Source organism: Spermophilus citellus, assembly GCF_964194105.1.
Source record: "Spermophilus citellus genome assembly, chromosome: 5".
Lineage (NCBI taxonomy): Eukaryota > Metazoa > Chordata > Mammalia > Rodentia > Sciuridae > Spermophilus > Spermophilus citellus.
The window spans coordinates 1,620,347-1,687,809 of record NC_138186.1 but is presented as its reverse complement, the minus strand read 5'-3'; the positions used below and the strand labels follow the sequence as shown (position 1 = coordinate 1,687,809).

The 67,463-nt window shown below is 43.8% G+C and overlaps 5 protein-coding genes across 10 annotated transcripts; 3 read left to right on the top strand and 2 right to left on the bottom strand.

Annotated features, from left to right (window-relative positions):
• The first annotated feature begins 26,407 nt into the window (after positions 1 to 26,407).
• HFE (homeostatic iron regulator) lies at positions 26,408 to 34,255 on the top strand. Of its 6 annotated transcripts, none has more exons than XR_014022011.1 (6): positions 26,408 to 27,037; positions 29,559 to 29,822; positions 29,993 to 30,268; positions 30,966 to 31,198; positions 31,365 to 31,478; positions 33,021 to 34,255. XR_014022011.1 is itself a non-coding variant. In XM_081294521.1 (6 exons), exons 1-6 carry the CDS (start codon positions 26,878 to 26,880, stop codon positions 32,058 to 32,060), a joined length of 1,356 nt encoding a protein of 451 aa, XP_081150647.1. In that variant the 5' UTR covers positions 26,411 to 26,877; the 3' UTR covers positions 32,061 to 34,191. The 6 variants fall into 6 exon arrangements, 3 of the variants coding, with proteins under 3 accessions (XP_081150647.1, XP_081150648.1, XP_081150649.1); XR_014022013.1 differs by lacking the exon at positions 33,021 to 34,255 and adding an exon at positions 31,795 to 31,911; XR_014022012.1 differs by having other exon boundaries at positions 26,409 to 27,037; positions 32,291 to 34,203.
• Positions 34,256 to 39,333: 5,078 nt separating this feature from the next.
• Positions 39,334 to 39,877, top strand: LOC308649824 (histone H4; the record flags this gene model as incomplete). The annotated part of the gene is made up of 1 exon (XM_081295663.1): positions 39,334 to 39,877. The coding sequence occupies one exon, from the start codon at positions 39,334 to 39,336 to the stop codon at positions 39,643 to 39,645; it is 312 nt and encodes a 103-aa protein (XP_081151789.1). The 3' UTR covers positions 39,646 to 39,877.
• A 1,355-nt stretch (positions 39,878 to 41,232) lies between these two features.
• H1-6 (H1.6 linker histone, cluster member) lies at positions 41,233 to 42,200 on the bottom strand (the record flags this gene model as incomplete). Its single annotated transcript, XM_081295455.1, has 1 exon — positions 41,233 to 42,200. One exon carries the CDS (start codon positions 42,198 to 42,200, stop codon positions 41,565 to 41,567), a length of 636 nt encoding a protein of 211 aa, XP_081151581.1. The 3' UTR covers positions 41,233 to 41,564.
• Positions 42,201 to 44,131: 1,931 nt separating this feature from the next.
• On the bottom strand, positions 44,132 to 51,842 carry LOC308649640 (histone H2B type 1-C/E/F/G/I-like). Its single transcript, XM_081295364.1, has 3 exons — positions 51,797 to 51,842; positions 51,307 to 51,704; positions 44,132 to 44,377 (listed from the first exon to the last, which is right to left on the bottom strand). Exons 1-2 carry the CDS (start codon positions 51,825 to 51,827, stop codon positions 51,316 to 51,318), a joined length of 420 nt encoding a protein of 139 aa, XP_081151490.1. The 5' UTR covers positions 51,828 to 51,842; the 3' UTR covers positions 44,132 to 44,377; positions 51,307 to 51,315.
• Positions 51,843 to 51,896: 54 nt separating this feature from the next.
• Positions 51,897 to 54,811, top strand: LOC308649641 (histone H2A type 1-C). The gene has a single exon (XM_081295365.1). It carries the CDS (start codon positions 52,034 to 52,036, stop codon positions 52,424 to 52,426), a length of 393 nt encoding a protein of 130 aa, XP_081151491.1. The 5' UTR covers positions 51,897 to 52,033; the 3' UTR covers positions 52,427 to 54,811.
• The last annotated feature ends 12,652 nt before the right edge of the window (positions 54,812 to 67,463 follow it).

Here is a 67,463-nt window from a genome sequence, read left to right as displayed (position 1 = left end):
ATTGAATTCAGTGACATGTGAAAAACAAAACATGTTTTTTAAGCAAAAAATGACCAGTGGTATCATTGAATTACATTTGCTTAACATTGGCAGTGTCTGCTACTTCTGCTACTGCTCCTGTCCTCTGGGAATTAACAGCCTAATGAGATTAGGGATGGATGAAGGACCGCAGTAGAAAACCACTTTAGCCTGAAAGTCTTGAAAGTGTACAAACAATTGAAGTACCTTTATCATACTCATATACTAGCCACATCCCAAGTGTCCAGTGACCACGTATGGCTAGTAATTACCATGTTGGACAATAAGTACAGCTGGAGGTGAAGCTAACCTTGATTTTAGGATCTAGTTTTGATTAGGCTCACAATATGTAAAATTTGATGTTTACTTTTAGACAATAACTAAATTAATAATGTTTTGTCCAGTAGAGATGCAAATGCCAAAGGCTGTCAAGGAGCTGGGGAGAGAAAACCAACAGCAAGATACACTCAAAGGATAGTGCGAGTAGTTGGGACAGGTGGAAGGAACAGGGCTGATGCTGGCTTTTCTTTCACTTTCTTCTTTCCAGCATGCCAGAGCAGGATCCTGTCGGCCTTTGAAGGTAGTTAACTGACATTAATAGATTCTGTGAGAGCCACAACTTTGAGTGATTAAAACCTGCTTTTCCTAACGCATCATGGGAGGAGGCTAATAATAGCTGCCTGCCTTGGGATGGTGCTGCAATCTACCATGAGACCAAGAATATGGGTGGCTCAAGAAAAAATATTCAGGGAGGGTTATTAGGAGCCCAAATAAATTGTAAGTGTGCTGGTCTATTCCCTTGCTTTAGTTTTACAAAGCATGATTATAGATAATGGCAAAATTTTCCTGTTTTATTTTCAGTCTTTGCAGGCAAGTGGGCAACAATTAGGATTGAACTTGACCGGAAGTGTTTTCACCACCAGCCTATGAGCACCTGAAGGGCAGAGAAGAAAACTACTTCATTTTAACTACATGGCCCACCCTCCAAATGTACTGGGGAAAATGACAGATAACACAGTGGTAAAGCACTTAATAAATACATAGAAAGTATTACAAAAGGAGCAATACATTGCAAAGTGTAGTTACCTAACATTTTGAAATTGCCATTGGAACTGTGTGACATGGGAAACAAAATCATCACTAGCCACCTTATGCTTCAATTTTTTTCCAAGTCAAATCTACCCTCAAAAGATAAGGATTTGTCAATCATGAGAATATACATTTTTATACCCTCTCAATCTAGGCCTAAAATGAGGTCAATTATATGGCACAAGATGGAAACATAACACATATAATATATAACATTTATATAAGATATACACATATAATATATAAACAATAACCTAAATCAAAGTACATAATTTCATATAATGATTATCTTGCAGAAAACATGGACATATATATATTGCAAGATTTGTTAGGACAATATTATTTTAACCGTGTCCATTGGTCTGCCGTGCATTAGCATTTCACATACTGAGTGAACTCTTGTTTAAGCACAGCATACCAAGAGTGAATAGAAGTCAAGATCAACCAAGTATTTCTCTCCTTTCAAGGATGCATGCCTGAAGGGACTGGCACAGACAAGCATTAACCATCCTACAGTGTGATGGGGAAAACACAGCCATTGAGAACAGAAGAGTAAGAAAGCAAAAATGTCAATGTACCGGTTAAACATTTTCTTTCTAGTATTTTCCAATCCAGTTGGGAAAATAAGATACAGAAGCATAGTTTAGACCAGTGATTCTCAATGGAGCTCTAGGGTACATGTCCATGATCCTGGCAACTATAGAGGCTGAGGCAGAAGGATTGCAAGTTCAAAGATAACCTCAGAAACTTAGTGAGTGCCTGTCTCAAAATTTAGAAAAATGTTAAAAAGGGCTAAGGATGCAGTTCAGTGTTAAAACACCCCTTCATTTAATCCTCAGTACAAAATTTTTTAAAGATCATGATTCTCAAAGTTTTAAATGTCAAATCCCCTAAAAATTGGCAAGGCCTCTGAAAATATTTATTTACATATGTTATATGTATGATATCCACTACTTCATGTGTTGAAAGTATACATAAGTAAAATGGCAATAATACTGCTACCTGTTTCACAGGTTATAATGAAAATTAGTGAGCTAATAATTACATAGTTCCTAGAATAGTTAGTACCTAGCATATTTTAAGTACATACATAGAAAATAAAGCAAAATTATTTTAAAATATTGTACACAGACTCTTGTATACAACTAATGGCACATTTCTGTATGTAATACTAATAAAGATAAATTCTTTTAACACTTTCAGGTGCACCAGGCATTATATGCAAATATTTTCATTTCAGTTACCTACATCCTACATGACACCTACCATTTACAGTCACCGCCACGGTCACCAATAAAGAAATGGGGATTGAGAGACTTCTCTGAGACATCGCTGCAGACTGACTATGGTTGAGATACCCTACACACACATCCATACACACCCATACACACAAATGTGTTAAAATACTAAGTGAACCAAAGACTTAATGGATAAGACTTGTATTTCTATTTATGCAGTGAATAAAATTAAAATACACCACTTATTTTGCTAGACTATTAACTTCTTGCTAATCTATTTAGTACATTTTCGATGGAGGTATTTTCACCCCTGCAGATATAACCTGGGTGGACTTCACATCTTCCCTCTCACAATCCCAGGCATTTACAATATGAACGCTGTTTGTTCTGCTGGACACTAGATGGCGGTGCAGAGCAGGAGTGTGTGTTGGATTTCTCCTGACTTTAGATAATTATTCCTCTCCAGCTATAGCTATGCACTTAGTTTTCCATTCCTTTCAGTGCACAGACATTATCCCCAGTTGACAGTAATTCTGAGTCACTGGGAAGTCTTGAAGCCACGGTGATTCCACAAGCAAGAAAGAACCTGGGAGGAACAAATTCAGTGCCTTGGGCTCTTGTCTGAGTGGCCTAGAGAAGTCATGCTGATTCACTTTACAAAGGCTCCATCAGCACCTTCACTAAACCCAGCACTGTGCTGGGCTCAGAGGACAGAGACTAAAACAGCTTCCCTCATGTTAGGGGACAGAGGGGAGGCAACTAGCAAAAGACAGATAACAATGGCTATGAAAAAGGTCCAAGTGGACATGGAGAAAGAAATAGTTAATTTTACCCAAGGTAGATGTTAAAAATAGTCTTAAAGGAAAATCTTTAAAACATTAAATCAGTTTTTATTTTAAAGTTAAATGACTGTGATGGAGAGGAAGATAGAAGAAAATACTTCCCTGCAAGGAAGGCAACTCCAAAACTGGCTCTTGCCCACTGGGGAGAAAGTTATGAAATTCAGGATTGAGTTGTATCAAGAATGATGGTGACCATGAGGAATAACAATTTAAAAACAGATGTGCCCTGGCTTCCACCTTTCCCTGCCCAAAGTCATTGGCAAAGCTGGATGTTGTTGGGGCTAGTAGACCCTAGGTGGAGCGCCACATTGAACTTCAGGTGGGGAGCTGAGGATCAGGCCACCTGGCTAATCTTTAACTTGGCATTGTTATTACTCAGCAGATCCTAAAACTCACACACAGAGCATCTTGATGGTCAGAAATCATTTTTGCACTCAATTAGCCATGAGAGTTTCGAGAAGCTGGGAGACCAAAGAGCCCTTGGAGAATCCAGCACAGGGGCTACTCCCAAGGTCTCCAGAGTGAGCTCCTGCCTTAAGAGGAAGAAATTGTTGAATGACCTGCATCGATTCCTTCCCTTCCTCAAACAACTATTATGCAAGGGAAATACCTACTCTTGCAGAGTATACAGTTCTCAGAAAACAGGAAAGTCAGGGGGGAGAATGAGCAGTAATGTTTTGCTTGTCACTATAGGTAGAGTCAGAAGAAATGAGGAAATGGCCAGTTTTACCAAATTCTGGGAGCAGAAACAGTCCCACAAAGAAGCCAAGAAGCACTTCAATTGCACCTTAAATGGGAGTAACAAATAAAACCAAAGAACTGCAAAGACTGAATGTGTTTGTTTGCTATTTCTTTATTTTAACAATGAGATAACTAACCTCCCAGTGGGCAGTTTGTCTCCTAGAGGACAGTGTCCTCAGATGAGAGTTGCTTCCACATTAGGAGCGTGGTATCAGGATATGTAATAAACACTAGCTGAGCCTTCATTCAATGCCACACACTGCTCTGGACGATTCAGTTTAATTTTAAATGTCACTATTTGGAAACCGAGAAAGAAAAACTACATCTCCTGGTGCTCCACCAAGGCTTAGCGGGCAGGTTGGCAAGAGAAAATGAGAAGATAGAGAACTTTTTGTCTCAAAGCTCACAGGTGTAGGAGCTTTAAAAGGGGAGAGGGGCACAGAGGGACACTGGGCAGGAAGCATACTTTTGCAGATTTAGCTAGGCTTTATTATGTGAAACACACCAGACTCGGTTTCCCCCATGGCCCTCAGGACCAGGGGCAGCCCTATGTCTCCAGGAGCTATGGGCAATGCAGAGTGTGTCATTTCACAAGGGCTCTGTGACCAGTCCCTGCTGCGTGGTTCATCCCTCAGTCTGGGAACTGGGGCACCTGCCCTCTCCCTGGCGGTTTATTGCTGCCTTGGTGTGTAGATTCCACTTAGTAACTCGGGCACAGGAGACAGAAGTTCAATTCTGAAGGAGGCAAGGTCTGAAATATTTTATAGGTCTGCCTAAGGGAAGGTCTTCAGTGATCTTCACACAAGAACTCTCTTTTCATAACCTTCTGCTGTTCATTTTGGAGGGTTTGACAAGTGACCTCAAGTAATCCCCCCCACCTCCCCACACACCCCATCTCTGAACCATTTCCCCTGAAGATAGTACTGATTATTTGACAAACACTTTCACCGTGGGAGCTTCATCCTGTTCTTTAATCTGATTAGACCCACATCAGAGGATACAGACCGTTTAGCACTCAGTCTCAGAAGACCCCTTTTTAGACAATTTTAAGCAACAGAAGTTTTAGAAAAATCGGTTCTTAGTCAAGCTTACCTATAAGTTCACTGTCAAGATTCTTTTTTTTTTTTTTAAGACTATGTCAGGTGCTTTTTCCTTTCCTCCTCTTCCTCCTCCTCCTCCTCCTCCTCCTCCTCCTCCTCCTCCTCCTCCTTTTTCTTCTTTTTTAGTGCATTATAATTAATTATACATAGTATTGCAATTCATAGTTACATATTTGTAACATAGTTACATGCACACAGCATAACAACACACTTTGATCAATTTTATTCCCAAGCACTTCCCCTCTCCTTCCCCTCCTCCTTCCCCTCTCCCCCTCTCCTTCCTCCCCTGGTTCTCCCTCCCATTTTCTGCTGGTCTTCCTTCTATTGTGGTGATATCCACCACTGCCATTTTTTTTCTTTTCTTTTCTTTTTCCTTTTTCCTTTCTGGCTTGTACACAGTAGAGAAAACATCTGAACCTGGACTTTCTGAGTTTGACTTTTTTCGCTGAACATAACAGTCTCTGGTTCCGTCCATTTTCCTGAAAATGACATAACTTCATATACACTGTGATGGTTTGGATGTGAGATGTCCCCCAAAAGCTCACATGTGAGACAACACAGGAAGTTTCTGAGGAGAATTGAGGGGTTGTGAGAGTCTTAACCCAAACAGAGATTTAATCTCTTGATAGGGATTGACTGGTGACTGAAGTGGTGGGTGTGGCTGGAGGAGATGGGGATTGGGTCATGGCTTTGGGTGTATATTTGTGGGAGTGGAGTCTCCCTGCTTCCTCATCACCACCATGTGAGCTGCCTCCCTCCACCACACACAGCGCCCTGGTGTTCAGCCTCATCTGCAGCTCTAAGAAATGGAGCTGGCCTTCTGTGGACTAAGACCTCTGAAACTGGGAGTCCTCAAATAAACCTTTCATCGTCTACAATTGTGTTGGTTGAGTCCTTTAGTCACAGCAACAAAAAAGCTGACTTAAACATATACCACATTTTCTTTACCCATTCATCCACTGGGCTGGTTGCATAACATGGCTATTGAGTTGTGATGCTATAAACATGGTGTGTAGGGATCACTGTAGTAAGATGACTATTCTTCAGGTAAATACGGAGCAGTGGTACACCTGGGTTATGTGGTGGTTCCATTTTTACACTCCAAGCACCTCACAGAAAAGGAGGAAAAAACAAAAAACAAAAAAAATCACAGCAGGAAACAACACACAGCATTTAAATAAGACATCCATAATGATCATCACCACACAACAGGAGAGGAGGGTCAGCCACTGACAACAGCAACAAGGACAGCAGTGAACTAGATCCAGCACTAGAGGCAGGAATCAAGTATGCACTCAGCCACAGCAAAGTGAAGGGTGGGGGGATGGGTAGAATAGCATAAACTGAATAGTCAGATGACAAAATGATAGTTCATTAAAAGATAGGAGGTGGGAAGGCAAAAGAAAATTTAGAATATTCTAAATGTGAACAGAGAAAAAGTAGAAGAGAGGAAGCAACTGTAGCCATAAGGAAGGAGGAGAAAAAAACTAAAAGGAAAGAAAAAGAGGGGGAAAAAAGGAAAGGAGACAGAGAAAGACGAAAACAAAAACGCACAGAAACCCTGACCCTCAAAAGACAAAACAAAATGAAATAGCAAATGAGAAGAAAAATGAAAATGAAAAAAAGAAACAAGTGTGTGTGTGTGTGTTTCCATGAACCAATAAACACAGTAAGCACACACGTACACACACACACACACACACACACACACACACACACACAAGATAGATGGGGTGGTGGGAGGAGAATTAAAACAATTTTAATTTAAAAAATAATGATTTTCTCCACTGAGGCGGTGCAAACTGTGGACACAGAGCAATGGTGTCTGTGTGGGCCTTGCTGCCTCCTCCTTCCTGGGCTGTGGCCCCTCAAAGGAAGCCAGGGCTGGGGATGTCATGCCTTCCTCTTTGCTTTTCTCTCCAGCCACCAGTTGGAGAGCCTGGAACTGAGCTGGTTGAGATGGCACTGGGCTTCCCTTCCCACCAGGTTAAGGTAGCACAGAATGGGAAGGAGCGTCCACTTACACTACTAGTTAGACAACAGACTAGTTAGATGCACTCCCAGGGTGGGGCTGCTGCTTCTAAATGGGGAGTTCTGCCCCCAGGGTTTAGCTCTAATCTGGCTTTAGGAGTCAGTTGCATGGTGTCTGATCTGGACAGATGAGACCAACACACCCCTAGGGACAGGCAGATGCTGATCTCTGCTGGGCACCTGGATCTCAGGAGCCTCCTCAGAATTCTATATGTAAGGAAGGGTGGTCAGCCCTCCCCCACTCTCAAACATGCCACCAGCCACAACTACAGAGAAATGGCTCATGTTATCTAAAATGATCACCAACAATATATGAGCTGTCATTATTACAGAGAGAACTTAGTAGCTTTGCAAAATAATTTAATTACGGCTAAAATATGTTAAGATAATAATGATTTATAGCATTAAATCAAGACTAACAGATTTCTAAATCTTTAGAATATTGGTATTAAAAAATCACATTATTGTAAAAACAGAAACTCATTAAAACAGAAGGAGATTTTAGAACAAATAGAGATTTTAGAACAAAATTTGAATAAACTCTAACTCTTGAAGGACTTTTTGCAGGGGGGGGGGGGACACTGGAGATTGAACTCAGGGTCACTCGACCACTGAGCCACATCCCCAGCCCTATTTTGTATTTCATTTAGAGACAGGGTCTCACTGTTTCTTAGTGTCTCGCTTTTGCTGAGACTGGCATTGAACTCACAATCTTCCTGTCTCAGCCTTCTGAGCCACTGGGATTACAGGTGTGCGCCACTGTGCCCAGGAGGACATAATTTTTTAAGTAATCAAAACCCAATAAAATTAGCAGAATTCACAGGCAATTATCATTATAATTAATTAATTAATAATTACAATATAGATATAATTATAATTTATTAATTAATAAAACAAAATCTTTTTAAATGCTAGTTCTTCATAAATTTTGCTAAGAACAGAGCAATACTTTAAGAAATCTTTATGTTTTTAAATATCAAGTACTAGATTCTGGTTTCACATATGTGTATTATTCTTGATTTAGAAAGCTCTGTAATAACTTTTTTATTTATAGCCAACTTAGTTACGTATAAATCTCATATAGAATCCTTTTTACCTAAAATATTTTCCCTTAAGTAGACTGTCTTTAGCCAGAACATATTCAAATTTTGTTATGAAAGATAAATATGGGACTGTCACATTGTTTTGGCCATTTTAGCTCCCCTTATTAGCAATGTCAGATTTTGGTATCAATCATAACTGTGGGCATTGGCAAATTTCTAAATCCTACCAACAAATGCATTTAAAAACTTATTTTAAAGGCCTGCGGTTGTGGCTCAGCGGTAGAGCACTTGCCTAACATGTGTTGGGTGCTGGGTTTGATCCTCAGCACCACATAAAAATAAAATAAAGATATTGTGTCCAACTACAACTACAAAAAAAAAAAAAAAAAGTTTATTCTAAGCCAGGAGCCCAGCAGCTTAAAGACTGAGGCAGGAAGATCACGAGTTCAGAGTCAGCATCAGCAAATATGAGGTACTAAAGAACTCAGTGAGACTCTGTCTCTAAATAAAATTCAAAATAGGGCTGGGGATATGGCTCAGAAGTCAAGTGACTCTGAGTTCAATTCCTGGTTCCCCTCCCACCCCCCAAAAAAAGTTATTTTAAGTTCCTCTAGAATTTAAGCATTAATGAAAAAGGTGATTTTTTTCTTTACCTTTTTAGCTCAATGAATGTCTATTCCTTATTTCCATATTCTCGCAAAATTCTTATATCAAATATGCTCTAAATTTGTGGTTGTCAAAAATAAAATTGTTGGGGGGGGGGCTGAATATCAACATAAACCTTTTCTAATATGGAGATTGTGAAAATAGTTAAAGAGGCAAATTAGTTTTAAAAGCTACAGACTAAAAACTCAGCAAATGTCAAATATGTGTGCTCTGACCTCAGATGCTTTCAAATGGCATAAAATAAGCTCTGTTTTGAAAAAAAAATAGCAGTCATTTAAATCCAATGATCTTTATTTTTTAAGTCTTATTATTGATAGAAGAGACATATATCAAAACTTAAATATCTCTGAAGGTAAAAATTTAACTCAAAACTCTAAACCTCTTTATTATCTAAGGTCTTTGAGTAAACAAAATAAAACAAAAAGACATTTAAAGTAATACAAATGTGAGGGAAAAAGCAGATATACTAACATACTAGAAAAGTAGATCTGCATTTTCTGTCAGAATAATTCTTGTTCTACATTTAACTCAAGAAAGCTAGACTATTGACATCAGACATACATAAACTCCATTTAACAGCGCCAAGGGACACTTTCAGAAGGCAGTGAAGCACCTGATTGAAAAAATAAAACTCAGGAACTATGTACAAAAAATATAAAACCGTACATGCAAAGCTTCTGAGTTGCAGTTTCTGAGTTGCTCTATAAGGAACATCATATAAACTAATTTTTAATTCTAAGTTAGTAAAGGGACCAATATTAGTTTACAGAGAATTAAAACAGGCTTTGAATCTGCTTAATGAAGGCTAATGAACAACAATTTTTTATTATATATATTTAAATTTATATAATTTAAATTAAATACATATTAAAATTAAATTAAGTATATATATATATATATATATATATATATATATATATATTAGTTATAGATGGACACAATGCCTGTATTTTGTTTATTTTTATGTGATGCCAGGATCGAACCCAGTATTTTACTCAAGTTTGGCAAGTGCTCTACCACTGAGCCACAACCCCACCTCCAACAATTTCATTTTTAACAACCAAAAATTTAGAGCCTGATATCAACATGAACCTTTTCTAATATGGAGATTGTGAAAATAGTTAAAGAGGTAAACTAGTTTTAAAAGCTACAGACTAAAAACTCAGCAAATGTCAATTTTCTCTTATATCAAATATAAAGAATGTAACAATCAATATTCTTCTGGAAATGCATATAACATTTAGGTTACTGAATGAAGGTTATAGATACACTGATAGCTAATTTAAAGTACTAACAGGATTTATGCTGAATTTAAAATAACAGCAGCAGCAACAAAAAAATCTTCGAAATGTTTAGGTCATTTAAAAACAATGCCAGTATAGAAATCTGCAAAAGAGAATCCATAAATAGGTTATTAGCCATTTTTATATAATCTTCTATTTCTCTTGGCTGGTCTCAGGCCTGCAAAAAGGAAAGAAATAACAAATAAAATTAAATTTCTTGAGTTTAAGAATTCCGGCAATACATTTTAAATAGAATTTATTATAAACCTCTTAGCACTCGGCTAAAATGCAGTCTAGACATTTTGTGCTTAAGCTCACTTTCCAAATCTATTGAATTTCATAATCTATTGAACAACAAATATTTTGGCCAACCAGAAATATCATACACAATGTTTTAGTTAATTCTACATTGCTGTGACCAAAATACCTAACAAGAGCAAAGTAGAGGAGGGAAATGTTATTTGGGGCTCACGATTTCAAAGGGTTCAGTCCATAGACAGCCAACAGCATTGCTCTGCACCAGGTGATGCAACACATCCTGGGGTGGGGGCCAGTTAAGGGAAAAGGCTCAAGAAGCAGAGGGGCAGGGTGAGGGGACAGGCAGAAGAAAAAGGCCACAGATCAGATGTACCCTTCCAGGGCACACAACCATCAACCCACCTCCCCCAGCCATGCCTCACCTCCTAAAGCTGCCACCCAGTCAGTCCATTCAACCTAAAACGGACTGATTAGGTTACAGTTCTAGTAATCTACTCATTTAACCTCTGAATATTTATTTGCTCATCAACAGGAGATTTGGGGGGACACACCCTATCCAAACCATAACATTTCATTCCAGTTCCCCAAAGATCATGTCCATTTCACAGTGCACAATGCATTTGGTCTGTCTGGAAGAGCGCCAGGGATCTAAGTTTCAGCATTGCCCAAAGTACAGTTTCAGCTGAGACTCAAGACAAATTTTTGCCTGTGAGCTCCCATAAAACTCTAAAGCAAGTTACATATATGCAATAGACACTGACATAAAATAAGCATTCTCATTCCAAAAGGAATGCATAGAGGCCTAAGAGAAAGGAATGGGCCAAAATAGACTGAAACCCGGGTGAGAAAACCGGTCTCATAATTTCACCTCTAACTCCTTCTACAGTTTTGAGATGTTAGCGCCCAAGGGCTGGGGCAGTCCAGCCCTTTGGCCTTTCAGGGTCAATGCTTATGGATTGGCTTTCTCCTCAACCAGAAGCTTTTCTCAGGAGACAGGTTACATTATTCCTATCTCATTTTCTGGGGTTTTCATTCAGCGTCCCCTCCACAGCTTCACGCAGCATCCTCTTAGGGGCAAACTGCAGGGACTTCAACCCTGCTACACCGTGCCTGGCCTCCCAGGCGTTCCTTTGGAATCTGCGTGGAAGGCTTCAGGGCCTCCCAACTCCAGCATCCTTGGTTCCTGCAGAAGCAGCAACACATGGATGGTGCCACAGGAGAGGCGAGGGTTTATCAGTGGGAGAGGTGAGTAGAGCAGCAGGAGCTGTGTCCGCAGGAGAAGGGGGAGGAGGCCCCGAGGGATCCCCAGACCCCGCTGGCACAACCGGCCCAACTCTTCCCACCTGCTCACAGCCAGGTGGGACCTTCTGCCCGTCCCACGGAACCCCAGCGGCAGACTGAGGTGAGTGCCAGGCGCCGGGGAGCCAGTGACCGGGGGCACGCGTGAGGGTCGGTGGCCGTGCAGACCGGAAACGTGCCTGGAGGGGCAGACGAGGAGGGGCAGACGGGGACGTGCGGGCGGGGAGGGGCGGACGGGGCGGCGGCGGCGGCGGCTGCCGGGGGGGGGGGGGGGGGGAGACGCGGTCCGCGGGAGGGGAGGACAGGAAGGTGAGGCTGAGAGAAGCTCCATATCTGAGAATGAGGAAGAAAAAGTAGGACCACGGGAAAAAGGGTCCCCAGCGAGGAAAACGTTAGCCGTGGGACGGGCAGAACGGAGGGGAGGGCGGGAGCGAATCTCCAAAAGCCTGGACGTTTTGCCCACTTCGGCGACAGAAACCGTCGGATTCAGGGGGGGTTTAAAATCAGAAGTCCCTTCTGGGGCCGCTGTGACCCGTGGACTTTGAGGTCTAAGGAGAGGACTCCGTGTTTCCCACGACCTTCGGGCACCCTCGCGGGTGAGTCCCCAATTCCGCCCGCCCCCACCTGAGGAACAAGGGCCAGGGCGGCTCGAGGCGTCCCTGCGGCCTCCGGGCCCAGAGGGGGAATGGCTCCCTCTGGAACTGGGACCTCGCCACAGTGCCCGGGGCCTTGAACGGGCAGGGTCCAGGGCACTCGTGCGACGTAGGATCGACCCCACCGTCGGAAAGGGGCTGGAAGATCCGGGAAACCGGGACTTACCCCACTCCTGGCGGCCGGATGAAGGCAGAGGGACAGAGCAGCTTAGACATGTCCCCGTTTCAAGGGGGGAGGGATGGACTTCAGTCCTCTGCAGGAGAAGCCCCCCCAATCCATCCCGGGTCTTGGCACCAGATATGAGGTCAGGCAACGGGCAGCAACCAAGAGGAGGCCGATTTAAAAAGACAGATGAAAGAGGCTTTATTGAGACTCACTCCCAGGGAAGAACTGGATCAGACAGAGTGGACAGGACTAGGGTCTCAGGAGAAGCCGGTGGGAGCATGACTGGACTGGAATTTTATGGGGCTTACAGCAGGAAGAGAAGGGCTTGGGACAGCAAAAGGTGTTTTTAGAGTCCCTTGTCTCGCTGGAGTTGTTGGTGGTGGTGGGGGGGGGAGGGGAATCTAGCTGAAATCCAAGATTGGCCAGGAGATCCCACTGATTGACAGGCGTTTCCATCAGAGCCTGATTTATGTTCGCAGCATGAGTTGTCTGGTGCTTTGTTCCTAAGTCACTGCCACCCACCTGACACAACCGATGGCCCATTCAAGTGGCCTCAAGTGGCCTGGGATGTGATCATGCTCCCCTTCTGTCCTAGAGACAGGCCTGACCAAGGTCCCAGATCCCAGGATTTTACCTGTATCCTGAAGATTGTGCAGCTATTGGTCCAACTTTCCAAGGAGTAGGTGGCAATGGCTGCTGGGAAGGAACAGGTCCCCCAGGTAAAGGAAATCCCAAACTATCCGGTGCCACCATCTCCTTCGACTTGAGGGGCACAAAGGGCCAGCATGATTGTCACTTCCTAGTCAGGAAACCAAAATATTTCGGGAAACAGAGTATCAACAAGCAGCCAGCAGCACTGGGAGAGGAGGAGAACTCCAAACTTTATTTACACCAACAGGCCTCCCCAAAAAACCAAAAACTACAAATCCTGAGCCCTGACCCACAGTTTATCATAATCTTTATAAGTTGTTTGATGTCATCTTAGACCCATCCTATCACTGGGGCTTTTTCCTCTTAAAAAAAAAATCCTAATCTGTGTGGCTGAAGGCCTTGTGCAGGGTCTCTAAATGAAGCATGCCGACAGAAACAGGTAAGAAGAAAGGGCTCTTTTCACAGGCATCTGTTATATTTCAAGGGGAAGTAGTCAGAATCCCAGGGCAGATATTTACAACCCAAAAGGTAGGGACCCGAAGTTAATTAGACTTCCTGGAGGAAGGGGAGAGAGGGGAGTGGAACTGATTCCTTTCCCAGGCCTTGGTTTCTTACCATAAGGTTTTTGTAATTTCATTTCACAAGCGGGTCTGGTTTTGCCATCACACCTGGGCTTGGCCTGACTGTCTTCCCCCATATTTTACATCTTCTTCCCTCTGTGTGTGTTCATCACCATGTTCAAATCTCACCTTTTTATAAAGACATCAGTTATGTTGGATTAAGACCCACTGTAATGACGTCATTTTTAACTTTATTCAGCAAAGGACCTATTTACAAATAAGTTTATACCCAGAAAGATGAGGAATTAGGACTCCAGTTTGTCTTTTCTGGGGGGATGAAACTAACCTATATGACTCACAAGAACTTGCATTCCAGGAATTATGTCATCTTCTGGGGCACCAGAGCATTATAGTTCTGTGTGAGTGATCAGGTATGATTTAGACAGCTCGTAAAAAGAGAAGGAATAGTTATTTTATCCACATTTCTGTTCTTGCTACTTTTCATTCCTTCTTGCTGATGTGCCAAGATGCTTTCTCTTACCATTCTTTCTCTTTCCACTGCTAGCTCAGTGGTGCATCACAAGGAAGCATCTTTACCCACCAACTTGCTTAAACTCTCCTACTCTCTGTATTTCAGTCGGTTTGGGATGCATCCTGGGAACGTGAATGTATGACAGACTCCCAGATGCTGATGCTTCTTGGTCTATGTTAGGGTAGCTGGTGCAAATATCCAGGAGAGACACATCTTTGAGTTCAAGCAAAGGTTTATTAGCAGAGAGTATCTGCTAGGCTGTCCTTCTGCCAGGCACAGTCACTTCAGTAGAGATTTTTACATCTTTTTAAAACAAGGAACAGGAGCAAGCTGGAAATGACCTTGGGTGCAGGTGGCTGGGTAAGGATAGATTTTTGTATTTAGAGACCCTGTAGGGGAGGGGTTATAGGAACAGGGTATCTTAAGTTTCTTTTTCTTGGTTGTTTATAAGTTTTGGTTCTGAGTCCCAGAACCAAAATGGAGTTACTAATGTCTAGGGACCTAACAGTCTGTGGGCACCATTTTGATTTCTCCTGCTTCACAGTTTGTACAAGAGCACAGCAGCCTGGATACCAGCAGCAGACCTGCAGGTCCCTGCCTGTCAAAAATTTTACTTGACTTACCCAGCTCCCAGCAGGGAATTTTCAACTGCACTATGACATGGCTTCCACTGCTTCTCCTCTTCTCCTTTCTTGGCTCTTCACAGAGCTATGCCTGTCTGGAAGACCCAGAAGGTGAGTTGCCATCTAGGATGCCCAGGGTTCTTTCCACGCCTTCTCAGATGCCCTAGACGCCACCCACTTCAAACAGCTCCTCTGGTGTGGAAATTTTCCAGGCAGCAGTTGTTTCTCAGCAAGGACCCTGCTCTTTCCCTTAGAGGATAAAGTAAATAACATAATTTTTTAAAGTTCTGAGGTCCTTTAGCTCCAATTGTGGGAATCTGTGCAGAATGTCTCCTGTGCCTAAACTGAACGTAAGGGCAGCGGTAAGCCAACAAGGCACAGCTGGAGCCACAGAGCCAGCCTGGACCAGAGTCAGGATCATATTTGGAAGGAGTTGGGAAAGGCTCAGGAAGAGGTAGAGCCAAAGGAGGGGTCCCCACAGCGTAGTAGAATGCAGGAAATGAAGGATGGGTTGGGGCAAGAGGAGAATTTCAGTGTGATCATGAATTATGTGGAGGGAGGGAACTGGGCCGAGTTAAGGTGGCACCCTGTGAAGGGATCTGGGCACTGAGAGGAGTCAGGGAGGGGCAGGTTAGAGGAGACCTAAAGTGCACAGCAATCTGTTATCTATTTTAAATGGGTATATGAAAAAGAAAGAAGAATTTCCTAGCAAAGTTTCAAAGCAGTTTGTTGCTAAAAATTCACGCTTGGTTTTTACCACTTGTTGCATAGCATGGCAAAGTCAGGAATGAAGTCCATTGAAAAGCAACCTTAGTTGAAATTGGGATTATTCCTCCCTGAGGATGCTACTGAAATCTTCACGACATAACCTGATTAATTTCTGTGGGTTCAGAGTTATCCACCTTTGTGAACTCCCATAATATACTCAATACCCATTTGCAGATAGAATAGTAAGTTCTTCAGAAGATGTTGAGAATCTTCAATCTCTCTTCTGTGCAAATTGTCCAGCATGATTCTTGGTCCAGAACTGCAAAATGTATTTCATTTCCCATTTATTCCCTTAATGAACAATTTGAGACTACCTTTGAGGAACAAAGGTAGAATCTGGGAGCTGGAAAGCCCTTCACCTGCAGGAAGAGGTCGACCCAAGGCATCTGCAACACTTCAGTAGAGTGGAGATGCCTAATGAAGAACAGCGGGCCAGACATGGCCTCAGCTGGAGTGTTGCTGGATCAGAGCTACGATTTGGAAACCTTTATCTAGAGCCAATATGTAGGGTATATTAGATGGGGGAGGGGGGAAAAGAAAATGCCTGCAGTGGAGAAGTTGCCCGCGTGGAAGAACATAAGAGGGGAAAGGAGTAAGACAGCATGGAGTTCTCATTTCAGAGGCCAAAAGACCCTCCTGGACTCATTGTATAGAAGTGCAAAATCTTATTTAGAGAAATAAACAAACAAAAAACAGGAATCTAGAGTTTCTTTCCTTTTAAAATATTAATATTTGATTCTAATCTCTTACTGTTAGGGCAAATCAGATACACTTTCAGGTCCCATCTGGCCCATGGATGTCCAGTTTCTTACCTTAGGCTGGAGAGTATGCACCTCTGAACCTGTTGATTAAAAATTCTGGAGAGGGATGAGGATGTGGCTCAGTGATAGAGCACTTGCCTACCATGTGCAAAGCCCTGTTCAGTCCCCAGAATTGCAAAACGATTTTTTTTTTAAACGAAGCACTGAAAATGCAGTAGGTAAGTCTGTGTAGAAGACAAATAGGCCATTTAAATTACATGTCTAGAAAGGGGGTACAGGTCAAGGTTGGAAATACCCCATAGAACAGTTCTCTACACAGGATGAGTCTCTCTCTTATCCCCTCAGGGCCATTTAGCAAGTTCTGAAGACATTTTGTGTTGTTAGAGCTGAGAAGTGCTACTAGAACTTAATGCCTAGGGTCCAAAGATGCAGCTAAACATTGCACAGAAATTCATTCACAACCATAACCCGGCCCCAGATACTAGCAATGCTGAGACTGAGAGGCCCTGGGTTAGAAAACCGTTTGCAGGGGGTTATCAGTTAAAGTGTGGGAGATGAATTAGGCACAGAAAGAAGAAAACAGAAGAGAAAGAAAGCAACTGTACATGGGATGAAGTGGGTGTTTGGGAAGCAGCTCTGTGAAAGCACGGGAAGAAGAGCCAGGCACAGACAGGCTCCTGAGAGGGAGTAAATCACCAAGAGGAGCTGCCTGGTCTCAGGTTCTGATCCTGTTACTCAGTAACTCTCTTTCTGTTTTGTTTGTGGACTAATTAGCACCAAAGCTCCATTTGGCTCTGTGTCTTTTGAGTAAGGATTTATTTTACCATGATTTATAACCTTGAAGAAAATGTGTCCTAGCCAGAGGATCATAGGAGACCTGTGGGCCTTGGTAAATAGCCAGGCTTCCCAGGAGTCATAAGTTCCTTGAGTGGCTCTGGGTGGGGCTTGTGCTCTCCAGAGATGACCCCTCTGTGGTGCTACTACCCATGTCTTGATTTCAGAGTCATCTTCCCTCCACATTCTCTACACTACCATAGCTCCATTGGTCAAATACCATACTGAGACGAAGGCCCTTGCATATGTGAACAATCAGCTCTTTCTGAAATTCGACAGTAGGAACCAGAGCATTCAACACTGGGGTCTGTGGGAGACGCTGGAAAGTTCCATGGAGTGGAGAGAGTTGGTACAGAATGTGAAACTCTTTGGGAGGGAATCCTTGTTGTTGCTGTGGGACATGAAGCAGCGCAGCCAGCAGCCTGGTGAGTAGGAAAATGAGCCCTGAAAGTCAGTGGGGACAAGACTCCAGGAGGGTGAGGTGCTCCATCCTCCCCTAGCCCCCTGTTTCTCAGGAGCATATTAAAGTCTCAAGACACCATCAGAGTCAGCTCTGCTGCCACGGGGGTAGGGAGGGGAGTAGTCCTCTCTGCCCTAGATTCCTCTTTCTATGCTTAATACATCTCCATTTTGCAGAAGACAGAGGAAGTTATGCTCCTTTTTGGGCTTTGGGGCACCAGGGCCTCATATTTTGCAGATGGCTCTGGGCTGTGACCTCAAGGAGAATGGCAACTTCAAGAGCTTCTGGAAATACAGCTACGAGGGACAGGACTACCTCACATTCCAGCCAGCAACACTCTGCTGGAAGGCTGATGCTCCTGAGGCCCAAAGCATGGCACAGAGTTTGAAGAAGGATAGAGACTTGGCTCAGCACCATGGTGCCTTTATCAATGGTGACTGTCAGCACTATCTTCAGAAGTACCCAGGACCTGGGAAGAAAGCTTTGGTGCAATCAGGTAACTGTCCCTCTAATGGAATCAGTTAGACTAGCTTTGGCCTGAGACTCTCCATGCCTTTGCCCCATTTTTAGGTGAGGGAAGCCAGTGTCCATCAGAAATTCACTGTGGCTCAGTGTCTTGCCCTGTGGTCCATTGTGGCTGGGTCTGGGTTCTGTCAGAGCAGGGATTGGCCTGTGGGCATGGGGGAGGCAGACAAGAAAGGGAGGAGCCATCCCTGACCAAACTCACAAGAAACTGAACAGGGACCTCAGTGACGTTTACTTCATGGTCTCCACACCAGCTCCCTGGAATGGAATTCATGTTTCAGTTTGAATGAGGCATCTGCTTCCTGACTGGAAATTCAACATGAAAAACCCAAGTACCCTGTTTTCCTTTGATGAGGTAGAGAGTCAAAACCTGGTAAACTGTATACATTTAAAAAGTACCCCTTCACCTCAGGCAGCTGTTCCTCTCTGCACCAGCCTCAGTAAATTCCAAGTTAAGTTATTTTGGGGACCAGGGCACAGGATGTCACTCAGGGTGGTTTTGTTTCTCCTAACTCCTTTCTGAGTATTCGTGAAGCTCCCTTCTCCTGTCTTGCACACCCTTCCTACTGTCCTGTTTAAGCAACCGTGGATTGGACTGCAGGTTGTGCTTATATTGTTACTAGAACAACCTCATGCCAGATGACAGGCCACAGGAATGCAGAATCTGGATGGAGGTCACACAACCACACCTCACACTGAGCTAGCTGTGAGGAATGTGACCACTAGGCAGAGTTCAGTTGCTTCCAGGGACCTGACCTTGGAGAGGCTCCTGCTGTAGACTGAGTGGGCATGTAGGGGACTCAGGACTCACAATTCATATCAGTTGGATTGTAGGAGAATTAGTACTAAGTATTTTAGCTTCAGAAATTATTTCCTGACCTAAAAATCTCTGGTCATTATGCACAGTCAAGCAAGAGAGGTGACCCAAAGTTATTCTGGGGAGGCTGACGGCCTCACAGCTATTTAGGGTACACACTTAGGTAAGCGTCTCTTAACCTTGTGATGTGTAGATTTAAGCTAATAAGTTAAAAGTAAATCAAACCCATTATGTTAATATTTTATGTTAAGAGAGAACATATGCATATTTCATATTTTAAGTATTTCAGATAATTAAAAGACTGTGACTGATATAAGGTTATAGTTGAGATAGCAATGATCCTTGTGATTTTTATTTTGATATCTTACTGAGTTTAGAAGCACTTTTAGAATATTTGAGAATATTTAAGACTCATCATATGAAGGATGAGCTTAGACTTTTAAAAGGTACTGAGGCACTTGGGTGGTTATGTTAATTGAGCATTTAAAACACTTTAGAAATCTAATATATCAAACTTATAGTCACAATTGAAAAGTTTAAAAAATGTTATTAAATTGCAAATCCCTATCAAAAATGATTTAAGTATTTAAATTAATAAATGCAGTAATGAACTTTGCAAATTGAGAGTTTAAAGAAGAGCTGTTAATTTAGTTTTGTCAAATAATCAGTAGAATCTTACATTTTTAAAGTACCAAAAGAGTTCTTGAAAGATCCTTCTGTATGGAAAAGAACATAAAATGCACATTAATAACATCGACCCCACATTAGTGGAGAGGTGGGGTGAGCAGCCTGACTTCTGAGCCTGGGGACCTGCTGAAACATCTGGAATGTCTGTCACCTGCTGCTGCAACACAAGCACCCACCCCTTGAGTCCAGCCAGAGTCCAGCTTAGACTCGTGCTGTCCCACAGCTGCTAATATAATGAGTTAAAATCAAGTAAAACTTAGCATGTTGTTCCTCTGACACACTAGCCACTTTTCACATGGTTCTGACAGTGTTAGAAGATGCCTATCATCTCAGAGTTCTATCAAACAGCAGTGTCTGGGGACATTCCCCAGCTCTTGCCACCTTATTATATTCATTAAAAGGTCTCAAAAATAATTTACATATTTGAATTTTGCTCACAGAATTTCAGCAAATCCGTTTCCTGGAAGCACAGATGCTGTGCTGTTCAAGACTCCAGGATTCATCCTCTTTGACATTTCACTCACCTGGAGCTAACTTAGCAAAGCACCATAGACTCGGGGGCTTCAAAAAGAACTTTTATTTCCTCTCAGTTCTGGAAGTTGGGAAGCCTGAGGTCAGGTTCTACTGGCTCAACTCCTACTAAGGGCTATCTTCTGGCTTTGTAGGCAGTGGCCTCTTCCTGGGTGCTCACATGAGGCTCCTTGGTGCACATGGGGGTGCAAGTAAGAAAAAAAAATAGACGGCTCTCTCTCCTGCCTCTTTTTATATCAGCATGACTCCCGTCACTCAGGAACTCTTTTGAGTCCTAATCACTTTGCAAAGGCCTTATCTCCAAATACCATTACATCCAGGACAGGGTTTTAGTTTATAAGTTTGTGGGGGACATGAGTCAGTCCATAGCATTTCCTGTGTTAATTTTCTGGAGCTGCAGTTTCAAAGTACCTCCAACTGGGAGATTAAATAAGAGATGGTTATTATCTCACAATTCTGGAGACTGGAAGACTGAAATGGAGATGTCCTCAGGCTTGGTTCCTTCTGAGGTCTGTGAGGGAAGATCTATTCCAGGGCCCTCTCCTACCTTCTGGAAGCCTTGACCTGAATAGGCCTCCTCCCTGTGTCTTTTCATGTTTTCCTCTGTACCAGTTCCTGTGTTGAAAATCTCCCTTTTCATAAGGATGCTCGTCAGTTTGGATTAGAAGCTACCCTAATTAACTCATCCTAACATGATCATCTGCAAAGAGCCTATTTCCCAATGAGGTCACATTCACAGGTGCAGCAAGTTAGGACTTGCACAACTCTGGAGGGGTATACTTCAACCTACACCACCTACTTTTCCATGAGGATTTCCAGAATCATGAAGGATTGAGGCTGAATTGCTAGATGAGGGCCCAGGGCCAGTCTACAAGTGTTTTCTGGGTCTCTTGAGCTGAACTAACATCTCCAAGTGGGAGGAGGGTGGCCCAGGGAACAGGAGAGCTCAGAACTCATCCTGCTTTCACTCTGCTCTCAGAGTCTCCTTCAGTGTCTGTGACCAGCCGTCAGAGCTCTTCCTGGGAAACAGTGCTGCAGTGCCAAGACCTGTGCTTCTTCCCTTGTGCTAACGTGCTGAGCTTGTGGAGGGGCCAGGAAGCCCTGCCCTTGGTCCACAGTGGGTGTCGGCTGAATGGAAATGGAACCTGTCAGTGCTGGGTGAATGTGACTGTCCCTAGAGGAGAAGAAGCCATGTACTCCTGCCATGCTGAGCGTGGAGGCCTGAAGGAGCCCCTCATCATCAAGTGGGGTAAGAATATGGGCTGCTGAGGTTGGTGGCCCAGGGTGGGTCTGGCGTATTCACCAGAGCAGGGGTTAGGATGAAGACCTGGGATCCAACATGCTGGTGAGGTGGGGAAAGGATTCCAAGTGCTGCTGGTGAACCCAAACATTGTATCTCATTTCAGACTTCTCATCAGACTCTACACGCCCACAACCCTCTGCTTGGGTGTTCATTTTGGCAGGTGTTTGGACCATACTTGGCATTGCAGTTCTCTGGGAAAAGCTAATCTAATCAGGTAAAGAAAGATGGGGTTTATTGTCTACTACCGAGTCAGCGGCTGCAGTCCTTGGTTCCAGTCTCCCATTGTGGAGTAAGCACTCAGCCCTGGCCACTTACTTGTTCAGGAATAGGGTATTGAAGGTCTTTAATTCTCCAGGAACAACATCTACAAAAAGGAAGGAAAGAAAAAGAGAGAAGAGAGAAGAAGAGGGGGAAAGTATTTTACATACTCCTCCTGTTCCTATCTCTCACTTTTCATCCACTCTTGCAGGAAACCTTCTTAATGAGCCAAATGGGTATTTTTGGTTAAAAGTGTTATTCTCAAAAAGTATATTCTACACATGCATTTTTCATTCACTAACTTAATGTTCTGTGGACTCTTCTAAGTGACTGGGTGGATATTGACTCTACTGCTTACCACTCCATGCAGTGCAATTGATCCATTTTACCTCTCCATTCTCCATGAAGGATGCCAGTCTTCCCACTTCTTGTCATAGCAGGTGGGGAGAGGGTAGCAAATGCAGAGGGTATACCTCCTTTGTTATTATTTGTCCTGTTATGATTTAGATATGAAGTGTCCCCCAAAAAACTCATTTGCTGGAAACATGACCCATAACATAGCAATGGTCAGAGATGAAAAGATTGGAATAAGAGGGCTGTAACTGCATGAGTGGATTAATCCATTTGATGACTTGAATCTTTGAATGGACTACTAGGTGGTAACTGTAGGCAGGTTGGTCATGGTAGGAGGAAGTAGGTCACTCAGGGCATGTGATTGGGGATTGATTATATCTTGAGGAGCAGGGCCCTCCTCATGCTCCCTCTCTGCTTCCCTGCTCCCATGAGCTGACAGCTTTCCTCCACCCCACCCTTCTACCATGATGTTCTGCCTCACTTCATGCCCAGAACAATGTACTGAACCTCTGAAATCATCAGCTCCCCAAAACCTGTTTCTCCTCTAAGTTGTTTTTATCATGTATTTTGATCACAGCAATAAAAAGCTGACTAACAAGTCACTGGTTACTTCGTGATCCCTGGTAATTATTTCTCACAGAATTTCAACACATAATTGAAGAACCTATTTTTCCCCCATAGGATACATGGTATATGATCATTACTATTGTTTATAGCATAACTTTACACACACCTATTAATTTACTTGAAGTAGGAATTTAAATATGCTGTTTAAACAAGTGTTGAACATGAGCTGTATCCCCCCCCCCATAGGGTAGGAAAAAAGATTAGGCCAAAGATGCCCCAAGGGCTTAACACCAACATAATACACAAATATTTACACTAATTAGACAGATAGCTGTTACAGTATTACCAGGGAAACAAGTCATTAACTGAGACAGCCAGAATGCAGATCCCTTAGCAATAAGTGTTGGCGAGGGTGTGGGGAAAAAGGCACACTCATACACTGCTGATGGGATTGAAAATTGGTGCAGCCACTCCAGAAAGCAGCATGGAGATTCCTCAGAAAACTTGGAATGGAACTACCATTTGACTCAATTATTCCTCTCCTTGGCATAAACCCAAAGAACTGGAGCATACTATAGTAACGCAGCCACATCATTGTTGATAGTAGCTCAATTCACAATAGCTGAACTATGGCACCAGCTTAGGTGCCCTTCAGCAGATAAAAGGATAAAGAAAACGTGATACATATACACAGTGGCATATTACTCAGTCATAGAGAAGAATGAAATTATGGTATTTACCAGTAAATGGATGGAACTGGAGACCATAATGCTAAGTAAAATAAGCTAACCCCAAAAAACTGAAGGCCGAATGTTCTCTCTGATGTGTGGGTGCTGACTCACAATAAGCAGGGATTGGGGGGATAGCATTTCACTGAATTAGACAAAGGGGAATAGAAGGAAGGGAGAGGAGGTGGGAAAAGGAAAGTAGAATGAATCAAACATCACTTTTCTATGTTCATATATGAATGTACAACCAATGTAACTCCACACCATGGACCATAAGAATAGGAAGTTATACTCCATGAGAAGTTATGATATCTCAAAATGCATTCTACTGTCATGTGTAACTAAAAAGAACAAATAAAAAAGTTTAAAAAAAAATTCAGACCCTTTAGGAAAGTATTGCTGTAGGATATAATGAGAGTTGCTGAGTTGAGCCATGGTGCAAGAGTCCTTTGTGAAAAACAACATCTGCAAAGGCCATCTGATGATTCAGGAAACTGGTGTGCTTTTGTGCAGTTTGAGGGATGGAAGGAACACTGTAACATGCTGACATTTCCTTTGTAAGTTGTTTAAAGGAGTTCCACTGGTGAGTTCCGAGAGTTGACACTGAGAGCGGCCAGGGAAAGCAGCACTGTATGAAAGGCTCAAAATTTCTATGAAAAGAAAGGGAGTGTCTAGTGTGATGGTGAATCTGGATTGTCAACTTGATAGACAGCGATGCCTAAGATTAAGAGGCTTCTGGGTTTGTCAATGAGGGTGTTTCCAGAGATGATTGGCAAGGTTGGGGAGGAACCTGCCCTGAATGTGGGCAGCACAGTCCCACAGGCTGGAGGTCTGAATGGGACAAATGGTGGAAGAAGGACATCAAGGCAGAGGCAAGCCCAATTCTTGAACTGGTGCTTCAGTTGCTGTTGTGATCACCTGATGACTTTGGACTCCAGCTCCTTCACTTTTCCAAAGTGGACTCTGACCAGTGATTTTCCAGGCCTTCAGCCTTGGGCTGGGCCTGCCTTATTGGTCCCTCTGGTTTTGAGGCTCCAGATTCTTGGACTGAGCAGCTCCTGGTTCTTCCAGCTGTCCAGCCTGCAGAAGGCTATTGTGGGACTGTCCAGTCTCTGCTCATGTGAGCCACTCTAATAAAGCCTCCTCTATAATCATATATATGTATATATATGGATATATATAAAGATATATTACACACACACACACACACACACACATACAGCTGGGGACTTCTGATTAGACGGGATCTTATTTCTCTGCATCTTTTGGCACTAGTAAGCATTCCATGGCTTCCAGAGCATGACTGATAGCTCCTTTTTTGTTTATATGTTAACTTTTGAATTCCCTTCCTGAAAGTTCAATGTTGGCATTGGCCAGTGTTTTAGTTCTATTTTTCCATTGTCAGAGAAGAAGAGGAAGAAGAAGAGGGAGAGGGAGAGAGAGATCAAGAGGGAGGAGGATAAGGAGGAAGAGAAAGGAGAAGAAGAAGAGAGAGGAGAAGGAGAAAGGGGGAGGGAGAAATGCATTTGTTTCTTATAGTCTTGAAATATACACAAAACATAGACAGTGACAAGCAGATCCTAAGATTCATGTGGAATTCACCAGACCCTAAATAGCTAAAACAATCTTGAAAAAGAACAAATTTAGAAAGATCACACTTTTGGATTTCAACTTAGTTTAAAGGTACAATAATCTGGACAGTGTAGTCCTGACATAAACATAGGCATATAGATCACAGGAATAAAATTGATGTTCCAGAAGTAAATCCTCACATTTACAGTCAGTTGATCTTGTTCTTTTTTTTTTTTTTTTTTTTTTTGGAACTGGGGATTGAACCTAGGGGTACTTTACCACTGAGCCACATCCCCAGCCCTTTTTACAATTTTTATTTTAAGAGAGGTCTTAGTTGCTGAGACTGGCTTTGAATTTGTAATCCTCTTGACTCAGCCTCCCCAGTGACTGGGATTACAGTAAAGTCCACTGGTTTTTGACAAGGATGCCAAAATTATTAGATGAAGAAAAAACCATCTTCTCAACAAGGGTGGCAGGACAATAGATAGACTCCCCCTACTCTCCCCACCCCCAAGAAGAATGCAGTTGTACTCCCACCCACTCTATCTGTCAATCAGAGGTAGAGAACCAGGAAAGCCAGGTGTGCTGGAGTCCCATCTGAAGCCTGAGAAGCCGGTAGGGAGTCCGCTGGTAGAAGTCTTTGCAATGGTTTGGAGGAGGTTTGTGCCCACCAAGACTCATGGCTTCAACATTTAGCGCAGCAATACCAGGAGGTGAGCCTTGTGAGATTATTAGATAACAGGGTCTCCACTCTCATGAATGGACTCATGTTTGCCTACAGACGCTGGTTTAGGTTTCTTTCACAGCTGATGAATGGAAAAATAAAATGTGGCATGTGGTAAGTGTGGTACGCTTACCATAAAATATGAAAACATTATCTTAAATGGAAGCAGTCATACAGGGGCACATACACACTCAGGGGCACATTCACACAGGGGCACATACACACAACAGAAACAAAAACTGTATGTTGTATGATTCTCTGTGTGTGAAATGTTCTGTACAAAAAGAAAATACATTAGTGATTGTCCAGGGCTGTTGGTGAGGGAGGGAGAAAGGAGGGACTTGGAAGATTATGACTATAGAATAGTTTCTTTTGGAGGAGGTGGAAAATGTTCTAAAATTGATTGTGGTGATGGTTGTACACTAAAACCCACTGACTTACATCTTAAATAGATGAATTTGTGGTATATGAATTCTATCTCAATTAAGCTGTCACAAAAAATAGGAAAAACAACCGCAGTGTACATATAATTTTCTGAATCCTGTTTTATTTATGTGCCTACAATTTAGAGACTATGATTTCCAATTTTAATTTTCTTCAATTGCAAAATTTTCAGCATGCTTAGAAATATTTTAAGCATAATTCTTCAACTTTAGCGGGAAGGTTGAGGGAAGCTTTAAAAATCCTAGCTCGCACATATCAATTAAATCGGAGTATCTGGAGGTGGGAGCAGGGTGTAAATATGTTTAATGATTTTCCAAGTAGCTCCCATCAATGTGTTAGAACATTTGTAACACACTCCTCAGATAATTTGTAAATTTGGTAAAGGTATTTCAGTGGAATGTAATTTGCTAATCAAAAAACAAAATGAAGTTTTCGCTGTAAAAACATAGATTGGTTATAAATCAGATAACAAGATTAAATTAAACTAAATTTGAGATAAAAGTTTTGAAAATTCATCATCAAAGTTTTGAATTACTTAACATTTAAATATTGAGCATTTAGATGGGAACATGGTGATATAAACTTCCTGGTCGGCAACACCTGCTCAAGATGTGAGGATTCACCCAGTGGGCACAAGCAGGTGCCCTTGCCTGCAAGGGGAAAAGCCCAGGCCCTGGAACCAAGCGTCCTTTTCCCTGTGACCTGGAAGGGGTCTCTCCAGGAAGCTCCTCGGGCACCACAGGCCTTGGCGATGGCCCGGTGTGACTTCTGGAGTCATTGCTTCCCTGCCCGCGCAGAGGCGGAGTCCCAGGCGCGGCCAGGGGACATGGGCCCGCCAGCGCGGCGCGCGCTGCCGCTCCTGCTGCTGCTGCTGCTGGTGCGCACCGTGGTCCCGCAGGGGCGACCGCCGCGTGAGTGCGGGGCTGCGGCCGCAGCGCGGGAGGGAGGGGCGGCCCGACGGGCTTTCCTCGGCTCGAGGGGGTTTGCTGGCCGCGAGAACTTAGCCCGGTCCGCCACCCGGTCCGGCCCGCGCAGTCTCCTGCCCACACCCCGGGAGGGAGCGCCCGCCCCCGAGGTGCAGGCGGGGTCCCTGGACCCAGCGCGCGTCCCCCTTCCCCGGCCCCGCGTCCCTGCTCTGGGTGGCGTTTGGAACCTCTCGCTCGCTTCCTCCCCGACGGGACGCTTCGGATTGAAGCTCGTAGTTCCCCGCTTGGGCCGCCCGCGGCCTGGGGCCCGCGGCTCGCCTCGGTTCTGTCGTCCCTAACGCTGGCTGTCCCCGTTCGTGCGTCATCGCCTCGGGACCTTGGCCAGGGCGCTGCTCGGCGTTTCCGCGCCCCGGCGCGGCGCAGATTGGCAGCCACCCGCGGAGGGACCCCGGGGCGCGGGCGGGACTCCACTCTCCGCCGTCGCTGTGAGCGGGTGGCGGCCCCGCCCCGGGAGCCCCCTGAGCGTCCTGTCTCGGGTCCTCCCGGGTCCCTGGCGCTGGTCCTCCTGTTGGAAATACCAGGTACTTTAAGGAGTTAAGGATTGAGCCCAACCCGGTGGAAGAGCATCGCCTTCAGCTAAGCTCTGATAGTGTATAATAACGGAGCTTTTCCAAAGGACGCCAAAGCAAAGAATGACATTTCAGCAGTGGACTCAGTTTTAAGCCACATCAGATCTGTGATTTTGACTGCCATTGTGCCTTGGGGAATAAGAAGTATTAATCCGTTCCGTAGACAGCTGGCCTCAGGTTAAATGACTCTTTTCTGGTTTCAAAGAATGTAAGCAATTTCGTTTTCTGATGTTAAATTCGGTACTAAGAGTGGCCCCACTCTTAGCTCCTGTTGACTATCTAGTTACCTAACTGGGCACTCAGTGCAGGACAGTTACCTACCTTAGCACATAGTGGGAGGTACTGTGTGTATTGTGTCCAGATTTCACAGACACAGGAGTGAGGCATGGGCCCTTACAGGTGACTTCGTTCAAAGTCACACCAGGCTTTGGTGGCAAAGCCATGTCTCCACTTCATCCCTTTGATTCTTTACCATTATTGTAGGATGACTCACAGATTCCGACGTTGAACAGAAATATTCGTTGTTCAGAAGCATAGAAAGAATCTCAATGGTGTGTTGTACTGTTCTAGGCCCAAGGGGAGAGCAACACAAAGTTGTCTTTTGTTTTTGTTTTCCCTGGGTCCCTGGGGATGGAACCAGGACCTTGCATTTGCTAGGCAAACGCTGTGCTGCTGAGCTACATCCCCAGCCCCAGAGCCCAGTCTTTGCCCTCTGATATTTTTCATAATAGACAAATGAGCAGAAAAATACACAACATGGGGTAGCCGCTGGGTTCTGTGAAGATGTGAAGCAGGGAGGTCAGGGCCAGCCTCTCTGTCGCTCTGACATTTGAACAGAGATCTGAAAAAAGTAAGGTGGACACTGGGACTGATTGGGAACAGAGTTTCCCAGGAAACCAGGGAACTGAGTGGGCCTGGCAAGCTGGTCGGAGCAGGCTTTCTCAACACACTCAGCTTTGGTGTTGGAGGGAACTGTCCTGGGCACGGTAGGACACTAGCAGCACTGCTGTTTTCTATTCAGTGTATGCTACTAGGAGCAGCACCCTCCTCCCCATGGTGACCACTAAATATATCCAGATATTGCCAATGTTCCCAAAAGACAAAATCTCCTCACTGAGAACCACTGGGCTGAAGGAAGAAAAAGGCGGACAGGACTACCTAAGTCAAGGTCATGCAGCACCCCCAGACTGGAGTGTGGACTCCAGCAGATGACATGGAGGCAGGTTTTTAAGGGAGACCAGCCAGGAAGCCATACCTCCTGGAGGCCAGAAATGATGGAGTGCTGAGGGGGGGTGGGGGGACGTTGATATTCTGAGTGTATTTTGAAGGAAGTCATTGAAGGACCTATGCATGGCATGAAAGAGCCAATTCAAAAGTGACTCTTTTTAATTATGTGACTCTATGTTAATTTAATTGGACGAGAAATGCAGTGATTGGTGAGGCTGTTCATGAGATGGCGAAGGCAGTTTGTGGGGGAAATCAAGAGCCTGGTTTTGGACGTGAATTTGAGATTCGAATCAAGCAGCTATGCTGGAAAAAAAGCTCCACTGGGAGCAACTTCTTGGGGACTTGGTTCTAGAGAGCTGTGAGCAACCATCCTAAGCTCAACCACCAGGGCTGGAGATGCCTTCGGGCTTCCCCAGGGTCCTGGCTCCTGGAGAAGTGGCCCAGGTGTGGGAGTGGGGTGGGGGCAGCGTGGTGGGCAGCCTTGTGCAGCACAGGGAGCAGCAACAAGAGAGGGCAGCCAGGGCTTCAAGCCCAGGGAATGCGGCTGTGTCTCTCTCCTCAGGGTCAGCACCAGAAGCCGCTGGTGGTAGATGATGCTCTGCCTCCCTTTTCCCCCTGCCCCCTGCTGATGGCCTTGGCTCTGTCTGCAGGGTCCCACTCTCTGCGCTACCTCTTCATGGGCGCTTCAGAGCTGGACCTTGGGCTGCCCTTGTTTGAGGCTTTGGGCTATGTGGATGACCAGTTGTTTGTGTCCTACAATCATGAGAGTCGCAGAGCCGAAGCCAGAGCCCCTTGGGTCCAGGGCAGGACCTCAAGCCAACTGTGGCTGCAGCTGAGTCAGAGCCTGAAAGGCTGGGACCACATGTTCACGGTGGACTTCTGGACCATCATGGACAACCACAACCACAGCAAGGGTACGTGGAGGGGCCAGAGTACTTTACCACCTCAGGGGTGCATCTGATGGAAGGAGCTAGAAGGCAAGGGAGAGGAAGGGAGTTTTCTTCCTGAGCCGACTGGGCCCTTGGGGATGTCGGGGCAGGAACCTACTCCTTTGGTGTTGGTAACAAGGCTGGGGTTTTGCCAGAGTCTCACACCCTGCAGGTGATGCTTGGCTGCGAGGTGCAAGCAGACAACAGCACCAGGGGGTTCTGGAGGTACGGATACGATGGGCAGGACCACCTGGAGTTCTGCCCAGACACACTGGATTGGAGGGCAGCAGAGCCCCAGGCCTGGCCCACCAAGCTGGAGTGGGAAGTGCACCAGATTCGGGCCAAGCAGAACAAGGTCTACCTTCAGAGGGACTGCCCCCAGCAGCTGCGGCAGCTCCTGGAGCTGGGGAGAGGCATTCTGGACCAGCAAGGTATGCACCCACGTGCCCCATGCTCTGGAGATAGCAGGAGGGGGACACAAGGCAGGGGATCCCTCCTGAGATTTTGAAGTGGTTGAAGTTGTGCATCTCTCTCAATGTTCTGGAAAGGATCTTCCCAATCCTAGGGTCTTCACCTTATAATTGAGATAGACCACGCGACCTCCAGTCAATGGTTTCAGTTGGTTTTTTATGCACATGACTTAAGAGGAAGTGTCTGAGGTACCATGAATTCCTGGGCAGGAAAATACCAAGTGGGGTGATGTATCGGGGCAGCAGAGTCTCTTGGAGATTAAAGTTACTTTTATAAAACATGGCAGTAACTGCTGCAGCCTGCCTGCCTTACAAGGCCCTTTCTTACGAGAATGAATGCAGGGTCGATCCAGAAGAATGGATAATCTGTATTCAGTCATTTTTGATCCAGGTAAAGGGAGACTTCACCTGTCAGAACAGTAACAGTTATACATATTTTCATAGTAGGCGGGGGTCAGGCTTATATAAATGTAACTAATCTCCAAGTGTCACTGCCTCAGACGTAGATCATGGAAACCATCTTAGAACAAAGATGTCCCTGCTGCAGTTTGTTCTCTCTGAAGGGTGCGTTCCTCCAACCTTTGGAGGGAAGTGAAACCCTAATCTTGCTGGCAGGATGAAAGTCCCCCTGTCCTCACTCTTCCTCTTTCTTGTCAAGTGCCTCCATGGGTGAAGGTGACGCGTCATGTGACCTCTGCAGTGACCACTCTGCGGTGTCGGGCTCTGAACTTCTACCCCCAGAACATCAGCATGAGGTGGTTGAAGGACAGCCAGCCACTGGATGCCAAGAAGGTTGAGCCTCAGGACGTGCTGCCCAGTGGGGACGGCACCTACCAGGGCTGGGTGGCCTTGGCTGTGCCCCCTGGGGAGGAGCAGAGGCACACCTGCCAGGTGGGGCACCCAGGCCTGGACCAGCCCCTCATGGCCACCTGGGGTAGGTGCCCTCTGGGCTGAGGACATCTGCTGTGCGGGCAGGGGTGGTCCGGGTGGCGTTGAGGGCGGGGCCTGCTGGGGTCAGGGTGGTAGTCGTGGGCTTGAACTTGCTCTACTGTTTCAGCGCCCTCGTCGCCCAGCACCCTGGTGATTGGGGTCGTCAGTGGCACCATGGTTTGCATCCTCGTCGTCTTTACTGGAGTTTTACTCCGAACTCTAAGGAAGAAGCACGCCTCCAGTGAGTAGGAGAGGAGGAGGTACTGGGCCTCCTCCCAGGGTGTCCTAGTCCTGAAGGAAGCAGGCAGGGGAGTCCCGTCCTTGGGCAGCAGGAAGGGAACTGATGAAGTTCTGGACTCAGCAGACTCCCTTTGAGCAGGTGCTGTTTCACAAGTTTAAGTAACAGCAGGGGCTTTGAGGCTAAGGAAGCCACTACCCAAGTCCTGTAGGGGATGAAATCCATGGTAAGTGAGTACCATTGAGGAGACCCCTGAGGCCCAGCAGGTGTGACACGAATGCTTCAGGGTGTCCAAGGAAGGATGGGTCCTGTCCACTAGGGTCAAGAATGGCTCTGAACCTTGACGAAGGGGGATCTTCAGATGAGGCTGAGGATCACAGGGTCCACACCGCTGAGCGACCACTCAAGGAGGACCAAGTGGGCAGGAGAGCCGTGGTCACTGTGCCTTGCCCCTGGCTTTGCATTCCTGAATGTCACCAGTTTGACCCTCTGGACTTCTGTTGTGGGGGGAAAAGACGGGAAGACAGTCATCAGCTCATGCAGAGTCCTGGGCCCTGCAGAGTCATGAGCACTGGGCATCAGTGAGGGGACACAGCAGGGAGGACCTTGCTTTCCTTGTGGTGAATGATTTGGTGGGAAGAGGGAGGAGACCAGGTAGAAAGCCAACACACAGTTCCAGACCAGCCATGATGGTGCCTGAAATCCAGAGCCCTGGTACAAGTGGTCAGGGATGAACGGGGAAGGGAGGGACAGGAAGAGGCACAGCGCGGCCTGGTCTGTGTTGCCTGCCCCTGGGCCTCTTGTCTTCACAGGAGGCATCGCCAGGGACTATGTCTTAGCCGATTGCCAGTGAGGCGCAGCCTGCTGACCTCCTGCAGGGAGGAAGGAAACACAGCCCGACTCAGACAGGCGCACTTGTGGACTCCTCAGTGTTTGGGGACAGAATTGGGCCTTCCACACAGAAGGTGCTGCAGAACTCTGCTCCAGTCTCCCCTGCTCACTTCCCTGGAAGTTCCCTCCACCTGGGGTGGGTTCCTGCGTGACAGCAACCCAGGCTGTGACCTGTCCCCCAGAGCTGGTTCTCAGATCTCAGGCTGACTGTGGAGACTTCCCTCATCTCCTCTCTCGCCTCGGACCCCACACACCTATGTCATCTCATCTCCTATATGCGGAAGAGGGCTCCTTACATTTTAGGGACTCATGGTTCCTTTTAACATCTGAGAAAAGCCATGGCAGGGGAGAAGATTAAGGAGGGCCACCTTTTCCTCATTTGCACAAAGATGTCCTATAGGTTTTCAGAGTTAAATGGCACCTGCGTTTGTGATGCCTGTTTGGTATGCTGGACCCAAAGTACCTTGTCTTGTTGTTCTGACAAAGGAAATCATGATGAGGATGATCATAGTAATGATAATGAGGCTGACCCTTGTTTTCCAAAAGTGCCTGGTGTCAGTCTGTTCTGAGCCTCTACTCACAAGCATTACTGCGTGCAGTTCTTATACTAATCCTACAAGGTAGGTACTGTTATTCTCCCACCCTGCCTTTTAGAGGAAGAAAGTGAACTACAGAGCATCTTGCCTTGCCGCTTGCCAGGGACAGAGATGGCTTTCAGACTCAGTCATCTGGCTGCTTGATCCTTCACTACATGTGGGAAGGACCCCGAGTGTGGTCCCACTCCTCTGCTGTTCTTTCTGACTCTCTTTAACCCCCATAGGAGGACTGTGATTGGTGTGTTCAGTTGGTGGCTGTACTGGACTTGATTGCGTCCACCTTCAGCCATTGCCTCTGGAGCCAGAATCCTGATGTCACTTCCCTCTTCAAACTAGAGCAGTATTTCTCATTGTTAGCTGAGAAAATGGAAGCTGTCAGGCAGCCTGGAGGACACCCAGGCATCCTCCAGGGGCTGCTGGTTCTCATCCCCAGTTATGCACATCCTAAAAAATCAGTCTAACCCAGTCACTTGCAGATTTCTGGGAAAGTGAGTCACCCAAGCGTGTTGGAGAGTCATGTTTGCATGTGTCCATAGATCTCCATCCAGGTGCCATGGGTCTACTTTCTGTTGCCTCATACTTTTGGCTGCAATGTATACATTTGGCTACGTGTGCTGTGGCACTGTGGGAAGGCAGGTGCCTCAAGAAACCAAGCACAGCTCAAAAGTTTGTTGGTAGGCATTGAATTTGAGCAGAGAATCTCAACTTAAAAAAAAAAAAAAAAACTTCATGTTTTTCTTCTGTTTATGAGAGTTATATAGAATAAAGTAAAATTGAGCTCACTGTGGAAAAGTTGAAAATAAAATTAAAGCTACCGTTCCACGGGCCAGTGATAAACTCTATCGACGACTCATGTATACTGCTGCATTACAGTATATGAATTAAACACACACACACACACACACACACACACACATGTGCTCACAATTGTGGTGTTTACGGCATGATTTTACAATATTGTTCATCATGCATATAATTAACTGTTCACGTAGAAGACATTCACGTTGCTTTTAATGTTTTTTATATTTTTTTCCATGGAATACTTTCATTAAACTGTGGTTGCTGAATTGATTGTTTTTATTCACTGTCGAGACATTACCATCTAATCATAAGACATTGGTTATTTTATCTTCAAACCAAGCATATTTTTAAATAACTAATACTAAACTCCAAACAGAATGCCCAAGGGCATCTCTTATCCTACTTCCTGAATGGATGTTACAATTAATTCTGCAATGGCTTGTGTTGTATTTGTTGTGTCTCACTCAGACTAAAATTTCAAGAAACACCCTAATCTTCACAAGAATATGTGGATTAATCAGAGACTGGCCTGTTAATTTTTTTCTACCATAGAAATGATAAAGCGCTATTTTCTTTCAGTTTAATTTTTCTGGCCTTTGTTCATCAACTTTTAAGGCCAGCTACATTTGAAAAAATTGAAGGCCTATGTCTTTTTTTTTAACTTTTTTTTTAGATATGACAGTAGAATGTATTTTGATTATTATACATATATGTCCTGTAGTCATTTAGGAGCAAAGGATCCTTGTGTCGGGGAGGGGAAGAATAGAAGACCCCCATTTTAGATTCTGCACCTTTCGCCTTTGGCAAAAATTCAGCGGGTGAGTTAGGGGGGTGGCGCCACCTGGTGGCCGTGATAACGGGGTCACCGTGTCACGTGTCTGGGGTGCTAGCGGGTGGGTGAAGGTGAAGGGTCCAAAGAGGGCCTTTGCAAGGAACACTGGCAGAGAAAAGCGTCTAAAATTAGAGGAAAAAAAACAACAGAGTCCCGCTGTTGCAGCGGCTGGAATCCCAGGTCACTGTGAGCTGCATCAGTCGGTGACAGGCCAGGAGAACAGCCACCGGGTCATCCGAGCCAAGTGCAGTGGCTGAGGGGGCCTGCTGGGCCTCAGTTTTGGTGCTGAGTGTGCTTTATGTATCGTGAAACTGGCACACTTAAAAGCAACCTCTTTCAGTAACTTGCCAAACTTTCTTATAAAGTTGTTTTTCACCCCCTGTTTCGGTTCTAACCACACTCTGACTGAATACTGGCTGTCCCAGCGATTGGCATGGCTTTAAGCATTAGCGATGCTCACATGTGGGCATGTATTGTAGACTTAGGGTCAACCCTTAGACTCAGGGTCATAATTTGTTCTTCTCCCCTTTGCATCAGGAATTACTCCAACAATGTAATAACATGTAGAATATAAACATAATATGAAAACACTTTGCAGGACAATTTTATTACGAAGCTCGGCTGCTTCCACAAGGCTGTGCAGCATGGCACAGATGCTCAGCATTCTGTTTCTTAGCAGCAGTTTAAGGAGTGCAAGGTCCATGTGGTGTATCTTGAGTAGATCCTTCTCTATTGCCTATTTTTTGCCCAGACATATTTGCATCCTCAGTAGAGTCTTCTGTGGCATGAATGCCTTCTAAAACTATTTTCATGCTAGTTCTTGTTACTAGATATCAGCCTTTTTTTCTGAACATTAATGTAATTCCTCCAAAGAACCCTGTGAAGAAGGAACTACTGTTGTTCTGTTACCCTTATTTTGATTTTAGGGAAACCAAGGCACAGAGAGGTTATGTGACTTTCTGAATCTTACACAGGTAGAAATGGGGTGCTGCAGTTTCAATCCCGTGAATCTGTCTCAGAGTCAAGCTCTCAACCCCTACACAACACTTACCTTTGCATTCAGAAACATGTGTGGCTCTGTTCCTGTCCTCTTGGGGTATAACCCCAAGCATTCATCTGCTGCTCGGTAGCAACACTTCCATGCTTCTATCCTGAGGATGGAATTTGTTTTAACATTTCAGAATTTACTACAGCCCTATAATTTTATCAGAAATATTTTGAAACATTTTTTCAGGTATGTATTTTTTTTAATTTAAGAATATTTTTTCTGTAGTATAAAAATTTCTACCTATTAGATTCACATTTCCATTTATTCTCTGTGTCATTTCCATTTCTTTTCTGTATCATTCAGACCTATGATGGACATGAGAAATATTGAAATGGGTAGTACTGAAGCTCTACAAATAGTTTTAGCTACCAGATTTGTGGAGGAAGTATTGTTGTTATTTTTGAGAAATCAAATTATGGATTTCAGTCCTAAAATTCTGAAAAGAATTTTGGAATCTTCAACACACTCTTTAGAAGGTAACTACCAATCTTTGTATAGACTTCAGTGCACGTCTTGTCAGGTAACTTTACTCTGTAGGTACATGGAATGTCCTAGGTCCATTCCTTAAGCTGAGTTGCTGCACTGGACTTTGATAAAACAGTCAATAACCAACTTCACGACTGCCCAAAGAGCTTAGCCACTTGTACAGGGACATCTTTTTAAAATATGGATTTAACTATCAATGGTCTTTCTTTTGTCTAAATTTGAGTTCCCAATTAAAGCAAATACAAAATTCTTTCTTTGGGCTTTACGTGTATGTGACTAAGAAAGTATTCAAGAGAATTTTGAAAATCAAATGTATTTGCAACCAAGTTTATAAAAATTTTGAAGCAAATGTTTAAAATAACTGTCCAAATAACTTCTTTAAAAAGCAGTTCAAAGCACAGTAATAGTGTTTACAAGAGTGTCCACACGAAAGAGCAGACCCAGCGAGTACACATGAAAAAGAAAACTTGGACTGCAGAGAAAAAGCAGGAACATTCTCTTAGAAGAATAAAGAGGGGAAGAAAGGAAAACTGGGAGGTCCATAGTGCATGCTACTGAGCCAAAGATGTGCCAATGCTGATGACTGAGTAAGCCAGGGAAGGTGAGTCTGTGCTCTTAGCCAGGGTGAAGGCCAGAGGCTAGAAAAGAGAAACACTCTGAAGCCCAAGATGGGTGTGAGGGGAGCCAGCATCTAGCAGAGCTGTCTGCCCAGACCAGGGGTGGGGTAGGGGTGCTGACTGTCTGTCTGGGGGCGCTATGGGAATGTTTTACAGCCCGGGAGGTCTGAGCCCCTAGAGACTGTGCTTGGGCACTTCCATCATTGTGATATAGCTCCAAGGTGTTTCTAACCTCGTGTTTCTTTACTTTTCACTAAAGAATAATTATTTACTAAAAGTCATAGTGAATGCTGGACAGCTTTTGTTGAGAACTATTTTTAAAAAGTTAACTTGGTTATCCATTAACTTGGTTATCCATTAACTTGGTTATTCTGATGGAGTTAGTGGGGGAGGCAGCAGTCTGGACAGTATGTATTTTTAAAGATTTATATTATACTTTTGTTTGAGTGCTTCATATGTTCTAGTAGCCACGACGTGTTTGCAGAGTTTTTACCTGAAGGGCCTAGTTCACAGGCTGTGTGAATGGGTTCTGGTACTCTAGATTCACCCAGAAGGAAGAGGAAAAGGAAAGGAGAATAGGGAACCATTTATATTCAGGAATGAGCCTTCCTTCTCCCAAGCCATGATCAGGTACTACTCTTCCTAGAATAGAAAAATCAATTTTTAACACATACCTACATATATATTTATATGTGTATTTATACATATGTTTGTCTATTTGTTTGATCATCCTTTTTTTTCCCTTTTAGTCTCTGTCATTGAGAAAAATTAGAACAGAGGATATTTGAAATAGATAATAGAAAAAAAGAAACAAATGTGAAATAAAAGTGAGGTTTATTAACAATCTAATAGGCAAAATAATGTTGGGGAAAAGACAACATAAAACTCCAGTTTAACCAAAGATGGCACTTTCTGGCATGTGTGTCAGGGCACAAAATTACCATACTTTATACACTATAATTTTATTTTCCTGAATTAAAAAGCACATTGAGATTCAGAGTTTTGTGAATGGTCTGGGTCCTTGTACTTTTTCTCTGCTATATTTGACCTTCAGCCTTAGCAAATCTGCTAAAAGTGTGTGATGGGGAGTCAGGAATCTAAAACCTTTCAATCTGGGGACAGAAGAAAACCACTTGATGAGTTTAGAAGTGTTACAAACCATATGACATTTGCGGTTTTCCTGCCCCCTCTGGATCTCTTTTTCCCAGTGCATCTCTTTTCATGTGAGCAGGTCTGAGGCTGTCACACCTTGTATATCTCGTCATAGTCTCATTCTAAGAATCCACAATAAGTCTGTTAACTGAGGGGAGGTGGGCAGTGTGCCTGTTTATTTTTTCAGACAACAGTGATTGTCCCTTGCCTGTAATTGCAGTGGCTCCGAGGCCCAGGCAGGAGGATCATAAATTCCAAGCCAGCTTAGACAATCTAACAAGGCCCTAAGCAACTTAGACCCTGTCTCAAAATAAAAGATAAAAAGGTCTGGGGGTGTAGCTCAGGTGTTAAGCACCCCTAGGTTTAATCCTCAGTACCCTGTGTGTGTGTGTGTGTGTGTGTGTGTGAGAAAATTTCCAAAATCAAAATCTGCATCAGGAAGCTAAGGAGAAACTTGGTTTGAAGAGACTTTCAACCTTATTCAGACCTATTTCTTTCTTTCTTTTTTTTTTTTTTTTCTTTTGGTCTGGTTTTGTTTTTGTTTTCTTAGTGTGATTAGCCTTATTTTAACATCAATAATCTTATCAAAGGACTCCCAGGAAGGAATTTGTAGGCTCTGTAATGACCTTAATCAAGTATTAGCCTAGTACTACAATTAATCCCAACTCTCCAAAACCTGAGCAAGTTGAAAGTGGATGAATACAGGCAGTAAGGGAAGCCCGTTTGGAATTTCCTGGAGATCAGACAGGTTCAGCAGTCCCGGAAAGGGAAGAGAGGTAACTGATTACACAAGCCCTCAAGCTTAGCTCTGTTCTCTTGTTCCGATTCAGACTTTTGCCAAAAAATAAAATAAAAAGTCAATAAATGTTGACTCAAATTAGGAAACAGGAGGGAGATTTAACTTGCAGTTGTTTTTCTACCGTTTCATATTCCCAAGCATAAAAGAGACTTTAGGTACTTTTGTCATGGCCAGCCTTAAACTTTACCCAGCACAGAGACAATCAAAATGTGTTGGTTTAAAGAGGAATACCTGCAGTACAAGAATCCATTTTAGACGTTATTTGTACTCACGCCCAAGGAACCCCTACCTAATTTATGCCTACTAGGTGAAAATAGAAGGAAATGTGGGATGGGACTCCTTCTTAGTGACACTGACCGAATAAGATTAATCGCAATTTGCAGAAGCGCAAAGACAGGATAATGCAATACAAAGCAGAAGCAAAGCTTTTCAGCCCAAAGCAATCAGTACCTCTCCTTGCAGCCGCCCAATGAAAAGCTACGTTTCACTGACCAATCAAAACATCGAGGCTCTTTTTGCTCCACCCCCTTCGGTGACCTAATTTGGAAAACCCCAGCCAACGTAAGTGGTTTTCAATCAGGTCCGCATGAGTATTATTTAAAGGGCTTGTTAGGTCTGGCGGCACTGTTCGCAGCCATGTCAGGTCGCGGCAAAGGAGGGAAAGGCCTGGGAAAGGGCGGCGCCAAGCGCCACCGCAAGGTCCTGCGCGACAACATCCAGGGCATCACCAAGCCCGCCATCCGCCGCCTGGCCCGCCGTGGCGGCGTCAAGCGCATCTCCGGGCTCATCTACGAGGAGACCCGCGGCGTGCTCAAGGTGTTCCTGGAGAACGTGATCCGCGACGCCGTCACCTACACGGAGCACGCCAAGCGCAAGACGGTCACGGCCATGGACGTGGTCTACGCGCTCAAGCGCCAGGGCCGCACCCTCTACGGCTTCGGGGGCTGAGCGTCCTGGTGCCGCCATCACCTGCTTTCCCCAACTAAAGGCCCTTTTCAGGGCCGCCCACGAATTCATGTAAAGAGCTGGACTGGCCTTAAGGGATTATAAGGCTTCTTAGGGAAAATGACTTGATGAATCTTAGGCCAAGACGGCAGCACATGTTTTAAACGCTTAAAATGAGCACAAATAAAACCGAAAGGACTGAGGTGCTCCTGCTTAATACGTTTGGAAGCATTTGAAAAGCGCCCCTTTTACGTGTGGCTGGATGGTCTGAGGAGTTTGCACATAGCCTCGTGTTTCATGACATGTATTGCACAACTTAAGCTTCTCAGGCAAAACACTCAATGGGCCGTGAAGTTCAGTATGTTATTAACATTTGCACTGTACTACAGACTAATGTGCCTCAGGACTACAGGAAAAATGATTGGCTATATTGTAAGGCCTGTACAAAAACTTGGAAAACTGGAGACAGGTTGGTAACACCAAGAGCAACCTGTAGGGAGCCCCAGTATTGTAACTTGGGGTTTGGTGGTGAGGCATCCTTCATCCTATATGGGCTCACCGCCAGGTCAGACAAATGAAGCCTGGTCTTAGACCATTCTCACAATTCCAGCCTCATAGGAACATGAGGAACATCAGCTTAAAGGCAGCCAAGAACTGGGTTGATTAGCTACACATAGAAATCTGTTAGGTTATGTTCCATTTTAGTGCACAATTTTTGCAAAAAAGCCAGAATATATAAATGAGAGGTGAGGACCTAGTGAGCCACTGAAGAACATACTGGAATGCACTGCATAGTTTTGCAGTGGGTTTTGTTCAGTTACTCCTGAAACCACAGCTGAAAAAAAAAAGTTTACATTAGCATAGACTTAATATTTATGATAGTTATGTAAGAATGCTAAATCAAATTAAGGAAAAATTAAAAATTTAAGGTACTTCAGCTTGGACCCTGTGTACTTATACAATTTTTAGGACAGGAAGATTTAATTTGGGCCCTAACAACTAGAGTCACAAATATTTCTATAAAGGTTTAGGTAACTTTTATAGTTACTTCAGTGTATCTTGGCCTGTGGACTGCTCTGGCACTCTCATAAATAAGATATATTAAAATATTAAGATCAGCCAGGTGCTGTGGCACACACCTGTAATCTCATGGCTCTGGAGGCAGAGGCAGGAGAATTTCGAATTCAAAGCCAGCCTCACCAATATAGTGAGGCAGGAAGCAACTCAGGGAGAGCCTGTCTCTAAATAAAATACAAAATATGGCTAGGGTTATGGCTCAGTGGTAGAGTGCCCTGAGTTCAATCCCCAGTACCACCCCCCCAAAAAAAAAAAATTTAAGATGACATTCCTACTAGACCAATAGTTTCAAAATACACATTATGAAAGATGACATTTGTTGATGTATCAGTCATCTCATAGCATAAACACTACTTGACATTCTTGCAACTGTACACAGAAAGTATATTCAACCATCACACCGGAGGAACATTAAAGTTAATGAAAGGTTCAACTTCCCTATCCCCAATCCTGAACACCATGATTCATAATTCAGTCAATGGACACCAGGGAAACTGACTAGAATTATACACCTTAAAAGGGTAAACTGGACTTAAGCATTTTTCTTTTTCAACAAAATGAGGCTTATTTCTGTGCTGACTTATTCCTGTTCTCCATTTTGATAATTCCAGAAGCAGATAATTCCACAAAGCAGACCCTCTTCTACAGCACACCCTTCTCTACCCCAACTACATTTGCCATCTCATGTGGTCAACTTTGACTACCTCACTAGTGTAACTCACCTTGCTAGTACAATATAAGCACTAACTAGTTTTATATTTTTCCAGTGTCAAGCCATTTTAAAAATTTGGGTGGCTCTTAAAAGAGCCTTTGGGTTCGTAGACAATTGGGCTTATCTCTTCTCTTCACTTCTTCGAAGCCGCCTTCCTAGGGTTGGCTTTCTGCAGAGCCAGCTTGGGCTTCCCAGTCTTGGGCTTCCCTGCTCTGGCCTTGGCAGGGCTCTTCCGCTGCTGGATGCCCTTGGCTCCTTTGGTCTTCCTCCCACTTGCTGGAGCTTTTTTAGGTGTAGGCCTGGGCTTTTTGGTTCCCTTGTTGGTTTTGGCACCCTTTGGGGACCTCGAGTCCCTGGACAGGACCAGCTTCTTAGCCTTGGCAGAAGCAGGCTTTCTGACCTTGGCCTTGGTGGCTTCAGGAGCAGCCTTTCTGCTGAGCTTGAAGGAGCCAGAGGCACCAGTACCCCTGGTCTGCACCAAAACACCCTTGCCCACCAGACTCTTAAGCGCCAACTTGATGCGGCTGTTATTCTTCTCAACGTCATATCCTGCGGCGGTCAGGGACTTCTTGAGCGCAGCCAAGGACACACCTGCTCGCTCCTGGGACTCAGAAAGAGCCTCAGTGATCAACTTGGACACAGAGGAACTCCGAGCCTTGCGACCTGCACCTGTCAGGCCGACCGCCTTCTTCCCCCGCTTTTTGGCAGGCGGCTTCTCCATTGGGCCTGGAACAGAATCAGTGGGAGCTGCAGGAGCTGTTTCTGACATAGCAGAAGAAGAAGGACGTTAACAACCACCTACAAGTGTGAAAAGTGGCCGGGCCTCAGGGCCTTATATAGGGCAGGGCGCGCTGTGATTGGTGCATCGCTCAGGCACCGCCCCCGCCCCGGAGGAGGAGCATTTGTGTTTGTTTACCTCGAAAAGTTGCATCCCACAAAACTGGTGGGTAGCAAATCGCCTAGGTTCCACCGCAGGATGGTTCCTAGAGACTCACATTTCATATGCCTTTTAACCTTTCAGTGACAAATGACCCTACGTGACAAATCTTTTCGAGAAAGCCCTCGATTCTTCGTCAAATTCAAGAGAAAGAACCAAACATCCTCTTTTCCTTGTTAATTCAAAAAAAATTTCTAGTAGAAAATTTACTTCCTGTCTTCCGAATGGCCTTCCATATGGGTAGCTTCTTATTGGTGAAGGAAAGAAATTATTCATGCCCCGATTTTTATTGAAACTTATTTATATATGTGAAGGAAGTAACACAGATCTCTTAGCTGTCTCACTGAGGAGTTAGAGAATGTATAATTACCTAAAAACTGCAGAGTATGTCCTTATTTAACCAAGGATCATCAAATAAAACACAACCAACAGGGATGAGGGCTGTCTGTGATTAAAACTACCTCCCAGTTCCTGGAGCTATATGGAAGACCTTCAAGGACAGGGTGGTAGCCATGATCTCATGAGATTTGCTTGGCCCAAATCAGGCCACCTTCATGAATGGTGTCCTCCACTGGGTTTCCTTTGTCCTTTGTTAATTCAATACCTCCCCCTCCTGATCCCAGATAAACAGTCCTTGCCCCTAATTAACTATAAATGGTGAGGCAGGAACCTTGAAGTCCTAGTGGAAACTGCAGACCCAATCTCTTAAGGCTGGACTGGCAGGTGTGGTTGCAAATGTGCTGGAAAAATGTTCTTGAAAGAATGCCCTGTATGTGGCCCTGAGCTTCTCCCCACATGCACTGTAATTCTTGATTTATAAACATTTTTCTATAAGAAGATCCCAGGTGCATTTTTCTGAGCACCCTATATTTTTATATGTTTGTCTCTCTGACCCTCCATGATACCTGGAAGCTTTTGTGCCATTAGGTGTTAGTGACTTATGGATCAGGCTGATTCTTATATTTACAGGTTGACAGAAGTTATCATTCCATTTCTTTAAAAGCAACAAAGAATTGATGAATTTAGGAAATTCTTACATTGTATTAAAAAAAAAAAAAAGAAAAGGAACCATGATTCATATTTTACCTTAGCTGAAAAGGTATCGTAAAAACAGGCACACACACACATGCACACACATATGCAGTACCTGTCCTGTAACAGTTGTAAAAAGAAAAATAAGACTTATGTATGATATAGATATTCCCCCAAAATAGGAATCAAAAGTCCAAGGGAGGGACTGGAGCTGTGGCTCAGTGGTAAAGAGCTTGCATAGCATGTGTGAGGCACTGGGTTCAATCCTCAGCACCACATAAATAAATAAAATAAAGGTTATAAAGGTATTGTGACCACCTACAACATATATATATATATATATATATATATATATATATATATATATATATATCCTCCATCAGCAGAATATTAGACATTCATAAAAATTGCATTTCTAACCAGTTACCTAAAAAATCATATATTAATAGCATGATAACTACATTTGCTTTATATCTATTTTTTTAATTTTTAATATTTATTTTTAGTTGTAGTTGGGCACAATACCTTTATTTTATTTATTTATTTTTATGTGGTGCTGAGGATGGAACCCAGGGCCTCGCGTGTGCTAAGCGAGTGCTCCACCACTGAGCCCCGACCCCAGCCCTTTATATGTATCATATTGTGTGTACACTATGTATGTTCATATTCATATAGATAGATAGCTATCTCAGATATACATAATAAATAAGAGATACTAGGAGTTGTTTTTTTTGTTTTTTTAATGTTTCTCTTTTCACAAATTTCTACAGTGAATATCTAACACTCTTACACTCAGGGGAGAAAAACAAGAAATGAATTCTTCAGCCAGGTGTCTATGGTTCCTTCCTTGATTGTTAAATGTACCTCCATTTGTCTTTTTCCACTGTCACTCATTTTCATGGTTTGACTTGTGAGATAAAGCAGGGTCCATCAGGGGAAGCAGAGGTGGAGAGATGTCTAGAGGCTGTCTGTTCCTCCTGGGGAAAGAAAGAGATTAACCAGTTAGTTCACTGCTGCAGCCCAGCCACGTCATTAGACTGGTCTCGGAGAACAATATGACGACTATGGCGACTGGTACTCACTGGATGTTCTCACTGTGCCAGGCACTGTTTGAAGCATTTCCTAGAAGCCAGTGCCTTTGGTCATTGCCACAACCTTATGAGGTTATCAACTGTCATTCATCCTGCTTACAGATGAGGACAGTATGGCCCAGAGAGGTTGAGTTTCAGGGGCACAGCTCTTGGATGACAGACCTCTGCAGTAAGCCCTCTGGTCTGCACTTAAAGGAGACATAGTGACAGGAAGCAGAGGTGAAGATGGTCCAAGGTGGGACATCGGCTTGGATGTGCCCTGCAGAGCTGCCTGAGAGGCATGGAGAAAGCCCTCAAGTGAGGGCAGGCTGGGGTTCACGCCGGGGGCTCCCACGTGGGGCAGTTGCTTTCTTCTCTCAAGTGCTCATTCCTATGAGCAGCTGACAGAGGAAGCCACTCCCATGTCCCCCACTTCCATCTTCCTTTCAAAGAAGTACAGTCAGAAGAAAAGCATAGCTAATGGAAAGTTCCCAAATAAATGCTTAGTGTGATTCTTGCAGCGTTATGTGACAATTTTTCCTTTTCTTTACAAGTAAACAAGGCAGATCTCATTTTATGCTCTCCAGTGTCCAAACTCAGCCAGAGTAATGCATGCAGAGACTGCATAAAAGAATACCCCTGTAATTCCTGTGGGCTGACACAGAAGTCTGGCCGAAAGATGTAGGTTTGTGTGACAAGTGTCCCACATTCAGATAACCTGATTGCTTGTAACTTGATTCATACTGTACCCAGGCCATTACTTCACTTTGGAAAGACAGAAACTTTTGTCGCATCTTTTGCATGTAGTAGTAAGAAAAAAAAGTAGTCACATTTAGATAGTTTTGAAAAAAGATCAGGCTGGAAGCACAGCCCGGTGGTAGGGGGGTGGGCATGAGGAAGGCACTCCTCTCTCTAGGTGACGAAGGACACTGTACCCCCCACCAACCTTTGGTGAGCGCTCCTAATCCAAGGGGTGACCTCTGATGTCACCATCGTACATTTAATAGACATGTTCTTACTTGCAGTCTTCACAAATCCAAGTACCACACATGTTCTCCGAACACTCTTGAAAAGGCACCCCATTTAAGGACTATGCTGGAAGCCTCTCCTCCCAGTGCTCATACCCCGCTCCACACACCCTTCCAGTCTCCTGCCTGCAGTGAAGGCGATGGAAATGGTCCTCTGAACAGTTGAGAGTAGAACCAATAGAGCTTTATTTCTCCTCTTTTCTCATGGCTGGATCATTCCTCAAGGCCACCCCATGCTCTCTTGCTAACATTGAGTTGTTTGAGGATCAATTCAATTGATGTAGTAAGACAGGACAGTGCCAGACACATACTGAGTACTACACCACTGTTAACCACTAGAGCCATCAGCCATCGGCACTGAGGTTAATATGGGTATTTGCAGATCGTGACCCTGCCTGGTCCCCCTTTCCCTGAAAGTCATCCCTCTCTCTTATTCTGTGCAATCACTTCCCATAACTTGTTGGCTGCCTGTCTTCCTCAGGTGACAGGCAAGCTCAATGAGGGCAGCAACCTTCTCCTTTTCCAAGGAGACTGGCATGGGTGGTGACTCCTTAGCAGGTGACAGACCAAGAACCAGACACGGGTCCTTCAGTGCAGGGGAGAGTAGGAAGAAGACCCTTCCTGGATCATCCTAAGACTATGGCTATGCTAGGTGTTTTCACTGCCTCATCAGAAGCCATCATGGGCCCTTTAAATGGGCACAGAGGGGTAGGAGGAAACGGGAGAGGTCAAGCAGAATGGGGAGGACACAGAACTGGACATGACAACAGAATGTGCTTGCTCTTCCACCGTTGAATACTGTTCGTTTCTCTGTGTGGATGCACAGACATTCTGAAGTCTGAATTTGCTTGTTTCCCTGGCAGGGAGGTGGCGTCAAGACTGAGCTCTGGCCCAGCAAGGAGGGCAGGGATGACTTGTGCCACTGCCAGGCCTGGTCATGACAATCTGGCTCTCACAGAGGCATTTTCCCTTCTCCCTTCGTCTGCTGCTCTGATCCTCAGTCTCTGGCCAGGATCTCTGAGACCAGAGGATGCCCAGAGGATTTAATGGAAGAAGACTTTCTCCCTGAAAGACTGTGGCAGGAGCTCCACTCCCTCACCATTGTGAGACGTCAGATAATGAAATCATTCACTTCTGTGGCGTTTACTCAATAAGGTTTTGGTTTCGGTACCAGGGATTGAACTCAGGGGCACTCAACCACTGAGCCTATTTTGAATTTTATTTAGAGACAGGGTCTCACTGAGATGCTTAGTGCCTTGCCATTGCTGAGGCTGACTTTGAACTCCCAATCCTCCTGCCTCAGCCTCCCAAGCCACTGGGAGTAAAGGCGTGCATGACCATGCCCAGCTCAACCCACTAAGTTTTGAGGGTTTATTTAATACAACAGCAAGTATTGCTTACCTTGCTTTGATGTGAGGTTTATCTGCTGAGGCAAACTCAATCCTGCCATTCACACTAGCATGGACTGCCCATCATACCTAGACCTTACGGCCACATGTGCTCTCCTTTGTGATGATAACAGATATCACCCCCTGCAAACCTCAAGCACTGCAAAGCTTCTGGAATGCTAGCTGGCTCTCTTTAGACCTCTGGGCATGAGGGGCTCATGCTCGGCTCTTGTTGCCTTGATTAAGCACTGAGAATGTCACACGCCTATGGTCCTCACCCCCCAACACTGCTCTTTTTGGATATTTTTTTCCCCCTCCATGACACTTACTTTCTAATAGACCACATAATTGACTTTCTATGCTCTTCTGTTTTACGCTCCTTGAGTCCTAGCTTCCAGAAGGCAGTGATTCTGACTTTGTTCACTGCATATACACACATGTAGAACAGTGCTTGTTGTTCAAAAATATATAAAATCAGTCAATTAATCCCATTGTTTTTGTACATCTACTATTTACCAGGCTCAGGGATAGACCCTAAGGATATTGTGGTAATGAAATCACAACTCACAAGTCTCAGCAATTAGGTGGAAATGGTACAAAAGTTACACAGAACAGTAGGGAGATGGAGGTCAGAACACGCCCAGGGGAGGGAAACAGCTGATGTGTGCATGCATATGTGGCCACAGAGTGGGGCATGACAGAGGAGCAGCAGAGGTCTCCCAGGGGAGGGGCAGTGGGAGAGATGGTCAAGCCAGGTTTGTCTCAGGTGTTCCTAGAGGATCCTGAAGGCAAGAAAAACTCTTTTAAGCCAGTAGCAGACCACCCTCGAGGCCGAAGCTCAAATGATAGGAGGTTGGAGGTGGTTTGTTCCTTTTCCTCACTTCCAGTTGATTGACATTCCCTCTGCCCTCCTAGGAATTGATTGGGCCTAGTTCTGTCTCTGCCTCCTAAGAGTCGAAAGTCCTGAGCACTCTCTTCAAGCACTCTAAAAAGTCCTGACCCTGCTGTCTGCTGGGCACAGGCCTCTGTGACCTCCACTTGAGGCTAGCGAGTTTTCTCCATGCAAGATTTCAGATCCTGCATCATCTCTGTAGAATTATTTTTATATTGTGTGTGTGTGTGTGTGTGTGTATTAGTTCTGGGGATTGAACCCAGGGCCTTGTGCATGAGGCAAGCACTCTACAAACTGAGCTATATCCCCAGGCAAATTTTATATATTTTTTTAATTTCTAAAAATGTATTTCATTCAGAACTAAATTCCAAATGTGTCTTTTAAAATCTAGAACACAAGGCCCATTACCCACATTGTTTAAGAATGTTTAACTGTAGAAATGGAAATGTATTAAAAATTAAAATTTCCAGTGTATTTTGTTCTATAGCTAAGTTTGGGCCTAATAGATAAAAAACTTGAAAGGAAAATTGAGGGCAAGAATATAGAAAGAAAAGAGATCAAAGGAGAAAGGCATTATAAAGATTTATTCTTATTGCTCTTGAAACAAATTCTTTTACTTTTGGAGAACTTGAATGGCCAAAGGATTAGCCTAGGTTTGCAAATGATAAGGTCAGGGTTACCTCCAACAGGTAGATCTATTTCCTCAAAAGGAGACAAGTCCACCATCTCTGCCACTTTGTCCCTTCCAAGCCAGCAGAAGTGAGATCTAACACAAGGGACTAACAACCACAGTGAAATAAAGACAGATTTTCTATGGATTGTTCTGCAAATACCTCATTGGATGACAGGGTGACCTGAATATTTAAATGATTCAACCACAGTTCAACTTTCTTTCTTCCTCAGAACTGAGGTTAGAAGTTGCAAGAAAGTAGCTTTCTCCAGATTCACTGCCACTTTTCTAATTTATAATCACCCCAGAGGAATTGAGGACAGGGCAAGCTGAATGTTAAATTCAAAGAATTTAGTCAAAGCTCAGAATATCTTGCACAAAAGGTCACACACAGGCAGCTGTGTACTCTGCCAAGTTAATTTTATATCTGGTCATCCAGTATTATGCAGGGTAAAGGTTGAGAAAAATTAATTTTAATGACTTTTCAATTTAGAATCACTAGGATTGTTTGATAAAGTGGTGAATCTATATCCCCTTCCAAATCAGGAAGATTCAAAACCAATGTTGTTTTTATGTCCTTAAAAACATGCCTAGAGATCTTTAATCTTTATAATCTTCTAGAAGGTACGACTATTACCTTTCTCTTTAGGGTACAGATGAAAACATGAGGCACAGAGAGATCAAATGACTTCCTTCAAAGTCTCAGTGCTCAAAAAGAGTCAAACTTAAGAGATTCTGTCCCCAGGGGCTTTTTTTTTTTTTTTCTTCTTTTTCTTTTCTTTTTTTTCTTTTTTTTTTTTTTTTTTTTTAAATCATGGAATGGTGTTCTGCAGCCATTTTATTAGAATTCCATTTCTGGAACAAGTGTTATTTTTCCATTTCATTTAATTCTCACCTGTCTTTATAAGTAGGCAATTATTAGCATCCCACAGTCTCAAGATGATTGAGTTTGTCAAACCATTAACTCATCTAGTTAATTATTAGCACACCTTTACTTATGTGCAAGTTATATCAAACCATAGGATGACTTCAACCAGCAAAGTAAAATAAGATTTTTATAAAAGAGGAGAGAAAAAAAACCCCGAAGACTGGGTCTAAAAATAGGATATTGTGGTAGCTCATTATTTTCAAAAGAGCCCAGTGTGAATAGTCTATTCCTGTATAGATCAAGGACTTTTTTTTCCCCTTTGTTGGGGATGGATCCCTGAGCCCTGTACTAAGCAAACACTACACCCCTGAGCTACACTCCCAGCATCCAAGGACTTTCAATGAAATTTTTAAAATCAAATTTTAAAATTCAACTAATTATTTTAACAGTTTACTTTTCCTTACGGTGTGAAGAAAATAAGTGCTCATTGCTCAATGACTGTCAAGGAAGATCTACAGATAGTTTGGGTTTTTTTTGTTTTCTTTTTTGTTGTTTTGGGGTAAAAGGCATCTTAACTGTTTTACTACTTTGAATTTAGGATAGGTAAAAAAATAAAGTTATCAGAGAAAACTGGTTATTATGTTAGGATGCAAACATAAATCATGGGTATATAAAAACAAAAAAAGCTCACAGTCTTATTTTAAAGTGATGATACATATTCAATTGAATTTATTACACTACAAAACAGTACCAACTTTTTAAAAAAATAAACATGCTAAATGGTCATTCTCTTGTATTTACTCAATATTCATCTACATTATTAAAGTTATAGAGTGTAACAATTCAGCTTTTAAACTGACAGAGCCCTTTTAATTTGTAACATTATAAAAATCAACCCTCCTTAAAAATTACATTATGATTTAATTTAATTCAATGCATGTTACAATTTTAAATTTTTAAATGAAACGTTTACTCATTTAACCAATAAACCTAGTGGGGAAAAAATTTTAGTAAATTCAAATTAATTACTTTAATAATCCCAAATGGAAAAAATAATAATCTCTAAGCTTCTGTAAGCTATTAGAAGAGTATTATGTTTACATTATGCTATTAAAAAGAACCACTTTAAAGTAAGATAATTAAGTTAGTGAGTTTAAGGTAATCTTGATTAGAAAGGTGATTTTTCCCTATAAATGTATATACCAAGTATTAAAATTTTCGTTTTAAAAGCTTTACATTTCCTTATATCCTATTTAAGCAAGACCTCTAATTAAACTGTCAAAATTGTTACAGTCTAAGAGGTAACACCTTTAAAACAACTTGATTTTTTTAAAAAACATTAGGAATTTTTAGCTTAAATTTATCTGTTTTAGTTTAGTATACTCTTTCCAGGTGTCAAACTTGCAGACATCATAGGGTGCTTAAGTAATCTTGTAAGTACAATCACATTGCCTAAAACCTAAAAAGTCTGCTTTCTTGGTAGTAACTGGCTTCTTAAAGATCCTGACGGCTTAAGGGAAGATGTGATTTCAGCCTACCGTTTTTTGAAGGGGCAGTCGTTCCAGTGGAGACCGCGTGTGCCCCAGTCTACTAGCTTCTCATTCCCTCACCCTCGCTCCAGCTCTTCACTGTTGCCAGCGTGGGTTGGTTTTCACCGCACTTGAAGCTGCCCCCTCAACTGCAATCACAATCCAGGGAGCGTGTGGCCACTAGTTTTGTGCGCAAAACCACCAGACCAATTGCGGCAGAAGTGGAGCACTAGTATCCAGAGGAAAGATTGGCTTGTGTCTACCAATCAGGTCTCGGCATACTGAAAATGTCGCAAAACCCAGTGCTTACTGCCTTAATCCCCAAGACAATGTGAAGCCAGTTTGACCATTTTGATTTGATTCTGTTTAATCCAACTAAATTCAGTGTTGTCCACAGCTCTTTTTGTGGGCATGTGGGTGGCTCTTAAAAGAGCCTTTGGATTAGGTGTAAAAACGCTTACTTGGCAAGTTCACTTGGAGCTGGTGTACTTGGTGACCGCCTTGGTGCCCTCGGACACGGCGTGCTTGGCCAGCTCCCCGGGCAGCAGCAGGCGCACCGCCGTCTGGATCTCCCGGGACGTGATGGTCGAGCGCTTGTTGTAGTGCGCCAGGCGCGAGGCCTCGCCCGCGATGCGCTCGAAGATGTCGTTCACGAACGAGTTCATGATGCCCATGGCCTTGGACGAGATGCCGGTGTCGGGGTGCACCTGCTTGAGCACCTTGTACACGTACACGGAGTAGCTCTCCTTGCGGCTGCGCTTGCGCTTCTTGCCGTCCTTCTTCTGCGCCTTGGTCACCGCCTTCTTGGAGCCCTTCTTCGGGGCAGGAGCGGACTTCGCTGGCTCAGGCATTTTAAAGCCTTAAAACAGCAGAAATACAATGAAAGTATGAAGCAGATTTCTGCTATTTATAGGGCATTCATGCTAATGAAGGATGCAGAGCAAGTCTTACCTAATTGGAAGATAAACGGCAGTGCTGTCATCCAGGGGCAGAACTATGCAAATGAGGCATGGAAATACAGCTTTTCTATTGGTTTCTTAACTGATGCTTATTATGGCCAATCAGAGAGTCGGATTTACTAGCCAGGAAATGTCTATAAAAGCAGGGCTGTTCTACATACTTCTTGGCCTTATTTGTTTTGCTAGAACCTGTTTTCTCGTGTTGGAGTCTTGAGTGTGCAGGTCTACGATGTCTGGTCGTGGCAAGCAGGGCGGCAAGGCGCGTGCCAAAGCGAAATCTCGATCTTCTCGCGCTGGGCTGCAGTTCCCTGTTGGCAGAGTCCATCGTCTGCTGCGCAAAGGGAACTACGCTGAGCGCGTCGGGGCCGGCGCGCCCGTCTACCTGGCAGCAGTGCTGGAGTACCTAACGGCCGAGATTTTGGAGCTGGCGGGCAATGCGGCCCGCGACAACAAGAAGACGCGTATTATCCCGCGTCACCTGCAGCTGGCCATTCGCAACGACGAAGAGCTCAACAAGCTGCTGGGCCGAGTGACCATCGCGCAGGGTGGCGTCCTGCCCAACATCCAGGCTGTGCTGTTGCCCAAGAAGACCGAGAGCCACCACAAGGCCAAGGGAAAGTGATCTGACATCTGAGCTTCCGGAAACACAATCAAACCCAAAGGCTCTTTTCAGAGCCCCCCACTTTCTCAAAGAAAGAGCTGATAATACTAACTAGCTTTTGTTTTGCTTATAGCTCCATGCTAGTGTACCTACCTGTAAGCTTTATTTTGGAGGACAAGGTAAAAACTCGCCTATGGTAGCGAACTGTTAGTCGGGTAGTGACGTTTGTATGTACTTGGTCATATTCTCAGGACACCATTTATAAGATCGTGTGACTGGTAAGTTAAGCTCGAATCCCTAGCAGGCGAAATGGAGCTGCTGTCATTACACTGCTAAGATCCTGTTTTCCTAGTTTCTAGGTTTAAAGTTTTGGGCCGGAGAGTAATTTGCTTTGAATGGGAGTGCGAGGTCAGGGAAGCCCAGCACGGCCAAGGCTTGGGATCCTGGATTAGCCAAGCAGAGGAGTAACATATTCAGGACTCCTGGAGCTCCGCTGAAGCATTTAGAGTTGAATGGTTTCCTTCCTAAAGTCTAATGTGTAGCGGAATTTATTGTTAATCCAAGCAGAAACTGGTTCCTGCAGATGTGCCTTCTGCTTTCCAGATTTGAGTAGTGGGGTCTGGTGACATCGTCTCTATCTCCCTCCTTCCCAAAGCTGCTCTCAAAGGGGGAAAAAAAAAAGTCTAGCATCTCAGATCTCAGTGAAGGCCAGGTGGTAGGAAATCAAATGGATACCTTAATGGCCACGTGTTAAATTTTGCAGCATTTTGAAAGTTATGAAGGCTGAGAACCACCAGACTTGAAGTGAATCTGGCCTCAGTGCTCAGATGCCTGACATTTACTGCATGTTGGAGAACATGGATCCTTACTTCCTTTGAGCCTTAACTATTGATTTATTTTCCATTTGGATTTAAATGCACCTCCCCCACTTCCTAGGTGTATGACCTTGGTTGGGTCTAGGTCTTTAACTCCTTTGGCCTCCACCTCTTCCTGTCTTTGTTCACTGTCCTTTGGAAGGAGCTGCTCAGCAGTGAAATCAGCTTGGGCTGATTAGGAGAGATGGCTTCTTAGGTATTTCCTGTGTGCCTGGCACTTGTCTGTGTGCTCCCAGCATATTAATTCACTTAATCCAACAACCTTAGGAAAAGTTTCTCACCCTATCATAGATTTAATAATAAAGAAACTGAGGAGCAGAGCTTAAATTAAGTCCCAAGGTCAGGACTACTAATGATTATTGTCAGAAATGGAAATAGAAAAATCAACACAAAATAGATGAACTTTATTTGCATACCAGAAAGTTCAAGATGGCATATTAAACTCTGTGAAGAGCTTAAGAGTGGAGGAGAGATAACTTCCCCAGAATCTACATGAAGAAAGGGAAAAAAAAAAAAAAAAAAAAAAAAGCCAGTGCCTTTTTGATTGAGAGTGTGACTAGTTTGGCAGAGAGATGGTTTCCAAGAGATACACAGGACTTGATAAACCAATATGTGTTGAGTAAGGCAAGAAGATAGAAATTTGGAATAGAAGTTTGAATTCTTTCCTGTGGCTCTAATAACAAAAGGTTGTATTTGAATACTGAGTGATACATTGTGAACTCTATTAACCTCCATGGTCTGTTCTCTTCAGCAAGTCTTCCAATAAGGTCAAGGACCCGTGATGTTAACTTGTATCTAGTCAGCACAGAATCTGGCACACATAGACACTTGGTAAATGGGCACTGAGGGAAGGTTGAGCTGCATGAATCAGTGACTGCACAGTCAGGAAGCACTTTGTGGAGGGTCAGTTAATTACTAGGGAGACATTAACTACACACCAGATGGACACTGTCACTAGCATCCTCTCTTTCCAGTAGAACGTCCCTCTCTTCTAATAATCCAGTTTGCAGTGGGATCTTGTTTTAGGAGCAGAAGAGAAACAGAAGGGACCAGTTGACCACCTCTTACCTAAGAGACACAGCGGAGAGCCTGCCTCCAAGCCAAGGACGTCCGTCTTAGCTCTGTCCTGGCTCTCCATCTCCAGTACACCTCCTTACCATCAGCTTGGCACTGTCATTATTCATGTCTAAAAGCCCTAGTTACTCTTGGGAAATTCTCTATTGGACAATAAATTCCCCATAGCTACAGATGGTTTCCAGTGCTTGAGCAGGTATCTACCTTCCATTCCTCAAGGATTCTGGGAAACACTATTTAAACTGGAGCAAGTTAATGAGATTGCTACACCCAGGCCAACCTAGTTTCTGAAGGCACCAGACTGCAATGACAAAAGTTCATCCCAAGGTGTTACCAAGAAGCAAGTCTGGGACTAGGGTTGTAGCTTAATTGGTAGAACATTTGCCTAGCATGTGTGAGGCACTATATCCAATCCTCAGCACCATATAAAAATAAATCAAATAAAGGTCTCTGTACAACATATATATATATATATATATATATATATATATATATATATATATTAATATGTTGTACACAGACCCCTCTCTCATATATATATATATATATATATATATATATATATATATATATATAAAGTTCAACATAATATCTCCAATTGTTATATTTCCTTTTTACATTGCCAAGTAATCTGAAAGCAATATTAATTTCTTCTGTCACCTGTCACCTCTACTTTTTTTTCTTTTTCTGTTGTTGTGGTTGCTGCTGTTATCCTGTATCATTTGGACTCTTTTTTGAAAGTATAATGAATTTTAGAGCCAGCTGTAAATAACTTTTATGTATTTTACAGTTAGATTTAGGTTACTCTGTAAAGGTTTCTCAATTGTTGATTCTAAATTATAATCATAAATTCATATACTACTGGTAAATATACTGCATGTGTATTAAAAGATTATTAGGAATTGTAGTGAAATAATTTCTATGCACACTGAAATAAGAAAAACAGTAGTCATAGGACTCTCTCCTCTCTATTTTTAAAATTCCTTTCCAGACATAAGGCAAAGATTAACATAAGAAAGTTTACTAAAAGACACCAAGAAAATTTTGTTAATAAACAGAAATATGTATTGTTGTTGTTGTTGTTGTTGTTTGTTTGTTTGTTTTAAGAATAAGTACAACCATTTCAACTTCCAGAGAAATAGGAATGTGGCCTGTTAGCTTTGACATAAAGTGAATTAGTGTATCATACTGAAACCATATCAGAACTTCATTGACTTAGCGGCTTTCGTTGTCGTTTGGGCAGCATGAGGGAAGCCCCATTTTTAGGTTGTAGAATTTATGCACATTGCTTACACCCGAGGCTCCATCTGAAAGAAGCGAATATGCTAAGCTCTTGACTTGGGAATGTGGCGTCTGGCTGCCTGCTCAGCTTAAACTTCCAACATACCCTTGACTGTCTGAGTCTACCAAGACTGCCACAACAAAACGATGCAGATTGGATAACGTAAACAACAGAAATCTATTTTCTTATAATTCTAGAGTAAAGAAGCCTAAGGTCACATGCCCTCAGGTTGGTGTTTGCTGAGCCTTTCTCCTTGGCTTAGAGAAGGCAGCTTCTCCTGGGCTACCACAGCCGTTCCTCAGAGAGTGACTAAAGAGTGCTGCTGCTTCTTATAAAGGCACTGTGCTATGGGTTTAGGGGCCTATCCTTAGGGTCTTCTTTAACCTTCCTTACCTTCTAAAGCACTATGTCAAATAACAATCACACTAGGGTTTAGGGTTTCAACGTAAGAATTGAGTTGGAAGAGTGAGTAACAATTCAGTCCATAACATTCCCCCTCTGGCCCAGTGAGATTTATGTCCCTTCTAGCAGGCAAAATGCATTCATTCCATCACAATAGCACTCCCCCTCCTTCTTAATTCATCACAACATCAATTTTAAAGCCCAGAGTGTAACATTTATCATCTCAATTACGTATAGGTGAGAATCAGATAGGATTCACCCTAAGTTAAAATTCCTTTCCAGACATAAGCCGGGAAACCAGTTCTAGGCTTCTAAAATGCAATTGTGGGGCAAGTGTAATGTGGACATTCATCTTAAAAGGAAGGAAGGAAGGGAGGGAGGGAAGGAGGGAGGGAGGGGTGATAGGCCTTCAGGGAGTCCCTGGCCTGGCCAAGCAACCTCTGTCAGATCTGATGTCTGGAGAATAATCCACTTTGGATTGATGCTCTGTCTCCCAGGCCTGATAGTGTGGCAGACAGTGTCACCCTCCTGGCTCTGAGAGTGGCCGACCTCTTCAGTTTGGTGGGTTCACTCTGGGCAGCACTTGTGGGACCTGAAACCCTGGAGGAGGTGGAGTCAGCCTTGCCTACGCCCCGTGCTCACCCACTGCATTGGTGCCTTGGTGGTAGAGGCAGTTCCCAGGATGTCTGGATCCCCTGCAGCATTTCCTTCCTTTCTTGTCAAGTTGGAACATGCTTATGGCTCTGTGGTCTTGTCCTGGAGAATTCAAGAAGTGGGACACCTTCCTCCATTCCTTCCCATTTCCTGTGTTTAGTGTAAATGGGCAGCATCCCTCTGGTTGTCGTCCCTTGGTCTTTTGTCTTCTGCTGAGACGGCTGATTTAGTTCATGAGAGGCACCCGTGATATTTTTATCAAACGCTACCCAACACACCTCCTTAAGAAAACCTTTCTCAACTTTTACAATACAAACAGACAATTTTCCAAACTTCCTAGTTTGAGTTCCTTAACAATTCCTGCTTCACTTTCTCTTTCCTTTAGCAGCTTACTGTAAGAAGTAAGGTGGATCCAAATTTCACCTTCTGAACTTTGCTTACAAACCTTCTCTGCTAAGTATCCTGTTTTGTTGCTCATAGGTTCTACCTTCCCCCAACACTTGAACATAGTCCAGGCAACTTTTGTGCCACTTTATAACAAGGACCACCCTTTCCTCCTGTCTCCAACAACACATCCCTCACTTCCAGCTGAGACCTCACCAGAATGGACTTTAACATCCATATTTGAGCCAATATTTTGTTCATGATTATTTATATATTTGCTAAGAAAATGAAGTGTCCTTTCCACCTCTCCTCTTTTCTTTTTGATTCTCTATCAGGAGTGCTGTTACCATCTGTATTTCTACTGAGAGTCCCTTCACAGCAAATAGTGTTTTCTTTTTTTTTTTAAGAGAGAGAGAGAATTTTTTAATATTTATTTTTTAGTTTCCGGCGGACACAACATCTTTATTTGTATGTGGTGCTGAGGATCGAACCCAGTACCGCGTACGTGCCAGGCTTGAGCCATATCCCCAGCCCCGCAAATAGTGTTTTCTAGCATGAACCTCCAAACTCTTTCAGCCTTTACCTATCCCCAGTTCCAAAGCCATGTGTACATTTTTAGGGATTGGTTGAACCAGCACCCCACCTCTTGGGACCCAATTCTGACAGTCAATTTGAGTTGCTGTGACCAAGCACCACAGAGCGAGCAGCTAAAGAAGAGAAACTGATTTTCTCACAATTCTGGAGGAGAGGTTTGAGATCAAGTCCAGCATGGTCAGCTTCCAGGGAGGTGCTCTTCCTGCTCATAAGTTCCCCCACCCCCCGGCCTGCGGCCAGCTGAACATATCCATTCTTTCCTGTACTTTTTGACACCAGAAGTGAACTGCAGAGATTTGACTTTATGCCACAGCCAATGTCCTTGCATTAAATATTTATCTCAAAATGACCCAAATGTTGTAAGCTGTAAATTTTAGAAACGTGGAGCCTGCTTCACGTCTCTCTTTCTTCTGTGTCTCTTCGATGGTTTCCACAATATTGCCATTTCAAGGTTCACCTCTATAATAAACCTCCAATTTCCCATCGATGGCACTGCCTTTTCCCTGAAAAGCAAAGTGCATCTCTAGATTCTTACTTGACATCTTCCCTGGGAATGCTAACAGGCCTCTGAACCCGAATCCTTCTGAGCAAGTGTTAACAGCATGCTCCTTCAGAAGGTCACCTGCACTGACCACCTGGCTCAGTAACGGACACTACCACAAGTCCATGTATTCAAGTCCGCATTGCAGGAGTGAAACCTGGTGCCTTTCCTTCACCTCCACAAATTCATGTCACCCGCATCTTCCAGCCATGTCTGAAGGAACTCTCTACACTTTTTTTTTTTTAATTTTAAAGAGAGAGAGAGGAGAGAGAGAGAGAGAGAGAGAGAGAGAGAGAATTTTTTAAATATTTATTTTTAGTTTTCAGCGGACAAAACATCTTTGTTTATATGTGGTGCTGAGGATCAAACCCAGGCCACACGCATGCCAGGCGAGCGCACTACCGCTTAAGCCACATCCCCAGCCCCTCTCTACACTTCTTACCTGAGAGGCTGTACATGACCATCTCCGCTCTGGCCAGCTCTCTGACCTCATTTCCTTTGCTATTTCCCAACTGCACCAGCTTCTACCCTACCAGGCAGCTAAGTTGTTGTTTCAAGACATTTGCATGGTTGGTGTAGTTCTCCGAAATGCCTGTCCTCTGACTTTTCTTTCAGTGAACCCTTCAGGTCTCGGCTTTCCTCAGACAGCCCTGACATAGTCCTGCCTGGAAAGATTAAAGCTCTAAAAATGTGATTTGTGAATATCAGGTGACATTTTGGGAGACCATTTGTGTACCTGTGTGTGTGTGTGTGTGTGTGTATACACAGACATGTTATTATTAAGCCAGGAGGAAACACAAAAATCATATAGGAACAAATACAGACCATACAGGTCAAAAGGGGCCTAAGATGCAATATCTGTGAAGACAGCATGGACAAGGGCAGTGACCTGGGATGTGAAGTTTAATACACTCAATTGACAAAGAGGAACAACAACTATCAGGAAAAAAAGAAGAGGACATAATATAAAAAATGACTGAGGAGGGTGTGTTATCTTCTTCATTAAACTCAAATGGCCAATACCTATATGGGGGAAAAACTACTAACCCAACTACTATTAAGCTATGCATATTAGAGCAACAAAAAAATACTATTTCTCACCTACAAGTAGGGAATCACTTACTAAAACCACTAATATCAGGACTGCTGGGGACAAGTAATAATTTCCACTGTCATATCATCTTTGAGAACTTGTCCTGGTAATATCTACTACCAGATACTTAGGAAGGGGAGACGTCTATCAATTAGAATACATGCCCTGCTGTGTAAGTTTGCATGTTGAGAACTATTTTTTTCGATATGGGAATAAGACAAAAAATCTAATTATAGTTGCACATTTTCTGATTAACATAAATGAGAAAAACATTGACTTAAGTAATGGGACATCGATTACTTAAGTCTACTTAAGTCAATGTTTTTCTCATTTATGTTATTCAGAAAATGTGCAACTATAATTAGATTTTTTTTAAGTAGCTACCATAGACAATATGACAGTGAGAGAGTCACACAACCCATGAGAATAAAGGAAGACAGGAAGGTGTGGAGGAAAACCCAGTACTATCTAGCACAGGTTGGGCAGGTTGATTGGAACTAGGGGAGATTATCATAAACATAATAAACATCTGTGAGTGAAATGTTAAGCATGTATTAATTTTGTAATTTAAAACATTAAAAATAGAAACAAAGAAAAGCTTCCTCTCTCTTCATTCCACCCCTAATTACTTTCTATTAATAATACTGTTTAAATTGTTTAAAATATGCTGAAATTGGCACAATGGTGCACACCTTTAATCCCAGCAACTCAGGAGAGTGAGGCAGGAGGGTTCCAACTTCAAGGGCAGCCTTGGAGGCTTAGCTAGACCCTGTCTCAAAATAAAAATAGAAAGGGCTAGTGTCAGGCACAGTGGCAAACACACATAATCCCAGTGGCTCCAAAGTCTGAGGCAGGTGAATCACAAGTTCAAAGCCAGCTTCAGCAATTTAGTGAGACCCTAAGCAACTTAGGGAGATGTCATTTCAAAACAAATAAATAGGCTGGAATGTAGCTCAGTAGTAGATGGTAGAGTGTCCCCTGGAGCCCAGAACCACACACACACACACACACACACACACACACACACCCACTCACTCTCACACACACACACACACACACACACACACACACACACACATACACACACACACACGTACATGCACACAAATGTAGCCTGTGATGTTTGCTTATAAAATCCCTCCTTGTTTTCCTCTTCCCATCAGATGCTGTTCTGTTAAGGGGAGACCTGGTCTGTCTGTTCACTGTGGTCCCCCAGTACCTAGCAGAGGTCCTATCCCTTAGTGAGCACTCAAATAATCTGGTGAATGAAACAGAGAATAGACTCTTTGCCCAGAAAGCCCTTCCACCGCCCAGTGCATGGTTGTCTAAACTTCTATATAAAGATATTTGTTCACAAACCGTTGTGGATACATTACCACTAATCCTACCCAGCTCTCAGGACCTCAGTGAGATTTGAAGGTTCAATCCATTTGCTTTTTTTTTTTTTTTTAAAGAGAGAGTGAGAGAGGAGAGAGAGAGAATTTTTTTTTAAAGAGAGAGTGAGAGAGGAGAGAGAGAGAGAGAGAGAGAATTTTTAATATTTATTTTTTAGTTCTCGGCGGACACAACATCTTTGTTTGTATGTGGTGCTGAGGATCGAACCCGGGCCGCACGCATGCCAGGCGAGCGCGCTACCGCTTGAGCCACATCCCCAGCCCCAATCCATTTGCTTTTACCCTCTATCTTTCCCTGGTTTCTGCACTAGCCTCTCCAGATTGGGTGTCACATTAACCCTCTATATTTCTAAGTAGCCAAAAATTTTTTTAAGGGTCTGTTCGCTTCTGGTTGGAGCATGCATTAAAGAATCCTTTTTAATATGCTCTGATTCTATGACTAATAGAGTTTGCTTACAATCATAAAAAGAAAGGGGTCCCATAACTGGTAAGTGACAAAATCCATGCTGTGTCACCCACTTACAGTGTCTGCTCTGTCATACGATCACCTTTCTGTTTTTACATTCTAATGCTGGGACTGTCCTGTTAACACTCTCATCTCATCTACAGGGTAAGTTTTTTGAAAAATTATATCTTATTTGTCTGGACACTGGCACTTCACATCTTCTGCATACAATAAATCTTCATTAAATATTTGGAATAAAGGGCTGGGGATGTGGCTCAAGCGGTAGCGTACTCGCCTGGCATGCTTGCGGCCAGGATTCGATCCTCAGCACCACATACAAACAAAGATATTATGTCTGCCAAAAACTAAAAAATAAATATTTAAAAATTCTCTCTCTCTCTCTAAATATATGTATATTTTTGGAATAAAGATGTTGACAAGGAGACATACCTGGGCAGGATGGAGTCCTCATTACCTAGCTACAAGGACCTGGGAGCTTATTCTGGGGTCATGCACCATTTTAGTTCCTTGTTCTTAAATTCCAGTACCTGAATTTGGGGACACATGATGAATTTCATATCCATACCATCTGTGATGTTGTAAATTTAAATTCAATAATTAACAATTCAGTTTCACACTAACCACATTGCAAGTTGCCAATGGCTACTGTGTTGGACAGAGTGGATACAGGACATGTCTACCACAGAAATCCTACTGCTAGCACTAGGCTAAATACCTCTCATCACTAGGGTTAACATGTTAAATGCTCCTAACCAGCTTCCTCTGGGTAGAATCTGAGAATAAGGTTGTCAGAGAAAAATACAAGACACCAGTTAAATCTGAATTTCAAATAACCAAAAATCAATCATTTTAGTGTAACTATAAAAAACCCCAATATTGCATGGGGTGCACAATACTTTAAAAAATCATTGTTTATCTGAAACTCAACTTTAATTGAACATTTATTTGCTTAATCTATTCCCTTTAGCAGAAGAGCAAAATTAGAGTACCCTACTTGGAAGACTGGGTCCTTTGGCCACAGGTAAATCCTTGAGAGGAATTGAGAAGGGGTGGCCCCTGAAGAGAAGTCAACTCAGCTTAGGGAAAAGAGTAAAAGTGTAAGGTTTTTTGTATGCGTGAGGAAGGCTGGAGAGAGGTTCCCAAATACTTTTATTTGTTGTCTTCTCTCCCTCAGCTCTCAAAAACTTCTTATCACAGAAGAGCTGCCAGGGTCCCAAGTGCCTGCTAGACCCACAAATGCTCAGAAAACCCTGGCTGAATGATGCTTGGATTCCTACATCAACTGATTCTGCACCTACACATTTCTTATGATTAAAGACATTCTATTCAGGTGCAGTGGCTCATGCCTGAAATCCCAGTGACTCTGGGGTCTGAGGCAAGAGGATCGCAAATTTGGGGTCAGTCTCAACAACTTCACTAGGCCCTAAGCAACTTAGCCAGACCGTGTTTCAAATTAAAAAAAAAAAAAAATAATAATAATAATAATAATTAATTGGGGCGGGGAATATATCTAAGTAGTAAATCTCCAGGTTCAATTCCCAGTAACAACAACAACAACAAAATCTTATTGTTGGGTTTTTTTTTGTGTGTGTTTATATGTGTACCTTGTAAATAAGTGAGATTAGGGGGAGGAAAAAGAATATTATTGAGAGGCGATCTCATTAATACAAACATGTCTAGTTTTTTGAGTAAGAGATAGACTCACAGGTTTCAATCAACTTGAAGTAACAAGTCACATACTGAGAATCCATCCTTCAATATCTCCCTAGTTGATCACTTTTTTTTCTTGTGTATCAGCCCTGTAAAACTTTGTGCTGTCAGGAATGAATATTTGGTTTATCTTTCCCCTTTCTGTTCTTAGAAGGAAGCAGACTGGGTACAGTGTTCTGCACTTGCTCTCTTAATAATGTAACTTGAAGAACTTTCCACAAGACAACACACATGAGGCTTCCCATACACAGTTGTGTGCATGTCTTGGTCCATGTAACCCACCCCGTATGAGGGTTCTCCAGAGAGGCAGAACTGATAGAAATGCATAGATCTCATGAGTGGGGATTTGTTAGGGGCATTGGCTCATTCATTCATGGAGGTTGAGAACTCGAACTATAGTCTCTGTGAAGATTGGAGACCCGGGAATGCAGGTAGATGGGCTGAACAAAAGTCTTAGAACCAGAGAAGTTGATGATCTAACTCTCAGTCCAACACCAAAGGCCTGAGAACCAGGGGTGGTAGTATAAGCCCTGGGGTCCAAAGGCTGGAGAACATGAAGTTCTCATGTGGGGGGAGTGGGGGTGGGTATCCCAGTTCCAAGAGAGAGCCTTTCCTTGATTTGGTTCCTTCAGGGTCTCCAGCTAATTGGATGATTACCACCAACATCGAGGGTGGTTTGTCTTACCTCCAAGTACCATTAGCATATGGGCATTAAGTTTCCAAAACATGAACTTTGGGAGACACATTTAAACTATAGCAATTAAAACAATTCTGGAACGATTAACCGCGATTTACAGCAAAATCGAAATTGCTCTCATGTTCTACTGGGATGGCAGAAAGTCATTCTCAAGTAGGACTCCAGATGGTCCCCTTCCTTCATTTCGAAACTCGATTTCTTCGCCTCCAAAGTGGAGGCGATATCTACCTTCGATGACAATGAAAATGAAGAAAAGATCATGTGTATGAATTACTCGGAGCTCTAGAGAACCGTGCAGTCGGACATTTTAATTGCCAACACCACTTCTTTTGCAAGAGTCATATAATCAGATTTCGCAGGTTCCAGGCTGGCAACAAGGGGGTGAAAGCAGGAGGAGAGCAGTGTCTGTCTCTTGGGAGCCTCACAGGTTAGTTTGCCGTTTCTTGCTCTTTCTGCACAAGAATTAGAAAGTTCACCCTCCTAGTCTGCTTTCCCCCCGGTGCTCTCTGTTCTTCCACCTGCAGTCAAGGTCAGGTTTTAAGAATGTCACTGCTGGCATGGGATGATGCTCCCTGGCAGAGCACTTGCCCAGCATGCACAAGCCCTGGCTTTCATCCCTCCCTACCACTGCAGAAAATGAAGGTCTCTGCTGCTCTAACATTCTGTGCTGGGGCTGAGGCCTGTTTGCTCCTCTGCTGTGTGCCCAGTTCCAACATAAGGCTTGCGGTTGCCTGGTGTATCTTAGTCCCTCAAGAAATGAAAGCTGATGATTTCATGAGGCCTGCTTTGAATAGAGCTTTAACTTCTGGCTCTGAATTTCCAGGAGCTAGTGGGACAGTTACTTAATCTCACATGCTAAATTCGAAGGAGACACACAACTTATTTTTAAGAATCACCTACAATAAATCTATAAAAAGTGATTTGTGTGGGGTCTGGGGTTGTGGCTCAGAGGTAGAGCACTGGCCTAGCATGCATGAATCCTGGGGTTTGGTCCTCAGCACCACATAAAAAATAAAAGAAAGATATTGTGTCCACCTATAACTAAAAAAATAAATATTAAAAAAGTGACTTGGGTGTATGAACACACACACACACACACACACACGCACACACACACACACGTATACATATACAGATGCACATATGCACAGACACAGTCTGCCAGACATCGAGTTGAAGTGATGGCAGGGTGCATCCACCCACTTTCCACCGGGTCTTCTCTGGAGCTAGAAGAGCAGCCCCAGTGGAGTGGGTGGACATTCCAAACTCCCAAGACAGAGAGGTCCTGGGTTTGGTCCATTTTGCTTTTACTTCAACTTGACTGCCTGCCTTCAGTGGGGATGCAGAGAGTTTATCCCTCCCGGATCCCAGAGCAACCTTCACAGAGGAAAGGAAAAGAGGATGGCCCTTATGGAGCAGGCCCTCGGGAGCCTGTCCTGTGGGGGGAGGTGGTAAGTGAAGGGCACGGCACAGAGAAAGCTTCCATTTCCTTTAGCACAATCCCTTCAGATTGTGGATAAAGAAGCTGGGGCTCCGGACAAACTGGTCTCCTGCCTGGTTGCCAACACAGACCAGTGGCTGGTGCAGGCCCAGGCTCTGAGCTCTGACCCCACCTTCTATTACCATTCTCTCAAACCTCCAGTGGAAAAATCCATGCGTCATTTGAATCCTTCCTTACTTTCTTTTGGGTAACACCAGTTACCAGAAATTAGTATAACAGCAATATTTAAGGCATGAGAATCAGCAAATGCTGCAGATCAAACTTTTCTGTTTTGTTCCTGGAGAGTTCATCTTTAAACCTTTCCTAGTACACAACTGCCCTAAACCTCCGGTGCTTCTTACCAATAAGGGTCTTCCTCTCTCTCTCTCTCTCTCTCTCTCTCTCTCTCTCTCTCTCTCTCATTCCTTCCCATCCTTCATAAACACAAACACCCTGGCTTACTCTATTCTCTTGTGAGAAGGCTGCTGTCTCACTTCCTAAATGACCCCAGTGCTTCTGGGCTGATTTAAAGCCCAGGTTGCCACCTGTGACCTCCACCTACTACATAATATTTCTGCCTTGTTTCCGTACTCCTATATTTTCATGTTTGCTTTCCAGATTTTACGAGGAAGCCTAGAACACTCTTCCTGCAGAATCTCACCTGGATCAACCACTCATTTCTGCCAGCCTTTTGCTCAGATGTCACCTTCTCACTGAGGCCCTTTGTGACCATGCTCATCCTCCCAGAGGGAGAGAGATGGCAGTGGTCAGTAGACAATGATGCAGGGGTGTGGACTGTCGCCACAGCATGGCCAAGAATGTCATGAGCAAAGGCGCTGTGAGGACACAGAAGAGCTCTCCACCAGTGACCCTGGGGACTTCCTTGGGTTGCCAGGCAATTAACCAGGAACATGGTGCTGCTCTCTCTGTGGGAAGATCAGCAGATGCTCCCAGGTGCTGGGAGGCGGGCTTTCCAGCTGTCATCCACACAGAGAAAGTTCATTCTCCTGATTCCAATCTACTCTCTTGCTTCTTCCATGAGATGGGAAAGTGGGTCCCCTTCTGGGGCACAGCCCCCTGTGCATGAGGCTGTCCCCGCCCAGGCACTGAGCTCTGTTGGCTGTAGGAGATAGTTATCACATACCTGCCGTCTGCTTGTGAACTCCGCCTGCACAGTTGTCCCTTGTGCCTGCTGACTGCTGACAGACAGACAGAAGCCAAGAGCAAGAACCTGCTAGAAGGTGTGCATTTCCTTCTGGAGGGGTGGTCAGTGGAACTGAGTGGGCACTGCTCTCAATACTGGCCTGGGATCTGACTTTTCATCATTATCTTAATTGTTTGAGTCTCCTTTTCTCAAATGCTCACTTTGAACACCACACACCAATAGCTCTCCGTAACTTTCCATTTATTCTTCTGAATGTCCTACTTTCTATTATCCATTCTTTTTCCACAGTCTCTCTCTCCATTTATTTTTCCATGAACTTTTTTCGAAGGAGTGCTTTTAAAAAGCCTCTTTCCCATTTTCACACCAGGTAGTCAGTGTTGAAATGCGGGGAGGCCCTAGCACTGCACTCTGCAGATGCCACCAGGGCACAGTGCATATGAAGGACAGGAGCGTTCAGCTGGATTTCCGGTGCCCCACATCTGTGTTGTGAAACAGCACATGTCTCCGACTTGAGACTTCTCTGCTCTAAATTGGACCTCAGAAGCTGTGCCTCAGAATCCGACAGCTCTTCCTGGTTGCCCAAACTCAATGGGATGCAAGTGAGGATTGGAAGACATCTGGTTCCTACCTCATTCTATTAGTTAGTTTACTAGGAGCCATCATAATCAGTTTGTGAAGTAGGTGCCACAGTTATTTTAGTTTTTAAGGGAGGAGACAAAGTCACAAGAGGTTGGGTCGCTTTCCCAGATCCAGTACCTAGGAAGACGGCAGGAGGGTAGGAAAGAAGTGTTGGGAGAGTGAAGGGAACGATACCTGCAGAGATATTAGAAGAGCCCCAACCGGGATGGGAGCCCTCAGTCAGTGCTGGCTGCCCTGGTTGGTTGTCACTGTCATCACGACCAGAACATGATTGTTTTACCACAGAAAGGTGAAGTAACTCAACGAGTTAAGAACCAGCTACGTCCTTGGAGACTCGGTTTGCTTCCATGGGGTTATTTTCCCCCCAGATCTTTTCATCGGTGCATTATACACAATAGTGGGATTTGTGGCTTCATATTTGTACAAGCACATATCATGTAGAACCGTACGACTGGGTCTGTGCTGTTTCTCAGTACCTCCCTTTCCCGCCCTCCCTTCCTTCCCTTGATCCCCTTCCTCTGTCCTAATGATCTCCACTTGGTTATTTATTACTCCAGTTTCATATTGAAGTTTACTCCTCAGCTGAGAAATGCCTGAAATAAGACCCA

What these genes read in the sequence shown, in the direction of transcription:
- LOC308649641 (XM_081295365.1), top strand. Translation starts at nt 52,034, where the DNA reads ATGTCTGGTCGTGGCAAGCAGGGCGGCAAGGCGCGTGCCAAAGCGAAA.
- HFE (XM_081294521.1), top strand. Translation starts at nt 26,878, where the DNA reads ATGGCCCGGTGTGACTTCTGGAGTCATTGCTTCCCTGCCCGCGCAGAG. An exon ending in CAACCACAACCACAGCAAGG is followed by an intron (nt 29,823 to 29,992) that starts GTACGTGGAGGG and finishes GGGTTTTGCCAG; the next exon opens with AGTCTCACACCCTGCAGGTG. An exon ending in GCCCCTCATGGCCACCTGGG is followed by an intron (nt 31,242 to 31,364) that starts GTAGGTGCCCTC and finishes CTACTGTTTCAG; the next exon opens with CGCCCTCGTCGCCCAGCACC.
- LOC308649640 (XM_081295364.1), bottom strand. Translation starts at nt 51,827, where the DNA reads ATGACAGCACTGCCGTTTATCTTCCAATTAG. An exon ending in GCCGTTTATCTTCCAATTAG is followed by an intron (nt 51,705 to 51,796) that starts GTAAGACTTGCT and finishes TGCTGTTTTAAG; the next exon opens with GCTTTAAAATGCCTGAGCCA.